Raw genomic sequence first — 60,948 nt, forward strand, 5'->3', positions numbered from 1 at the left:
GTTTAATCCATGTTAGCAGCACCTGTAGAGCTGTTTAAAGCTGGGAGGGGAGCAATGAGTATAGTCTGATGGGTAATTGACCAATTCTGCACTTGAATCATTCCCACGGTGAATGACTAGGCCCGCTATGAATCCACACACTATTGCAGAGACTTTGATATTACAGGCCACAATTGATATGGTGAAAACAATGTGTGGGGAGGCAGAGGCAAAGAAACTCACATCAATACCTCTCCAAATAGACGTTAGCTGTGATGGCCAAGATGCCCATGCATTGACTTTTATTCTCTATACATGTCGGGGGATGCTATTCACGAGGACATATTGTTCTGTCTCACAGTTCCCGAGCATGAAAGGGCACAGGGGATGTTCAGTGTGCTGCGTGGCTATATTGACGAAAAATAGATTCCATGGGGTCGAATGGTGGGCTTTTGCACAGATGGGGCTCAATCTATGGCGGGACGGTGGGCAGGCCTCTGCACTCTAGTTATGAATGTGTCTCCCTCTGCCATATGGATGCATTATATGATACACCGAGAGCAACTGGCAGCAAAAGAGCTTAGCACAGAACTCTGAGATATACTGGAGCAGGTAACTTAGATTGTAAACTACATCAAACCACATCTACTGCACACACACACGTTCGCAATATGGAGATATGGGATCAGAGCATGACAATGTTTTATTTCATACCGAGGCTTGGTGGATATCAAGGAGGAGTGTTAGAAAGATTTTTTCGCATTGAGAGAGGAACTGTTGTCATTCACAATGGATAAAAAAAAATATTTTGTTGTCTTTCTGTGTAATGAAAAGAAAACATGTAAGAGACACATTTCGGAAACTGAACGAACTGAACACAAGCACATGCAGAGGAAATATAAAAACATTCTACAGATGAGTGACCGAATCAGGGGATTCAGAGAAAATAAATCTTATTGGAGAGAGTCTTTCAAAAGTGAACCACGCCCTCTTCCCTCGGCTGTGCATGTTTCTAACAGAAATCAGCATCAGCAAGTGTACCACACGAGTGATGACTGCTCACCTCCAATGCTTGGAAGAGCACTTTGGGACCTCATTCCCAATCTGTTTGCCTGTGATCCTGGCTCAGTTGACATGCCGGTAAGTGAAATCGAACAGCTGATTGAGCTGTCATGTGACAATGCATTCACGGGTCACTACGGAGGAGTTTTAGTTCCTGACTCATAGGGAATACCCTGCCGTCTGCCTCTGAGCATTAATGCCGCGTTCAAAACAACTGGAAACTTGGGAAAGATCGTTTTGAATGGTCATGCAACTCGGAATTCCAACTTGGGAATTCAGACCTCTTTGTAGAGCTCCGACTTGAAGATCACTGACGTCATTTGACCTAATATTTTTCAGATTTCCCAGTCTCGAAAGCACCATAAAACTCAAGGTACCCTTTGCCAGCTCATATCTGCATGAAGCAGGATTCAGTGCTCTCGTCTGCATTAAAACCAAATAGCCATCCATGTTGTACGTGACAACAGAGATGAGGTGCGCACTGTAGACCAAGCCCCCTGACTTTGAGAAGCTCTGACACAACATGCATCAAGCACATTTCATTTGTTGTGGTGAGATACTGTATGTGATGGTATGTGATGGTGAGTTGAGAAGACAATCAGAAATACTGTTAGGATGTTTTTCTATTTGACTGCCATAGCCCCAAATAAACAAGTAAACATTGGCTGTTAATTACCTTCTTTTTTTTTTACATGGTTGGGGACGTGAGAATTTTCAGATATGAAAATGGGGTTGTGGGCCAAAAAGGTTTGGGAACCCCTGGTATAGATGCAGGGCAGGACACAGGTAAAAAAAGATGTGTAAGACAATTGAGACATGGATTGTGTATGTGTGCCATTCAGAGGGGGAATGGGCAAGACAAACTATTTAAGTGTCTTTGAAAAGGGTACGGTAGTAGGTGCCAGGCACACAAGTTTGTGTCAACAACTGCAATGCTGCTGGATTTTTCACGCTCAACAGTTCCCTATGGGTATCAACAATGGTCCACCACCCAAAGGACATCCAGCCAACTTGACACACAACATGTGCTTTCGAGTCATGTAGAGGTATCTATTATAAGATGTTCTTAATGTTTGGTATACTCAGTGTATGTTCCCGAGTGGCGCAGCCGTCTAAGGCTCTGCATCTCAGTGCAAGAGGCGTCACTACAGTCCCTGGTTTGAATCCAGGCTGTATCAAAGCCGGCCGTGATTGGGAGTCCCATTGGGCAGCGCACAAAAAAATAAAAACAAGCGTTGTCCGGGTTTGGCTGGGGTAGGCCCCGTCATTGTAAATAAGAATTTGTTCTTAAACTGACTTGCCTAGTTAGGTAAAAAATAAAAGGTTCCTTAGGCAGTAACCTATACTGTAGTGTTATTTTAGCACAGAACAAATGCATATTCCCCTATCTTTCACTTTAAGCACATTTTACTGTCATTTATCATCACTTGCAGTGCAAAACATTTAATCAGTGCTACTGAATACATTGACATTGACATGATTCAATCATAGTTGATGATAGTATTTCTCATTAATTAGAAGTGTTTCAAGGATATTTGCAATGAATCCCTTTATCTCCTTCCCCAGAGTCAGATGAACTTGTGGATAAAAATGTTACGTCTCTGTGTCCAGTATGAAGGACGTTAGAGGTAGTTTCACGGGCCAATGCTAACTAACATTAGCGCAATGACTGGAAGTCTTGGTATACAGTGCCTTGCGAAAGTATTCGGCCCCCTTGAACTTTGCGACCTTTTGCCACATTTCAGGCTTCAAACATAAAGATATAAAACTGTATTTTTTTGTGAAGAATCAACAACAAGTGGGACACAATCATGAAGTGGAACGACATTGATTGGATATTTCAAACTTTTTTAACAAATCAAAAACTGAAAAATTGGGAGTGCAAAATTATTCAGCCCCTTTACTTTCAGTGCAGCAAACTCTCTCCAGAAGTTCAGTGAGGATCTCTGAATGATCCAATGTTGACCTAAATGACTAATGATGATAAATACAATCCACCTGTGTGTAATCAAGTCTCCGTATAAATGCACCTGCACTGTGATAGTCTCAGAGGTCCGTTAAAAGTGCAGAGAGCATCATGAAGAACAAGGAACACTCCAGGCAGGTCCGAGATACTGTTGTGAAGAAGTTTAAAGCCGGATTTGGATACAAAATATTTCCCAAACTTTAAACATCCCAAGGAGCACTGTGCAAGCGATAATATTGAAATGGAAGGAGTATCAGACCACTGCAAATCTACCAAGACCTGGCCGTCCCTCTAAACTTTCAGCTCATACAAGGAGAAGACTGATCAGAGATGCAGCCAAGAGGCCCATGATCACTCTGGATGAACTGCAGAGATCTACAGCTGAGGTGGGAGACTCTGTCCATAGGACAACAATCAGTCGTATATTGCACAAATCTGGCCTTTATGGAAGAGTGGCAAGAAGAAAGCCATTTCTTAAAGATATCCATAAAAAGTGTTGTTTAAAGTTTGCCACAAGCCACCTGGGAGACACACCATACATGTGGAAGAAGGTGCTCTGATCAGATGAAACCAAAATTGAACTTTTTGGCAACAATGCAAAACGTTATGTTTGGCGTAAAGCGTAAAGCAACACAGCTCATCACCCTGAACACACCATCCCCACTGTCAAACATGGTGGTGGCAGCATCATGGTTTGGTTCTGCTTTTCTTCAGCAGGGACAGGGAAGATGGTTAAAATTGATGGGAAGATGGATGGAGCCAAATACAGGACCATTCTGGAAGAAAACCTGATGGAGTCTGCAAAAGACCTGAGACTGGGATGGAGATTTGTCTTCCAACAAGACAATGATCCAAAACATAAAGCAAAATCTACAATGGAATGGTTCAAAAATAAACATATCCAGGTGTTAGAATGGCCAAGTCAAAGTCCAGACCTGAATCCAATCGAGAATCTGTGGAAAGAACTGAAAACTGCTGTTCACAAATGCTCTCCATCCAACCTCACTGAGCTCGAGCTGTTTGCAAGGAGGAATGGGAAAAAATGTCAGTCTCTCGATATGCAAAACTGATAGAGACATACCCCAAGCGACTGACAGCTGTATCGCAGCAAAAGGTGGCGCTACAAAGTATTAACTTAAGGGGGCTGAATAATTTTGCACGCCCAATTTTTCAGTTTTTGATTTGTTAAAAAAGTTTGAAATATCCAATAAATGTCGTTCCACTTCAAGATTGTGTCCCACTTCCCAATACAGTTTTATATCTTTATGTTTGAAGCCTGAAATGTGGCAAAAGGTCGCAAAGTTCAAGGGGGCCGAATACTTTCGCAAGGCGCTGTATACTAGCATGCTAGCAGTTACCATAGACATCCAGTCATTTCGCTAACACTACTTAGCAATTGCATTAACTCTCGTTAGCAACTTCCTTCAAACTGCACGCAGAGACATAAAAATGGTATCCACAAGTTAATCTGACTCTGGGGAAGTAGATAAAGGGCTTCATTGGCAAAATCTTGAAGTATCCATTTAAGATATTATATGGGGATGTCAAACCTGCATCACAATAAATAGATAACAGTTCCTCAACAATGCCCCATGCTTTAATTCATCGATGATGGCAATGACGATCACTAACTGCTTGCCTCGATTTTCATTTAATGCTTGAAAATTATTCAGATATTATTGCTAATTTGTTAATGATGAGCTGTTATCGATGAGAATCCACTAACTCTGTTCTTTCCCAGAGTTAGACTTCCTAATTATATTGTCCTGTCAGTAATATACTGGACATGATGCTACAGTAAAACACCCACAGAAGACCACTACAAAGTTTTGGGAATAGTCACACCTGTAATTTAACTGCAATATATTATTTTAGTACACAGACAACGTGCTCCAAATGTGTTGGCCAGATTGAATATGTGAATATGGTAATGTGACATATCCCTAATGTGGCTGTTTATGGAGAAAAATGATGCCATTCCCACTGTTTTCATGTTTCCATTGGCAGCATCTGGAGAGAAAATCCTTTCCTTCATAGATTGGATTAGCCTGAGCAACATAGCGTTTCTAAGTCTAATGAAAAATAAGAGTCAGATTTTTCCCCCACGTCCCGCTTCTCCAAATCTGTCTTGCATTGTAAGAATTCCACTTCTTTCTGTATAAAATGTGAACTAAAGCATGATGTTTAGAATGAAATATGCCAGTTACAGACTCAGGAAGTGTTTATCCGTCTGTACATTGCTGCACACGGAGGCACGCAAGCTACCATGAGTCATGTTTTACAGACTGTGGGTTCCCTCTGCGCATCGTTGGGTCTATTCTCACAATCAAGCCATTGTTGAAATACAGCTATTTAATCCAATGGTTAGGGGACCATTGCTGGCAGCCATAATGGAATCTGTTTCTCTCTCCCTGTTATTACCAACAAGCTGTGGAGCCATGCAAAGTATTTGCATAACACAAACAGCCTTTGGATTTAGTCTTTTTCATGTCCTCTCTTTGATGAGACAATGTCCTCTCTTTCGTGTCCTCTCTGCCTACAAATAGTCAACAGGTTGTGAAGGGGATTTCTATAGATTTGATTGTTTTCTGACTAAGTCAAGCAGTTGACATACTCTACTAAAGCACTATTAGTAATGTAGTACGTAAATAGTATGTACATTTTTAACCCTCTATAAATGCATTTCCAAAGCAAATACATTAATCATTGTCGAACCATCAATTCTGTAAACATTTCCCCCCCTCTGATATTGTTGTCGAGTTGAATAAAATTGGCATTTAGAAAACACTAGTATGTCCAGAGCTCAGCTGGGTGCACTGCAGTTTGTAGAACAAGATCAAAACTGAAAGCGCAAACCACTGCATTTAACCATGGCAAGGTGACTGGGAACATGGACGTGTACAAACAGACCAGCTAAGACCTCTGTAAGGCAGAACGATAGTACAGGGACAAAGTGGAGTAGCAATTCAACGGCTCAGACTTGAGACATATGTGGCAGGGTCTACAGACAATCACAGATTATAAAGGGAAAGCCAGTTATGTCGTGGACACTGACGCCTCGCTCCTGGACGAGCTAGACACATTCTTTGCCCGCTTAGAGGAAAACAACATTGAGCCGCCGACGTGGGACCCCAACGCTCACGTGTGTGCTCTCGTTCTCCGTGGCCGATATACTGTAACTGTTAACCTTCTCAATGCTGCTGGCCCAGACGGCATCCCAAGCCGCGTCCATCAGAGCATGGGTAAACCAGCTGACTGGAATGTTTACTTCCATACTCAATCTCTCCATATACCAGTCTGTTGTCCCCACTTGTTTCAAAATGTCCACCATTATTCCTGTACTCAAGAAAGCGAAGGTAACTGAACTAAATGACTATCGCTCCGTAGTACTCACTTCTGTCATCATGAAGTGCTTTGAGAGGCTAGTTAAGGACCATATCACCCTACCTTACCAAACACCCTAGACCCACAACAATTTGCATAAAGCCCTAACAGATCCACGGACGATGCAATCGCCATCGCACTGCACACTGCCCTATCCCACCTGGACAAGAGATATACTTATGTACGAATGCTGTTCATCAACTTCAACTACAGCTCAGCCTTTCCACACCACAGTGGCCTCCAAGCTCATCACTAAACACAGGGCCCCGGATCTAAACCCCTACCTGTGGAACTGGGGCAACAACACCTCCGCCACGCTGATCCCTGGCGTAGTGGTGCCAGGAAAATAAGATCTCCCTCAATGTCCAAAAAATGAAAGAACTGGCCGTGGACTACAGGAGACAGCAGATAGAGCATGTCCCCATCTACATCGAAGGGGCCGCAATGGAGAGGGTCAAAAGCTTCAAGTTCATCGCGTGCACATCACTGACAACCTGAATTAGTCCCTTCACACAGACAGTGTGGTGAAGGAGGAGCAACCAAGTGTCACAGGAAGGCCCAGAAAATCATCAAGGACCTCAGCCACCCGAGCCAGGTCCTGTTCACCCCGCTAACATCTAAAATGCGGTGATCGTACAGGTGCATCAAAGCTGGGACCAAGAAACTGAGAAGCAACTTCTGACTCCAGGATATCAGACTGTTAAACATTCCCCGCCCCGACACTGCCCTGAACCTTAGTCAATGTTCTACCCGGCTACCTTAGAGATTGCTGCCCTATGTGCATAGTAGGGGAGTTTTTGAGTATAAAAAAGAAACGGAATGGAGCAAAGCAAAAGCCAAAATCCTAGAGGAAAAGCTGGTTCAGTCTGCTTTCCACCAGACACTGGGTGAATTCACCTTTCAGCAGGACAATAACCTGAGAAAAAATAAGAAACCGCACTGTGCAAGTTTCTTCTTTTTTCTCATCTTATTCAACTGTTAACATGCTCCGGAAAAATGACAGCTCAGATGTGCGTGTGCCTTTTGAATAGCAGCACAATAATCTAAAAGGCCAAATCTACACTGGAGTTGTTTACCAAGAAGACAGTAATGTTCCTGAGTAGCCGAGTTACAGTTTTGACATAAATCTACTTGAAATCTATGGCATGACCTGAAAATGTTTGTCCAGCAATGAACAACAACCAATTTGATAACGCTTAAAGAATTTTGAAAAGAATAATGGACAAATGTTGCACTATCCTGGTGTGGAAAGCTCTTAGAGAAAGACTCACAGCTGTAATTGTTGCTAAAGGTGCTTCTATAAAGTATTGACTCAGGGGTTTTAATACTTATATAAATTAGATATTTCTGTATTTATTGTTCAAAACATTTGCTAAAATATCTAAAAACATGTTTTCACTTTGTGGTTATGGGTTATTGTGTGTAGATGGGTGAGAGAATTATAATGTTTTAAATTAATTTTGAATTCAGGCTGTAACACAAAAAATTGGACTCAGTCCAATATAAATATATAATATAAATATATTAAATACTTTCTGAAGGCACTGTATATACTGTATTATAGTCATTGCTTATCCTATATAACTACTGCTGTACATACCTTTCTATCATTCTATGTATATGCAGTGCATTCGGAAAGTATTCAGACCCCTTCCCCTTTTCCACATTTTGTTACGTTACAGCCTTATTCTAAAATTGATTAAAAATAAATAAATCCTTATCAATCTATACACAATAACCCATAATGTCAAAGCAAAAACAGGTTTTTAGACATTTTAGTAAAGGTTTTCAAAATAAACCTTATTTACATAAGTATTCAGATCCTTTGCTGTGAGACTTGAAATTGAGCTCAGGTGCATCCTGTTTCCATTGATTATCCTTGAGATGTTTCTACAACTTGATTGGAGTCCACCTGTGGTAAATTCAATTTATTGGACATGATTTGGAAAGCACACACCTGTCTATATAAGGTCCCACAGTTAACAGTGCATGTCAGAACAAAAACCAAGCCATGAGGTTGAAGGAATTGTCCATAAAGCTCAGAGAGAGGATCGTGCGTACCCAAAAAAATTCTGCAGCACTGAAGTTCCCCAAGAACACAGTGGCCTCTATCATTCTTGACCCACCAAGACTCTTCCTAGAGCTGGCCGCCTGGCCAAACTGAGAAATCGGGAGAGAAGGGCCTAAGTCAGGGAGGGGACCAAGAACCCGATGATAGAATATGGTAGAACCTTCCAGAAGGACAACCATCTCTGCAGCACTCCACCAATCAGGCCTTTATGGTAGAGTGGCCAGATGGAAGCCACTCCTCAGTAAAAGACACGACAGCAAGCTTGGAGTTTGTCAAAAGGTGCCATTTTCAACCTGTCCCTGACTGAGTCTGTAATACCAACATGTTTCAAGCAGACCACCATATTAACTGTGCCCAAGAACACTAGGGTAACCTGCCTAAATCACTACTGACCCGTGGCACTCACGTCTGTAGCCATGAAGTGCTTTGAAAGGCTGGTCATGGCTAACATCAACACCATTATCCACGAAACCCTAGAGCCACTCCAATTTGCATACTGCTCCAATAGACCCATGCCAAATCTGCGTGGAAATAGGTATTGTCGTGCCCTCATTACACGCATCTGCGCAATATAGGACTCACCTGGACTGACTCTGTTACTTTATTGATTGTCCCTCTATATCTGTCTGCTCCTCAGTTTGTTCCCCGTGTCAGCATTGATGTTGTTATGTTTACCCCTGTCCAGACGCTGTCCTTGTTTGTTTCTTGTCTATTATCCATTAAATGTTCACTCCCTGTACTTGCTTCTCGTCTCCCAGTGTCAGTCCTTACAGAATGCCGACACCACAATTTGAAGCATCAGGGAGTTTTGTGTTTTTTGTTTTGTTGGTGACGTCGGGTCCGGGGATGCCTCAGCTGACTTCTATGCCTCATTTGGCTCGAGAGATTTCCTTGCCTCGGTTGGCTCGGCAGGCTCCCATCCCACGTCATGCCTCAGCCGGCTTGTCGGGCTCCCACGCCTCAGCCGGCTCATCGGGCTCCCATCCCACGTCATGCCTCGGCCAGCTCGTCGGGCTCCCATGCCTCGGCCGGCTCATCAGGCTCCCATCCCCACGTCATGCCTCGGCCAGCCCGTCAGGCTTGCCCATGTGGGACGCCATCATTACGTGCATCTGCACAATATTGGACTCACCTGGACTCCATTACTTTGTTGATTGCCCCTCTATATCTGTCTGCTCCTCAGTTTGTTCCCCGTGTCAGCATTGATATTGTTACGTTTTCCCCAGTCCAGACGCTGTCCTTGTTTGTTTCTTGTCTATTACTCATTAAATATTCACTCCCTGTACTTTCTTCTCGTCTCCCAGCATCGGTCCTTACAGTTGGAGCTAGAAACACAAACATTTCGCCGCACCTGCGTTAACATCGGCAAATCTGTGTACGTGAACAATAACCTTTGATTACATTTTTATTTTTTTTATTTTGATCAACACCATTGATTGTGTATGTTTGAGTGAACTACTTTGCCCTGAAAACCTTGAATAATCAAACCTGATATCTTCCCGACTTTTCAACCACAAGTGAGAGGGGCATTTGTCTGTTGCGATCTTATACCATATTGTGCTGCACATTTTGGGGGGGTCAAGGTAAATGCAGTATGGGAGCAGATGGTTATTTTTGAAGGGAAAACACGTAAAAAAATGTACTGATAATTTTGTAAATATACCCTAATCATAGCTGAAATAGCAATATGTTTTATAGATTTCTTTAAACTTTACTCTTAACAGTTCAGATACTCACCACCACACCCCTTATTTAACTACATTTAAATGCCATAACCTATTATTCTATTTGTGTACCCTTCACCATGCTTGGCTCGTACATGGTCTTGAATAGAAAATGCATACCCAATTAACTTAAAAGGAGTCGAGGCAATCAGTGTAACCAGAAATGTCTTACTTGGTTACACAATTTAATTGTAGTATTTAATTCATAAAATAATTCAGTGCCATTCAAAATATAATTATTCAATATGGAATAAAATGCTATAGGAAAATAGACTTCAAAATAAACTAATCAATATGGCATCAAGCTCAAGAAATAGATGTAAAAAAGACATAGCAACAGCTCATTGTCATTCACCATCAAGTGAAAAAACATTCACATTCAATAACAGTCAATAACCGGTTGCAACCTTATACATGGTACATAGAGGGGTCAGATCTTCAGTCTCAATTAACTTAAATGCAACAATACCATTTTACGCCTGTCACTGGCAGCAATAACATTCTGGCATATTGTTTTCATATCTATGCTATCCAGCTTCTCCTGGTGAATATGACAGAAAGCAACATGGTCTGCTTTGTCATTGTTGAGCGCAGCCACGTCTTCAACCTCCTGAGGGCACTAAAGCTCCTTTCTGCTTCAGAGGAAAATACACGTACGACAAGGAGCAACCTGACCAGAGCTTCAACATCTGTAAATAAACCATGAACTTCTACTGGCAGTCCTTTTAGAATTTCTGCAGCCTCTGCACTAGAACTGGGTAGTTGGGTAAAAACATGGGCAGTTGCACTGCAAGAGAGCGGGTATTAACATCTGGATATTGAGCAACCATAGATTCAATCTGTCCAGTGAGTAGTGTTCTCCAGTTTCAAGGGTCAGTAGACCATCTTGTTGAAACCTCTCATTAAACTGTTAATCGACCGCATCTCCTACCTTATATAACTCTATCCTCTAGTGTTCCATGGGAGATTTTGATTTATACACATTTGCCTTATAACTCAAATTCTCACCTGATGTCCTGTTCGTCCTCTCCTTGCTTCAACATGGGTTGTGTTCTCCCTCTACCTCTCTCTGCTGCGTGTCTCTGGCCCCTGCCATGACAATCAAATTCAATCAGAATGGAGGCAATACCATTTGTTATATCACTTGGGCTACAGTCAGAAAAGATGAGGAGTTGAAAAGATAGTGCCATATAAATCAAATTATCACCTGATGACCTGTTCGTCCTCTCCCTGCTCACTCTCTCCCTCTCTCTACTTCCTGTCTTTGACCCCTGCAATAATCATATGAACAACTACCATTATCATCTGACAAAAATGGCTAGCCTTAATTATGGTGTTAGCTTATTAACATTAATTCAATTCTGCTTTTATTAGCAGAATTATTTATTTACTGGCTGGCGATATGTATAGCTAGCTAGCTGATGACACCATTATTGTAATGAGTGCACTGAGAATCGGGAAGCATGTACAGGGAGTGAGTGTTTTAATAAATAAACACAAAACACAAACAACGCACCGATATGAAACAGTCAATAACAGCTGAGGAAAGAAACAGGGGGAGTGACAGATATGGGGAAGATAATCAGGGAGGTGATGGAGTCCAGGTGAGTGTCATGAGGCGCAGGTGCGCTTGACGATGGTGACAGGTGTGCGGGATAATCAGCAACCTGATGACCTAGAGGCCGGAGAGGGAGTATATGTGACAAGAATGAATTGTACAGTGTACGGTGTAGTTAGCTAGCCAGCTACTTAGCCATTCCTTCATAACTTACAGTTCTCTGCAGCCTAATCTTATGTCCTGCACTTTTCTCTTATTTGGTGATGTCATCTCCATTAAGGGCACTACCCACTGGGCACAGTCGTCAGTTCAATGTCTAGTTTGATTTACATTTGATTGAGTTGTCAACTAACATGAACTCAACAAGAAATCAATATTTAAAAAATCTCTGGGAACTAAAAAAAATATATATTTTGAGGGGTATTTTGAGGAACTTAGTCGGGGTCTCAACTTACTGTTGAGAGTTATTATAATAGTTCACACAATGTGCAATTAAAAAACGTGGTTGTGCATCAGCAGTCACTCAATTAGCCCATGTCAGCAAATTGTATTTATTTATTCGTAAGTTCGTCTAGCGGCCAGCAATCAAAACTTGTCATAAGCATGGTCGAATTACCGACCGGGCTGTGGCCCATTGATCATCAGTTATCATATTAAAAACAGCAAACTCAGCTGTAAAACTACGGATTTTTCTCTCCACCCCATTGGAAAAATTTGTAGAATTGCAGCAAACTTGCTTTAAAATGTAAACATTTTCTCTATGGCAAAACGTGCAGAATTCCAGGAAATTAACTTGAAAAAAAAAATATCTTCGATGTGGCCCCCACCCCCATCGCTGATCTAGAGGGTGACTCTTCGCTGTAACGAGGGGGGCCGCTAAAATGTTTTACTCGCAGAGTGGGGTAAGCAGCATTTATTTTTTTACATTGAACCTTTATTTAACTCATGATGAGATCCAATGTTTTGTAGCCCCCCCCCCCTCAACTCATTCAGTTAGTAGTCAAAACATAAATATCACAACCCAGCAGAGTTTATGAATGGGACAGACTCCACCTAACCGTACACAAGGGGAAATTAATCTTGTTTGAAATGGTTTTGTCATTGCCTGCAATCATTACTCTGGATAGAAGATATTTCATGCCTCAGAACTATACATTCATTACCTTTATCCAAAAATGTATTTCCCAAGCTGAAGAACAAACTAAGGATTTTACCTCAATTATAAAACCATAATTTGCTCAACCGGACTCATTTTGGTTGTTCTGTTTGACAGCGGGCAATCGGTCAACTTGCCATGCATCTCACACCACATCTGTCCCTGTATGAGACAAGGTGAACAACAGTGAGAGTTAGAAAGAGACCGACAGAAAGAGAGAGACAGGTTCTATGTCTCATCACCCCCAGGACGTCCGCTATCTCTGAACAGCTGTTGTCTGAGAGCTAGAGGCAACACTGCGGTGTCCTGTCAACTCCTTCTCCTGTGAAAGCCTTGTGCATGCCAAACAGTTACACGCTGCCCTCTCGCTCTCTACCTCCGTCACTCTCTCCCCCTTACATCTCTCTCTCCGTCTTTCACTACCTCCCTCCCTCTCTCTCTCCGTCTCACTCACTCACTCGCTCTCTCTCACCCTCCTCTTTAATGCTCCGCACCTTCAAATCTAATACAATCAAGCTTTATTTCTGTAGCACATTTCAGACCTGAATGCAACGTAATGTGCTTCACAGGAAAAAACTCATAAAAACAATGAAAATAAAAACAGAAATGTACCACACAACAAACATAAGAGGATTAAAAACAAAAGAATAACAATAAAAACTGACAGATTAAAAAGTACCCTAAGGAAAAGCAAAGCTAAAAAGATCGCTTAAGATCTCTTTTTAAATATGTCCACAGTTTCGGCCCCCTTCAGGTTCTCTGGTAGGCTGTTCCAGAGGCTGAGGGCATAGTAACTGAAGGCTGCCTCTCCATGCCTCTTGGTCCTAGGCTTTGGATCTTAGCACACATGCACTCACTCACGCACACACAATACATTAATGCTACACACACACATCACAATTGCTGCTATCAAACTTTTTTACTATTGCAAATATTGCAGAATTTAAACACTTGCCCCCCATTCAAACATTCCTCTGATACATGTGTAAATATTGTAAATACTATAAATTGTGCCTTCCTGTATTATACTTACGCTAAAATGTGTATTCTATTCTACTGAGCCATTTACTTTATGTTCATATTCAAATATTTTTGGGATGGTGTACTGTATACCATGTGTATCCTGTACTAAGAAAACTTGAAACTTGTCTCTTAATATGTGCACCTCCACTTTATATTGCATAAGCATGGTCTCTGTGCCAACTTTTAAACAATCTTCTCATATCTCTCTCTGGTCACATTCCATGAGTTCCCATTCTCTCATTATAGACACAGACAGCGCCATCTTGCCAAAGAACATGGCTGACATTTTACATTCTCCCAACCAATTGTACTATTTTGTAAGTACCAATTGTACTACTTCGCCGCAACCTACACGTACAGATTACCTCAACTAGCCTGTAGCCCTGCACACTGACTCGGTACCGGTGCCCCCTGTATATAGCCTCGTTATTGTTATTCTTATTGTGTTACTTTTTATTATTACTTTTTATTTTAGCCTACTTGGTACATTTTTTCTTCTTCTTGAACTGCACTGTTGGTTAAGGGCTTGTAAGTAAGCATTTTACTATAAAGTCTACACTTGTTGTATTCGGCGCATGTGGCAAATAAAGTTTGATTTTGATTTGAACAAAACATTTGACAAGGATCATCAACTAGATTCAGCCGCGGGACGATTTTTTTCTTGAACGGATGGTCAGGGGGCCGGAACACAATTACAAATAATTTATAGACCGCAAATCAAATCAAATCTAATGGTATTGGGCACATACACATATTTAACATATGTTATTGCGTTTGTAGCAAATGCTTGTGTTCCTAGCTCCAACAGTGCAGTAGTATCTAACAATTTACAACAATACACGACAAATCTAAAAGTAAAATAATGGAATTAAGAAATATATAAATATTAGGACGAGCAATGTCTGAGTGGTATTGACTAAAATACAGTAGAGTACAGTACATACATATGAAATGAGTAAAACACTATATAAAAATTATTAAAGTGACTAACGTTCCATTTAAAGTGACCAGTGATTCCATGTCTATGTACATAGGCAGCAGCTTCTAAGGTGCAGGGTTGAGTAACCGGGTGGTAGCCGGCTTGTGATTGCTATTTAACAGTCTGATGGCCTTGAGATAGAAGCTGTTTTTCAGTCTCTCAGACCCAGCTTTGATGCACTTATACTGACCTCGCTTTCTGGATGATAGCGGGGTGAACAGGCCTTGGCTCGGGTGGTTGATGTCCTTGATGATATTTTTGGCCTTCCTGTGACATTGGGTACTGTAGATGTCCTGGGGTTGCGGTGGTGCAGTTGCTGTACCCGGCGGTGATACAGCCCATCAGTTGTATATCTGTAAATGTTTGCGAGGGTCTTAGGGGTCAAGACAAATTACTTGAGCCTCCTGAGGTTGAAGAGGCGCTGTTGCGCCTTCTTCACCACACTGTCTGTGTGGGTGGACCATTTAAGATTGTCAGTGATGTGTACGCCAAGGAACTTGAAGCTTTTCCCCTTCCCTGCGGTCCCGTTGATGTGAATAGGGGCATGCTCTCTGTTGTCTTCTGAAATCCACGATCAGCTCTTTTGTTTTGTTGACTTTGAGGGAGAGGTTATTTTCCTGGTACCACTCCACCAGGGCCCTCACCTTCTACAGGCCTACTACTGTTATGTCGTCTGCAAACTTGATGAGTTGGAGGCGTGCCTGGCCTTGTAGTCATGGGTGAACAGGTAGTACAGGAGGGGGCTGAGCACGTACCTTTGTGGGGCCCCTGTGTTGAGGGGCAGCGTAGTGGAGGTGTTGTTTCATACGTTCACCACCTGAGGGCAGCCCTTCAGGAAGTCCAGGACCCAGGGCGGGGTTCAGACGTCCAGGACACAGGGCATGGTTCAGACCCAGGGCCCCGAGCTTAATGATGAACTTGGAGAGTACTATGGTGTTGAAGGCTGAGCTATACTCAATTAACAGCATTCTTACATAGGTATTCCTCTTGTCCAGATGGGATAGGGCAGTGTGCAGTGCAATGGCGATGTCATCATCTCCAGATCTATTGGGGTGGTATGCAAATTGAAGTGGATCTAGTGTGGGTGAGGTAGGTAGGGTGAGGTAGGGGTGATATGATCCTTAACTAGCCTGTCAAAGCACTTCATGACGACAGAAGTGAGTGCTACGAGGCGATAGTGATTTAGTCCAGTTACCTTTGCTTTCTTGGGTACAGGAACAATTGTGGACATCTTGAAGCAAGTGGGTACAGCAGACTGGGATAGGGAGAGACTGAATATGTCCGTGAACACTCCAGCCAGCTGGTCTGCACATGTTCTGAGGACACGGCTAGGGATACTGCCTGGACCAGCAGCCTTGCGAGTGATAACTTGTTTAAATGTCTTACTCATGTCGGCCACGGAGAACGAGAACCCACAGTCCTTGGGAGCAGACCGCGTCGGTGGCACTGTGTTATCCTCAAAGCGGGCGAAGAAGGTGTTTAGCTTGTCCAGGGGCAAGATGTCGGAGTCTGCGACGTGGCTGGTTATCCCTTTGTAATCCGTGATTGTCTGTAGACCCCGCCACATACGTTGTGTGTCTGAGCCGTTGAATTGCGACTCCACTTTGTCTCTGTACTGACATTTTCCCTTTTTTATTGCCATAATTACACTGTAATTATGCGGTAGTTTGTGCTTTCAGTTTTGTGGAAATGCTGCCATCTATCCACGGTTTTTGGTTTGGGTAGGTTTTAATAGTCATAGTGGGAATAACATCCCCTATACACTTCCTGATGAACTCAGTCACCATGTCAGTGTTATTCTCAGAGGCAACCTGAAACATATCCCAGTCCACGTGATCAAAACAATCTTGAAGCATAGATTCTGATTGGTCAGACCAATGTTGAATAGACCTTAGCACGGGTACTTCCTGTTTGAGTTTCTGCCTATAGGAAGAGAGAAGCAGAAAGGAGTCATGATCTGATCTGATCTGATTTGCCAAAGGGAGGGCGGGGGAAGGCCTTGTAGCCATCCCGGAAGGGAGAGTAACAATGGTCTAGAGTTCTTGTAGCGCGAGTACTACAGGCAATGTTGATAGAACTTCGGTAGCGTTTTCCTCAAATTTGCTTTGTTAAAATCCCCAGCTACAATACATGCGGCCTCAGAATATGTGGTTTCCAGTTTGCATAAAGTCTAGTGTAGTTCCTTGAGGGCCGTCGTGGTATCGGCTTGAGGGGGAATATACACGGCTGTGACTAAAACCGAAGAGAATTCTCTTGGGAGGTAATATGGTCAACATTTTATTGTGAGATATTCTTTGTTGGGTGAACAAAAGGACTTGAGTTCATGTACGTTATCGCAATCACACCATGAGTAGTTAATAATGAAACATACACTCCCCCTTCTTTCCGGGAGGGGGGGGTTCTTTAACACTGTTTGTGCAATGTACTGAGAACCCAGAAGGCTGTATTGATCGGACCGTATATCCAGAGAGAGCCATGAATCCGTGAAACAGAGTATGTTACAGTCCCTGATGTCTCTCTGGAAGCAAATCCTCGCCCTGAGATTAACTACTTTATTGTCCAAGGACTGAAAATTAGCGAGTAAAATACTCGGAAGTGGTGGATGGTGTGCACGCCTCCTGAGTTAGACTAGAAGTCAACTCCGAAAACTTCTTCTCCGTCGGCGGCGACTTGGAGCAGCCTCTGGGATAAATTCAATTTTCATGGGAGGTACGAACAAAGGATACAATTTGGTGTTGCAGACTCTGGGGACTTTCAGAACAGGTGTGTGTATATATACTGAGCTCATGTGACAGATCATGTGACACTTAGATTACACACAGGTGGACTTTATTTAACTAATTATGTGACTTTGGAAGGTAATTCGTTGCAACAGATCTTACTTCGGGGCTTCATAGCAAAGGGGGTGAATACATATATAGTACATATATTAATAATACATATATATACATATATTACATAGGTCCTTAACGATATCATAACCGCCATCGATAAGAGACATTACTGTGTAGCTGTATTCATCGACCTCGCCAAGGCTTTCGACTCTGTCAATCACCACATTCTTATTGGCAGACTCAACAGCCTTGGTTTCTCAAATGATTGCCTCGCCTGGTTCACCAACTACTTCTCTGATAGGAGGGCCTGTTGTCCGGACCTCTGGCAGTCTCTATGGGGGTGCCACAGGGTGCAATTCTCGGGCCGACTCTTTTCTCTGTATACATCAATGATGTCGCTCTTGCTGCTGGTGATTCTCTAATCCACCTCTACGCAGACGACACCATTCTGTATACTTCTGGCCCTTCTTTGGACACTGTGTTAACTAACCTCCAGACGAGCTTCAATGCCACACAACTCTCCTTCCGTGGCCTCCAACTGCTCTTAAACGCAAATAAAACTAAATGCATGCTATTCAACCGATCATTGCCCGCACCTGCCCGCCCATCCAGCATCACTACTCTGGATGGCTCTGACTTAGAATACGTGGATAACTACAAATACCTAGGTGTCTGGCTAGACTGTAAACTCTCCTTCCAGACTCACATTAAGCATCTCCAATCAAAAATGAAATCTAGAATTGGCTTCCTATTTCGCAACAAAGCTTCCTTCACTCATGCTGCCAAACATACCCTCGTAAAACTGACCATCCTACCGATCCTTGACTTCGGCGATGTCATCTATAAAATAGCCTCCAACACTCTACTCAGCAAACTGGATGTAGTCTATCACAGTGCCATCCGTTTTGTCACCAAAGCCCCATATACTACCCACCACTGCAACCTGTACGCTCTCGTTGGCTGGCCCTCGCTTCATACTCGTCGCCAAACCCACTGGCTACAGGTTATCTACAAGTCTCTGCTAGGTAAAGCCCCGCCCTATCTCAGCTCGCTGGTCACCATAGCGGTACCCACTCATAGTACACGCTCCAGCAGATATATCTCACTGTTCACCCCCAAAGCCAATTCCTCCTTTGGTCGCCTTTCCTTCCAGTTCTCTGCGGCCACTGACTGGAACGAACTGCAAAAATCACTTAAGCTGGAGATTACCATCTCCCTCACTAGCTTTAAGAACCATCTGTCAGAGCAGCTCACAGATCAATGGACCTGTTCATAGCCCATCTGTATACAGCCCATCTATCTACCTCATCCCCATACTGTATTTATTTATTTAGTTCCTTTTGCACCACAGTATCTCTACTTACACATCCATCTTTTGCACATCTACCATTCCAGTGTTTAATTGTCATATTGTAATTACACCATGGCCTATTTCTTGCCTTAACTCCCTTATTTAACCTTATTTGCACTCACTGTATATAGACTTTTCTTTTTTTTCTACTGTATTATTGACTGTATGTTTTGTTCTTTCCATGTGTAACTCTGTGTTGTTGTATGTGTCGAACTGCTATGCTTTATCTTGGCCAGGTCGCAGTTGCAAATGAGAACTTGTTCTCAACTAGCCTACCTGGTTAAATAAAGGTGAAATAAATAAATCAATAAATAAATATGCACGCACCACTTTTCTGTTTTACATTTTAGAGAATTTTTATTTTAAGTTATTTTTTTAATTCGACTTCTCCAATTTGGACTATTTTGTATATGTCCATTACATGAAATCCAAATAACAATACATTTAAATTACAGGTTGTAATGCACAGCTATTCTCAGCTCTCTACAAGGCACTGTACCACTCATTTAGCAGACCAGATTGATTGTGTATTAGGCAGCACCTTTAATACATTTCCCTATATAAGAAAATGAATGAACATGTCCTAAACTGATTAACCTGTGAAGCCTGTAATGCTCTCGGCTACCCTCAGCTGTCAGAAGCCATTTGCAAAGAGGAGAATTAGGCAGTGTCAAACTATTCTCCAGTCTCCATGGTACCAATTTAAATGGCACGGACTACACCAGTCATGCATATGTATGAAGTTAAAATACAAGACACCAGATATTACTTGTGTTCATTTCACCATTTGTTTTACACATTTGGGGACTTTTCTGTTCTTGTTTTTTATACTGTGCTTCTCCATACAAGTGATAAGGTACTGCATGAAATTGGTTAGGAATGCTATATAAAGTCACTGTCAGCAAAAAGTGGGGTAGTTGTAGTAGAATATGAACTCATCTGATTTCACGAGGTTGGATGTGTTCAGAGCTCTCCTCAGGACACAGGAGTTCAATATCTCAATGGAAGCCCTGTGCTGTCCCAGAATGAGATGGAAGAGGGTAAACACAGGTACTTGTGAACTTTCTGATAACCTACCAGATGTGTCTGGGTTGGGTGCCTGTCTGCTGAGAAGATCACAGTCTTGAGTCAGGCTGTAATCTCAGGACCGTGACATTGTGTAATAGCTCCCACTATAGAGTTTTCAGATTGGCTTTTTTAAATCCAAGTGTATGAGATTTTAGATAGCGTTATCTTTGCCAGAACCACTACATTTACAATGCACTCCCACTGTTGCTTGCTGTTTGTTATTTGTACAACATATCCTGTCAAAAAAAAATTAAGTGTTCAAAATCTAATTCATAAAGAATTAAAATCATATCTTTCCCTGTGGAGAAACTGTTGCCAATTAAGCTAGACACAACACGGCACTAAGTGTGCACCTGTTTCTTAGTCAGTTAAGTGGCAGCTTGACTAATTCATTTGAGACCATTTAATGTGTATGAGAAACAAGTGTCAGGTTAAGCTGGATGCGTCAGTGACTAAAACCACCAGCATATGTAGCCATTATGTAAAACCCATGTGCATTCCTAAAAAGATGGTAGACACACACAGCGACAGATTTTCACCTTGTCAGCTCGGGGATTCGATCCAACAACCTTTTGGTTACTGACCCAACGCTCCAACCACTAGGGTACCTGCCACCCCACAACTACAGCCCATAACATGCTTACAACACAACATGTGTACAGTGCTCCTGTACAACAAACATTGTCTTTGATAGAGCATGGCGCTTGCATCGCCAGAGTTGTTGGTTCGATTCACATGGGGGACCAATACAAAAATATATGCACCACTGTAAGTCGCTCTGGATAGAGAGTGTCTGCTAAATGACTCAAATGTTAAGCAAAAATGTCAAATGTTATAAAGAACATACACAGGGCCTGGTGTGCCTCTGTGAAAATGGTCTTATTGAACGGTCATACTAAATCTCTCCTTATCTCAGTCTGTTGTCCCCACTTGTTTCAAGATGTCAACCAATGTTCCTGTACCCAAGAAAGCGAATGGAACTGAACTAAATGACTATGTTTATTATATATGCATAGTCACTTTAACTATACATTCATGTAGATAATACCTCAATTGGGCTGACCAACCAGTGCCCCCGCACATTGGCTAACCGGGCTATCTGAATTGTGACCCGCCACCCACCACCCGCCAACCCCTCTTTTACGCTACTGCTACTCTCTGTTTATCATATATGCATAGTCACTTTAAGCATATCTACATGTACATACTACCTCAATCAGCCCGACTAACCGGTGCCTGTAAATAGCCTCGCTACTGTTATTTTCCATTGTCTTTTACTCTTGTTTTTATTTCTTCACTTACCTATTGTTCACCTAATACCTGTTTTGCACTATTGGTTAGAGCCTGTAAGTAAGCATTTCACTGTAAGGTTGTATTCGGCGCACGTGACAAATAAACTTTTATTTGATTTGATCGCCATGTAACACTCACTTCTGTCATCATGAAGCGTTTGAGAGGCTAGTTAAGGACCAGAGCATTCTGGCAGGCTGTTTCACCGTCTGATACGGCAATGGCACCACCTAGATCCGCAGGGATCTCCAGAGGGTGGTGCGGTCAGTCCAACGCATCACCGGGGGCACACTGCCTGCCCTCCTGGACATCTACAGCATCTGGTGTCACAGGAAGGCCAAGAAGATCATCAAGGACGTCAGCCACCTGAGCCACGGCTTGTTCACCCCGCTACCATCTAGAAGGCAGAGACAGGACAGGTGCATCAAAGCTGGGACCGAGAGACTTTGAAACAGCTTCTATCTCCAGCCCATCAGACTGTTAAACAGTCATCACTAGCTGTCCTCCACACCGGTACCCTGCCCTGGACCTTAGACACTGTCACTAGCCGGCTACCACCCGGTACGCTACCCTGCACCTTAAAGACTGCTGGCCTATGTACAGTGCATTCGGGAAGTATTCAGACCCCTTGACATTTTCAACATTATGTTACATTACAGCCTTATTCTAAAATTGATTAAATAATGACAAAGCAAAAACAGGTTTTAAAAAAAACTGAAATATCACAATTAGATAAGTATTCAGACCCTACTCAATACTTTGTTGAAGCACCTTTGGCAGCTATTACAGCCTCGAGTCTTCTTGGGTATGACGCTACATGCTTGGCACACCTGTATTTGGGGAGTTTCTCACATTCTTCTCTACAGATCCTTTCAAGCTCTGTCAGGTTGATGGGGAGCGTCGCTGCACAGCTATTCTCAGCTCTCTCCAAGGCACTGTACCACTCATTTAGCAGACCAGATTGATTGTGTATTAGGCAGCACCTTTAATACATTTCCCTATATAAGAAAATGAATGAACATGTCCTAAACTGATTAACCTGTGAAGCTTGTAATGCTCTCGGCTACCCTCAGCTGTCAGAAGCCATTTGCAAAGAGGAGAATTAGGCAGTGTCAAACTATTCTCCAGTCTCCATGGTACCAATTTAAATGGCACGGACTATCGGGTTCAAATCCAGGCTCTGGCTGGGCCACTCAAGGACATTCAGAGACTTGTCCCGATGCCACTCCTGAGTTGTCTTGGCTGTGTGCTTAGGGTCGATGTCTTGATAGATGGTAAACCTTCACCGCAGTCTGAGGTGCTGAGCACTCTGGAGCAGGTTTTCATCAAGGATCTCTCTGTACTTTGCTCCGTTCATCTTTCCCTCTATCCTGATTAGTCTCCCAGTCCCTCCCACTGAAAAACATACCCACAGCATGATGCTGCCACCACCATACTTCACCGTAGGGATGGTGCCAGGTTTCCTCCAGATGTGATGCTTGGCATTCAGGCCAAAGAGTTCAATCCTGGTTTCATCAAACCAGTTTCTCATGGTCTGAGAGTCCTTTAGATGCCTTTTACTGAGGAATGGTTTACGTCTGGCCTCTTTACCATAAAGGCCTGATTGGTGGAGTGCTGCAGAGATGGTTCTTTCTGGAAGGTTCTTCCATCTCCAGAGAGGAACTCTGGAGTTCTGTCAGTGACCATCGGGTTCTTGGTCACCTCTCTGACCAAGGCCCACCTCCCCCGACTGCTCAGTTTGGCCGAGCAACCAGTTCTAGGAAGAGTCTTGGTGGTTCCAAACTTCTTCCATTCAGAATGATGAAGGCCACCATGTTCTTGGGGACCTTCAATGCTGCAGACATTTTTTGGTAGCCTTCCCCAGATCTGTGCCTTGACACAATCCTGTCTTGGAGCTCAATGGACAATTCTTTCAACCTCATGGCTTGGTTTTTGCTCTGACATGCACTGTCAACTGTGGGACCTTATATAGACAGGTGTGTGCCTTTCCAAAGCATGTCCAATCAATTGAATTTACCACAGGTGGACTCCAATAAAGTTATAGAAACATCTCAAGGATGATCAATGGAAACAGGATGCACCTGAGCTGAATTTTGAGTCTCAAAGCAAAGGGTCTGAATACTTATGTAAATAAGGTAGTTCTGTTTTTTATTTTTAATACTTTTGTAAACACTTCTAAAAACCTGTTTTCGCTATGTCATCATGGGATATAGTGTGTAGATTGCTGAGGTTTTTTATTTATTTAATAAAAAACGTAATATATTTAATCAATTTTAGAATAAGGCTGCAACATAAAACAATGTGGAAAAAGTCAAGGGGTCTGAATGCACTGTACATAGAGTCATTAAACACTGGTCACTTTAATATTTACATACTGTTTTACCCACTGTTTATGAATATATTGTTTCATAGTCATGGCTCATCCTATATAACTACAGTTGTACACACCTTTTTTATTCACATACACACTATGTACAGTATATACACCGAGTATCCCAATCATTTGGAACACCTTCCTAATATTGACGCGGTGTCAAAACCTTTCTACAGGGATGCTGGCCCATGTTGACTCTAATGCTTCCCACAGTTGTGTCAAGTTGGCTGGATGTCCTTAGGGTGGTGGAACATTCTTGATATAAACGGGAAACTGTTGAGCTGTACCTCGTTCAAAGGCACTTAAATATTTTGTCTTGTCAATTTACCCTCTGAATGGCATACATACACAATCCATCATATATATAGCTCTGACATTGCTCATGCTGATATTGCTCGTTCTGATAAAAAAAAATATTTTTTTCATATAACATTTTTTATTTGAGATATTACTGCATTGTGGGAGCTAGAAACATAAGCATTTCACTGCACCTGCGATAACATCTGCCGATCTGTGTACCCGACTAATAAACTTAATTTGATTTGAAAAAGGTCTGACAGTCCAACAATGCCATCTACAGATATTCGGTAAGCAATGGGTCTCAGGAAATGTTTTTTATAGTTAAATACCTGCTGCCACCATGTGGTATCCTTCAATAAATACAACTTGAAACAGAGAATTTTTATTTGATTAAATTTAATCTTTATTCAACTAGGCAAGTCAGTTAAGAATAAATTATTATTTGCAATGACGGCCTTCCAAAAGGCAAAAGGCCTCCTGCTGATATAAAAAATAAAATATATATAAATATAGGACAAAACACACATCACGACAAGAGAGACAACACTACATAAAGAGAGACCTAAGACAACAACATTGCAAGGCAGCAACACATGACAACACATCATGGTAGCAACACAAAATAACATCACCATGGTAGCAACACAACATGGTAGCAGCACAAAACATGTTACAAACATTATTGGGCACAGCAGCACAAAGGGAGGTAGAGACAATAACACAAAACACAATGCAGCCACACGTGTCAGTAAGAGTGTCCGTGATGTAGTCTTTGAATAAAGAGACTGAGATAAAACTGTGCTTTGGGGACCTTCAACAGAATGTGACTGGCAGAACGGGTGTTGTATGTGGAGGATGAGGGCTGCAGTAGATATCTCAGATAGGGGAAGTACAGAGAAATACAGAGAAAAGGTGTGGTTATTTTGTTTCTCCCTATTATTAAAGAGTAAAAAACATATATTTTTGAAAAACACTAAACATCTATTTTGTATCCTTCTAAAATAAAGGATTATGTTATAAAGGGGTTACTAGATTATTTAATAAACTAATCTCACAAGTGTATCTGTTCCAAATATGATACATTGTCAATGATGACTGCAGTATATCAGGGTCACCGCAGTTCCCAGATCCTCATTCACTGTGACAGTGCATTTTGAGTGGTGTGAAGCCTGAGCAATAGAATAATTTGTAGTTTCACATGGATAAACCAACTCATCAGATTTTGTTCAAAAGTGGTAACATGAAATTAATAATCATCAATCGTTCAAGCTCTGAATGCTGAAATATACCTTGATAACCAGTTTATAATAGCAATAAGGCACCTGGGGGGGTTGTGGTAACCAGTTTATAATAGCAATAAGGCACCTGGGGGGGTTGTGGTAAATGGCCAACACACCCCTGCTAAGGACTGTATCCAGGCACTGCCTAAAAACAGCCCTTAGCCATGGTATATTGGCCATTTATCAAACGTCCTAGGGCCTAAATGCTAAAGTATAGGCCATATGATGGTTATTGCCTATTGCACCCCAAATACTCAAGCAACTAGGCTATCAGTCAATTCAAGTGTCAACCTACCAAATACTGTGTAGATGACAATGTGAAGTTTTTTACTCATGAATCCTTCAATTAGGCCTAGGCCTACTTATTTTTCTATTTACTCGTGAAAATGTTTTTGTTCATGTAGTGTATGTCTGCAGAAGCTAACACTATTTTTCTCAACAGCTTTGGAGTGATTAAAACTGAACAGGACTGTTTTTCAAAGTAGCTTTTCTTGAGATATTAGCACGAGCACATTGGCCATCACTAGTGAGTAGCCTGTTTCATTTTCATCAGTGGGTGAGTCAGTGTCACTAGAAAGTTTATTTTGTAGCCTTTATATCTATATATAAATATACAGTGCATTCAGAAAGTATTCAGACCCCTTCCCCTTTTCCACATTTTGTTACGTTGCAGACTTATTCTAAAATGTATTAAATAAAAAACTTTCATCAATCTACACACAATACCCCATAATGACAAAGCGAAAACAAGTTTTTATAAATGTTAGCAAATTTATTTAAAATAAAATAACCTTTACTTTGAGACTCAAAATTCAGCTAAGGTGCATCCTGTTTCCGTTGATCATCCTTGAGATGTTTCTACAACTTGATTGGAGTCCACCTGTGGTAAATTAAATTAATTGGACATTTGAAAAGGCACACACCTGTCTATATAATGTCCCACAGTTGACAGTGCATGTCAGAGCAAAAAACAAACCTTGAGGTTGAAGGAATTGTCCGTAGACCTCAGAGATAGTATTGTGTCAAGGCACAGATCTGGGGAATGGTAACAAAGCATTTCTGCAGCATTGAAGATCCCCAAGAACCCAGTGGCCTCCATCATTCATAAATGGAAAAGTTTGGAACCACCAAGACTCTTCCAACAGCTAGCTGCCTGGCCAAACTGAGCAATTGGAGGAGAAGGGCCATGGTCAGGGAGGTGACCAAGAACCCAATGGTCACTCTGACAGAGCTCCAGAGTTCCTCTGTGGAGATGGGAGAACCTTCCAGAAGGACAACCATCTCTCAGCACTCCACCAATCAGGCCCTAATGGTTGAGTGGGTAGATGGAAGCCACTCCTCAGTAAAAGGCACATGACAGCCCGCTTGGAGTTTGCCAAAAGGCACCTAAAGACTCTCAGACCATGAGAAACAAGATTCTCTGGTTTGATAAAACGAAAATGGAACTCTGTGGCCTGAATGCCAAGCATCACGAATGGTTGTGGCAGCTTCATGCTGTGGGGATGTTTTTAAGTGGCAGGGACTGGAAGACTAGTCAGGATCGAGGGAAAGATGAACAGGGAACAGGGAAAGATGAACAAGTACAGAGAGATCCTTGATGAAAAAATGCTCCAGAGCGCTTAGGACCTAAGACTGTGGCGAAGGTTCACCTTCCAACAAGACAACGACCCCAAGCACACAGCCTAAACAACGCAGGAGTGGCATCAGGACAAGTCTCTGAATGTCCTTGAGTGGCCCAGCCAGAGCCAGAGCCTGGACCTGAACCCAATCTAACATCTTTGGAGAGACCTGAAAATAGCTGTGCAGCGACGCTCCCCATCCAACCTGACAGAGCCTGAGAATATCTGCAGAGAAGAATGGGAGAAACGTATTCTAAAGTCATACCCAAAAAGACTCGAGGCTGTAATCGCTGCCAAAGGTGCTTCAACAAAGTACTGAGTAAATGGTCTGAATACTTATGCAAAAGTGATTTCATCAGTGTGGAATGCTCTAATTTACTATTGCAGCAAACATCACTCCTATGTTCCAATGGCACGTTGTCCAACTGTATCATTTTAAAAGGCGAATTGATCATTATAAAACCCTTTTGCAATTATGCTAGCACAGCTGAAAACTGTTGTGCTGATTAAAGGAACAATATAACGGGCCTTCTTTAGACTAGTTGAGTATCTGGAGCAGCAGAATTTGTGAGTTCGATTACAGCCCTAAAATGGCCAGAAACAAATAACTTTCTTCTGAAACTCGTCAGTCTATTCTTGTTCTAAGAAATTAAGGATATTCCATGTGAGAAAATGCCAAGAAATTGAGGATCTCGTACAACGCTGTGTACTACTCCCTTCACAGAACAGCACAAACTGGCTCTAACCAGAATAGAAAGAGGAGTGGGAGGCCACGGTGCACAACTGAGCAAGAGGACAAGTACATTAGAGTGTCTAGATTGAGAGACAGACGCCTCACAAGTTCTCAACTGGTAGCTTCCTTAAATAGTACCAGCAAAACACCAGTCACAACGTCAACAATGAAGAGGCGACTCCGGGATGCTGGCCTTCTAGGCAGCCCAAACTTTTGAACGGTTGTGTACAGCAGCCAAGGTGATAATGGCTGGGGTCATTTTTGCTTTTTTTTCTGTTCTCCAAATATAACTTTTTTATTTGTATACAAATGTACAAGTTGAAGCTAATTTACTACACTTCTATACAAAAGTGACAAAAGAGCATGTAGTTTCAGGGAAGCGGTTGGGTGTTTCAATTGTGGTGGTGGCCATGTTGCTGGGGTTCAGAAATGTCCTGTGCGAGTGAGACAGATTGAAGTTTCCAGGGTGAAAGGAGCACAGAAAGTGTGACATGCCGAGGCAGTGAGGAAAGTAGAGGATGATATGTGCTAAAGGAATGGGAAAGTAGGTCAGTACAGAGTGACCAGAACAGTTTGTGCTTTATTAAGTTTGGCTTCTTGGAATTTATTGCTATGGTCATTAATTTTATCGCACAGATGGAAAGGAAATCCCAGAAGATTGAATTGGTAGTAGCAGAAGCATAGATGTGTTTGGGTATCAGAGACTTTATTGCAGAAAAACTTACAGGGGTTTTTCAGAGAAGGGGTTCCAGCTTCCCAGGCTGATGACCTGCTGTAGGATCTGTTGAGGCCAAAGTATTGGGCAGGGGTGGATGGGTGTGTTGGAGATAGTGGTATATATATATATATATATATAGATGGGGATGCAATTTCCTATTTTTTTATTTCCCTTTTCTGTGGACAGTGCACTTTCCAAACTGAAAAGCAGCAATACACAACAAAGCGCCTGTGTAGTCTGCCAGAAAAGCAGACGAAGAAGAAGTAGTGAGACAACTAGATCAAAGGAGACTGCCAAGTTGCGGAAGTGCGCGCTCTGTCTGCAGAGAATGACACCTTGAAATGCATTAGGACCTTGAAGAAACTGGCTTATTACTTAATTATGAGCGCAGCCGGTATCGACCAATAACATGAGTTGGAGTAGGGGATGTGCTAATGAAAAAATATCTGTTCCACTGAACTGACGCTGTTTCGATTTCAGTAGTTACCAGCGTTGTCCTGAGCGAGACCAATCGGTATTTCCATGCGTCTGGATTGGTCAACTGGCAAGTTTCTCGAGTTATGGGCGCATTACAGTCATTATCTGATGAACCAGAATATAGAGAATTGGCAGAGAAGACGGGCTGTGAGTATTACGTTTGTTTCTTGTAGTATACGAGTACAATTGTTGAGAATACGCATTGTTATGGGTCTATGTAATCCTGCGCTAAAATGTATCATTATTGTGAAATGAAACGACACCACAATACGTAACCCCATTCTCAATAATGAGTATCTTCATAATACACGTCATCAAGTGTAGCGGTAAGTGTTCTGGGGGCTATTTCTATAGCAGAACAGCATGAGTTATATATTGCTGTAGGCTACAGCACTAGTATGAGTATCTTTCCTGCTAGTTGGCGCCGATGCTATCCCTCTTGGACATCAGCGCGCAAAAGGCTTTGACATAACCGGAAAGCTAGTTTCATGTCCACTGTGTCACGAATGTTGAATAAAATTCAATTTGAACTTACTCTGCTGATTGTCTGTCGGGTTGGTTCTTGTATAGTGCGGAATTTGAGACAATATTCACATGAAAGTATAATTCAACTAACTTTTAAAAGCCTGGTAGTGCGTTCAGATCACCTGCAGCATGCGCAGGCAATGCATGCATACTTGCCTAGAGGCCTCCTGTAGACGTTTGTTTACATTGTTTTGCGCATGTGCCAGGGGATATAAATATCAATGGAGGTACCAGTGTTTGGAAAGTCAGTTTAATAATACTTTATTACTTTCCTGTGGATATTTCTGCTCAAATTCCTACCCACAAAAGGAAAACCCGCACAGACTACTGGTAGAACACATTAAAATTCAATTGTATTCAGCATTCTGGCTTGTGAGAGGACATTTTCAAATCAAACGTATGGCATTAATCTCAGACTGTGAACCTGAGGTATTAGTCTGATGATTGTCAGGCATCTAGTAGGCCTACTGCAGTGTCTTTCCTGATACCCTGCAATGAGATGAGCTACCATGTCCAAATTAAAAGCAGAACAATGAGAAGACTGTTTGATCAAATATGGAATGTCCTTGTGACTAAAGTCAGATGAAAGAAATGAGACTTGATAATCGTATTAGACTAGATTAATCGCCTATATTTTTTTAAAGCTGCAATATGTAACTTTTTGGGCTACCTGACCAAATTCACATTAACGGATAACTCACATTTCTTTCTCATTGAAAGCAAGTCTAAGAAGCGGTAGATCGGTTCTATGTGCGCTATTTCTATGCTTCCCATTCTTAAGTTTAGTTTTTGCATATTTTACTTTCAGTTTTGTACACTATTGGAACGAGCCAAGTCACTGCCGCACGAGCATGCTTTTGTGGCACAGTCGATAGCGCACTGGACTTCGGGCTAGAAGGTCAAGGGTTCGAGACCTGCTCCCTGCCTGTTTCATTACACAATCTTCAAACAGCTTAAAATACAATATTTTTGGTTATGGAAAATATATTTCACAGCAAATGAATACTTGCTTGTTTTGTCACACAACCTGAAATTAGGTGAACTATCAGAATTTTAGCAACCTGGAAATGGTTGCTAAAACGATTAAATCTTAAAAGGGCGATTCCACGCCAGTGTAGCTGAAAATATTTTTGGTGTCTTTGATTGTTCTGGCAATTTTCACATAGAAACTTCATTGGATGTTTGACATGCTTTTTACATTTGTATCGCAAACCATTTGTGGATTAAGACCTATACATGTCTCCTGTAATAACATCTTGGTGTCATTATCTTGGTGTCATTATACTTTTTATAGCTCTGCAAAATCACTGGATGTTTTTGGAACTACTGAACATAGTTCCAAAAATATACTCCATATTTTAGAGCACAATGTTGTTGAAAATACAAGTGTTATACATGGAACTTTAGATACACTTCCCCTTAATGCAACCGCTGTGTCAGATTTCAAAAAATCTTTACGGAAAAAGCAAACCATGCAATAATCTGAGTACGGCGCTCAGAGACCAAAACAGCCAAACAGATATCCGCCATATTGTGCAGTCAACAGAAGTCAGAAATAACATTATAAAGATTCACTTACCTTTGATGATCTTCATCAGAAGGCACTCCCAGGAATCCCAGTTCCACTATAAATGTTTGTTTTGTTCGATAATGTCCATAATTTATGTCCAAATACCTCCTTTTGTTAGCGCGTTCAGTTCACAAATCCAAATTCATGACGCGCATGCACTAGGAGCAGACGAAAAGTCAAAAAGTTCCGTTACAGTCCGTAGAAACATGTCAAACGAATTATAGAATCAATCTTTAGGATGTTTTTAACATAAATGTACAATCATTTTCCAACCGGAGAATTCCTTTGTCTGTAGAAATGCAGAGCTTGCTCTCATGTGAACGAGCGCCACGAGCTCATGGCATTCTGGCAGACCCCTGACTCATTCCCCTCTTATTTGCTCCCACTTCACAGTAGAAGCCTCAAACATGGATCTAAAGACGGTTGCCATCTAGTGGAAGCCTTATGAAGTGCAACATGACCAATGTCCCACTGTATCTTCAATAGGGAATGAGTTGAAAAACGACCAACCTCAGATTTCCCACTTCCTGGTTGGATTTTTTCTCAGGTTTTTGCCTGCCATATGAGTTATGTTACACTCACAGACATCATTTAAACAGTTTTAGAAACTTCTGAGTGTTTTCTATTCAAATATACAAATAATATGCATATATTAGCAACTGGGACTGAGTAGCAGGCAGTTTACTCTGGGCACCTCTGGGCACCTTATTCATCCAAGCTACTCAATACTGCCCCCAGCCATAAGAAGTTTCAATATATCAAAGTACCCTTTTTGATTTTGTTTATTTCAAGACATTGTTTAGAACAATATACTCTACAACTATATAACATTTCCAGAGTGGGCTCTCTGCTAATTCTTAAGGTTTTATCAGAGGACATTTTTGGAAGTTGAAGCTCATTTAGTGGATTTCTATACAATTGGAGAACAGCAAAAACAAGCAAAAATGGCTCAAGCTATTATCACCTTGGCTGCATTAGGTTAATTCACCTCAGTCGATCTACAAACAAATAGCCTATTAGCTTTACAATTTGTAATGTTATAGGCCTACCCCTGGAAGGGGGTAAATATGATAAATGATTCACACCGACACATAGCATCAGGGATTGTTCAGTCAGTTGTAATGATGAATTGCATAAAATCATATATTCTATACATTGATAGGCTCTCTTTTCTCAAATTACATAGTTTTCACATTTGTATTCCTAGGCATTACTAATCAAGCTCCTAACAAACAGACAACCATGGAGCACACATGATTGTATTATCACATTCACATAAGTTATTAGAATATTACTTATGATTCTGTATTAATATCCGTGATGTAGTGGTAAAGAAAAAGGTGGGTAATGGGAACTATAAACTCCAGTGGGCGATGGAGATAAGACGAACAACCACCAATATAACAAAAAAACAAATGTCACTTTTAGAACTGTAGAACTGTATTGTTTGCACTTTCAGGGAAGATGGGCCATGTGGATATGTTCATATTGAAACATATCTTTAAACATGAACAACCCCAAGTTTGGGAACCACTGCTATAACCTCGCTCTCTGCTTGCTTCCTCTCTTTCTCTTCTGCTTCCTCCTGCAAGCATTGCAGCCTGACTCAGCGATGTGGCGCTCAGTGGTGAGGCTATCTGTCTCAGTAGGCTACTCTCTGTAAAGAAAAGCTATTATGAGAACTCAGTAGCCTATTTTCTGCTCCTGCTGAGGTGGGCTACGTTTAACATTAGCTTCTTACTTCATCCTTCTATCTGGCAAAGTAATACTAGCCAAAGCCCTTCAACGTCTCTCCCGGCAGCTAGCCACCTGACTGACTGACATACACTATACAGTACCAGTCAAAAGTTTGGACACATCTACTCATTCCAGGGTTTTTCTTTCTTTTTTTACTATTATCTACCTTGTAGAATAATAGTGAAGACATCAACACTATGAAATAACACATATCAAATCATGTAGTAACTTAAAAAAGTGTTAAATAAATAAATAAACAAAAATATATATATATTTTATATTTCAGATTCTTCAAAGTAGCTACCCTTTGCCTTGATGACAGCTTTGCACACTCTTGGCATTTTCTCAACCAGCTTCACGAGCTTTTCCAACAGTCTAGAAGGAGTTCCCACATATGCTGAGCACTTGTTGGCTGCTTTTGTTGTTGTAAAAATGTATGTAACCTTTATTTAACTAGGCAAGTCAGTTAAGAACACATTTTTATTTACAATAACGGCCTACACCGGCCAAACCAGGATGACGCGGGGCCAATTGTGCGACGCCCTATGGGACTCCCAATCATGACCAGTTAAGATACAGCCTGGATTCAAACCTTTTCCTTCACTCTTCAGTCCAACTTATCCCAAACCATCTCAATTGGGTTGAGGTCTCGTGATTGTGGAGGCCAGGTCATCTGATGCAGCACTCCATCACTCTCCTTGGTCAAATAGCTGTAGTGACCATAACATTGTGGCAATAATAAGGAAAGCCGAAGTGCCAAAGGTTGGGACTAAAGTCATTTATAATGTTTCTCAGGAGTCTTTTGTTGAAAATGTATGTTGGTCTGATGTGTATGAAGAGGTGAATCCAGATGCAGCGTTGGAAGTATTTGTTAAATTATTAATGCCAATTGTTGAAAAGCATGCACCTGTTAAGAAATGAACTGTGAGAGCTGTTAGAGCCCCCTGGATGGATGATGAATTGAAAAATGTTATGGTTCAAAGAAATTATGCAAAAGATGTGGCAAACAAGTCAGGCTGCTCATCTGATTGGTTGATATATTGTAAACTGAGACATTTTGTGACTTAACTAAAAGAATAATCAATTATATTTCCAAACAAAGATAAATGACAAAACACAATGGAAAAAGACTTTGGAGTACATTAAATGATATAATGGGCAGAAAGCACAATTCATCTCCATCTTTCATTTAAGTTGATAGTTAATTTATAACAAACGCTTTCGATTATGCCAATCGTTCAATTACTATTTTGCTAGTAAGGTGGAAAAACTCAGAAGTGAAATGAAAATATTGAACAGTGATCCATCATGTTTTTGTATGAAATATCTAATAATGAAAGCTAAGGATTGCTGTTTTGATTTAGTCAAGTTAGTGTGGGACAGGTGGAAAAACTATTGTTATCCATCAATAATGACAAGCCACCAGGTATAGACAGCATTGATGGGAAACTATTGAGTATGGTAGCAGAATGTATTGCCAGCCCTATTTGCTATATACAGTGCCTTGCGAAAGTATTCGGCCCCCTTGAACTTTGCAAACTTTTGCCACATTTCAGGCTTCAAACATAAAGATATAAAACTGTATTTTTTTGTGAAGAATCAACAACAAGTGGGACACAATCATGAAGTGGAACAACATTTATTGGATATTTCAAACTTTTTTAACAAATCAAAAACTGAAAAATTGGGCGTGCAAAATTATTCAGCCCCTTTACTTTCAGTGCAGCAAACTCTCTCCAGAAGTTCAGTGAGGATCTCTGAATGATCCAATGTTGACCTAAATGACTAATGATGATAAATACAATCCACCTGTGTGTAATCAAGTCTCCGTATAAATGCACCTGCACTGTGATAGTCTCAGAGGTCCGTTAAAAGCGCAGAGAGCATCATGAAGAACAAGGAACACACCAGGCAGGTCCGAGATACTGTTGTGAAGAAGTTTAAAGCCGAATTTGGATACAAAAAGATTTCCCAAGCTTTAAACATCCCAAGGAGCACTGTGCAAGCGATAATATTGAAATGGAAGGAGTATCAGACCACTGCAAATCTACCAAGACCTGGCCGTCCCTCTAAACTTTCAGCTCATACAAGGAGAAGACTGATCAGAGATGCAGCCAAGAGGCCCATGATCACTCTGGATGAACTGCAGAGATCTACAGCTGAGGTGGGAGACTCTGTCCATAGGACAACAATCAGTCGTATATTGCACAAATCTGGCCTTTATGGAAGAGTGGCAAGAAAGCCATTTCTTAAAGATATCCATAAAAAGTGTTGTTTAAAGTTTGCCACAAGCCACCCTGGGAGACACACCAAACATGTGGAAGAAGGTGCTCTGGTCAGATGAAACCAAAATTGAACTTTTTGGCAACAATGCAAAACGCTATGTTTGGCGTAAAAGCAACACAGCTGAACACACCATCCCCACTGTCAAACATGGTGGTGGCAGCATCATGGTTTGGGCCTGCTTTTCTTCAGCAGGGACAGGGAAGATGGTTAAAATTGATGGGAAGATGGATGGAGCCAAATACAGGACCATTCTGGAAGAAAACCTGATGGAGTCTGCAAAAGACCTGAGACTGGGACGGAGATTTGTCTTCCAACAAGACAATGATCCAAAACATAAAGCAAAATCTACAATGGAATGGTTCAAAAATAAACATATCCAGGTGTTAGAATGGCCAAGTCAAAGTCCAGACCTGAATCCAATCGAGAATCTGTGGAAAGAACTGAAAACTGCTGTTCACAAATGCTCTCCATCCAACCTCAATGAGCTCGAGCTGTTTTGCAAGGAGGAATGGGAAAAAATTTCAGTCTCTCGATGTGCAAAACTGATAGAGACATACCCCAAGCGACTTACAGCTGTAATCGCAGCAGAAGGTGGCGCTACAAAGTATTAACTTAAGGGGGCTGAATAATTTTGCACGCCCAATTTTTCAGTTTTTGATTTGTTAAAAAAGTTTGAAATATCCAATAAATGTCGTTCCACTTCATGATTGTGTCCCACTTGTTGTTGATTCTTCACAAAAAAATACAGTTTTATATCTTTATGTTTGAAGCCTGAAATGTGGCAAAAGGTCGCAAAGTTCAAGGGGGCCGAATACTTTCGCAAGGCACTGTATCTAACCAAAGCCTAAAGGTGTGTGTGTGTGTGTCCACAGATGTGGAAGGATGCTAAAGTAATTCTCCTGCCTAAAAATAGTAAAGCACCCTACTGGAGTGATTTAATTAAGGTAGATACTGTATGTATAGGGGTATATGGAAAAAAAATAACAGTGTGTGGGTGTATGTGAGTGTGTGCGTGTGTAGAGTCAGTATAAATGTGTGTGTGTTGGAGTTTCAGTGTGCGTGAGTGTGTAGAATCCTGTCAGTCTGCTAGAGACAGTGAAAAAACACAAGGGACAGGTAGTCTGTGTAGCTATTTAGCGGTCTTAAGGCTTGGGGATATAAACTGTTCAGGAGCCTGTTTGTGTCAGACTTGATGTACCTCTTGCCGTGCGGAAGCAGAGAGAACAGTCTATGGCTTGGGTGGAGTCTTTAACGATTTTTCAGGCCTTCCTTTCACACCGCCTGATAAGAGGTCCTGGATGGCAGGGCGCTCGGCCCCTGCCATGCACTGGGCTGTCTGTACCACCCTCACATTGCCATGTGATCCAGGACAGTGCTGTTGCCATAACAAGCAGTGATGCAGCTGTATAACTGTTTGAGGATTTGAGGGCCCACAGCAAAATGTTTCAACCTGTTGAGGGGGAAGCGGCACTGTCACACCTTCTTCACGACTGTGCGCACGTGTTTGTGAAATATTTTAAGTCCTTAGTGATTTGGACACCATAGAGCTTGAAGCTCTCGACATGCTCCACTTCAGCCCTGTCGATGTGGATGGGGGCATGCTCCCCCCATTTCCTGTAGTCCATGATCAGCTCTTTGGTCTTCCTGACGTTGAGGGAGCGGTTGTTGTCCCGGCACCACACTTCCAGGTCACTGACCTCCTCCCAGTCTCATCGTCGCCAGTGATCAGGCCTTTTGCTTCCAACACTCTACTCAGCAAACTGGATGCAGTTTATCACAGTGCCATCCGTTTTGTCACCAAAGCACCTTATACCACCCACCACTGCGACTTGTATGCTCTAGTCGGCTGGTCCTCGCTACATATTCGTCGCCAGACCCACTGGCTCCAGGTCATCTACAAGTCCATGCTAGGTAAAGCTCCGCCTTATCTCAGTTCACTGGTCACGATGGCAACACCCATCCGTAGCAGGTGTATCTCACTGATCATCCCTAAAGCCAACACCTCATTTGGCCGCCTTTCGTTCCAGTTCTCTGCTGCCTGTGACTGGAACGAATTGCAAAAATCGCTGAAGTTGGAGACTTTTATCTCCCTCACCAACTTCAAACATCTGCTATCTGAGCAGTTAACCGATGGCTGCAGCTGTACATAGTCTATCGGTAAATAGCCCACCCATTTTTACCTACCTCATCCCCATACTGTTTTTATTTATTTACTTTTCTGCTCTTTTGCACACCAATATCTCTACCTGTACATGACCATCTGATCATTTATCACTCCATTGTTAATCTGCAAAATTGTAATTATTCGCCTACCTCCTCATGCCTTTTGCACACAATGTATATAGACTCCCCTTTTTTTCTACTGTGTTATTGACTTGTTCATTGTTTACTCCATGTGTAACTCTGTGTTGTCTGTTCACACTGCTATGCTTTATCTTGGCCAGGTCGCAGTTGCACATGAGAACTTGTTCTCAACTAGCCTACCTGGTTAAAAAAAGGTGAAATAAAAATAAAAAATACCACTGTCGTGTCTTCAGCAAACTTGATGATGGTGTTGGAGAAATCGTAGGTGAACAGACGGGGACTAAGCTTCCACCCCTGTGGGGTAAGCGTGGCAGAGGGGATGTTGCCTACCCTCTTCACCTGGGGTCGGCCATCAGGAAGTCCCAGGGTCCTAAGCTTGGTGACGAGCTTGGAGGGGAAACTGGTGTTGAAAGCTGAGCTGTAGTCAATTAACATTATTCTCACATAGGTATTCCTATTTTCTAGGTGGGTGAGGGCAGTGTGTAGTGTAATTGACATTGTGTCACCTATGTGGAGAATCCATTGAGTTGGATAGCCATTGGGGGGTGTCTTGTCTGAAAGCAATCAGAGCATATCCGCAATCAGAGTTAATCCATTTTATAGAATGGAGGAAGAGGTGGCTGGTTCTCCCTTGGCCTTAATCTTGCCAGGACTCCCCTCTCTTGCCTCTGTAATGCCGGCATTTCCTTTTGGATACCCCAAAAATTGGTGTAAAGCACTCACCTTGTACTGCGCTGACTCCGATGACAGATTGGTTAAAAGAAATGGACAATAAGATGATAGTTGAAGCTGTATTGTTAGATTTCTTCTAGATGTCTTCTAGTTATGAGAAATATTACTGCGATGAAGATTCCAGATTGTCTGCACAATCCAATTATATTCAGCTCAGACACACATGCATACCCCACAAGACATGCCATCAGGGGTTTCTTCAGTCCCCAAGTCCAAAACGAGTTCATGACAATGCACTGTATTATACAGAGCCATGATCGCATCGAACTCCCTTCCAACTCAAGAAAACAGCAGAATTACTGTAAAAAATAATAATAATTGACAGTGAGGGGACAAACACACACACTCTAACACACAATTTTTGTTGTATTGTTTGTATATCGTTGTATTTTAAATTTGTGTGACTGTCCTTGTCTATCAGTGTTTTGTTGCATGTCATGTTTTGTGTTTTTTGTGAACCCCAGGAAGAGTAGCTGCTGCTTCTGCCAAAGTTAATGGGGATCCAAATAAACAAATAACAGTGTAGGCCTGAATGAGCCACCATGAATAATAGATTAGATACTTTGTGTATAGCTTCAGAAAAACATGCAAGCAATGAGGCCGTGAACAGACCGGTTTTCTTCACCATCTCTATTGTCTGAAATCCCCACCCTCAGTGAGTCTCCTCATACCACTGGTTATCCAACATTAGATCTTCACATACTGGTATGCCCGTACAATATACCTAGGAATGTATCACATGCGGCTGGTCGCCCCATAATTGGGGAGGACGGACTCATAGTAATGGCTAGAATGGATTCAATGGAATGGTAAATAACTCATCCAAGATATGGTTGATACCAATCCATTCAATCTGTTCCAGCCATTATTATGAGCTGTCCTTCCCTGGGCAGCCTCTTTTTCAGACACTGAAACACTCGCACTCACTCACTCACACACAAACTCTTAATTGAAGTATTGTGGCAATTAGATAGATAGATATTAGATATCAGTCCTTGTTTGAATGCATGTGAATACTTTGAGCTCGTCATTACATATAATACACAGTTTAAAACACATTTATTACTGTCTTTCTCTAAACTACAATGAGAATGCAATGTGAAATCGTTTTTACATTTGAATAAACAAATCCACTGGCATCAACTAAAAATAGATGCAGAATAAACATTCAGCCCTACTCTCTGCTTATACTATGTGTGTATACGGTGTTAGTCCTGAGGATGTCAAATCAGGCAAACTGAATGATAAATTAGACATAACTTCAAGACACAAACATAAATTGTAGTTGGCAAAAGTTAAAAAACAATTGTGTTCCGTTAACATCATTACTCTGCAGTCCGTCATGGTTTCCTGCTCATTCTATGTTAACTGATGTGCTGCCTGGCATTTTGCTAATAAGAGGCCTCTTGAAGATACATTTGAGTTCTCCTTCATACATCTATGTATTTAACCTGCTGTGGTAGGCTGCCAGGATGTCCCTCTCTGTCTTGGACTCATGACAGTCCTTTTTTTTGTTCCTCAGTTTCCTTCGAGCAGATTGGAATCCTGCACAAAAGATTCAAGCAGTTGAGCCACAATGAAGACATGCTGAGGTAGGACTCCCTAATAATGTTTGACATTCATACACTCTGTAAAGGCCCATTCTAACACACTTTATTTTTTAACTTGTGCTGTCACTATGGGAACACACATGGGTGTATCCTGGCATGATACATTTCTGGTGAAGTGGTTCTTCCCATTTCTTTATAATAAACTAGCCTAACAGGTTTTGGTTTGGCTTTTGTTTAGCAAGATGTTATAAGTGACCAGCTTCCTGGTGCACACCTTTTTTAATTATCTCCTTGTCTTTTCACTTGTAGGAGAGCTGACCTCGACACAATTCCAGACCTGGCATGCAATCCAATCCGCACCCAAATTATAGAGGCCTTCTTTGACAAAAGGTAGATTATCGTGTTCCCGTTAAGTACCTCAATAAGTACACAACTAAGGGCTCAATTTTAACAAACGCAAAGTAAATCTTAGCAGTTGAGTGGTGGTGTGTCTGAAATATTTGGGCTATTTTGACAGCAGGAACAATGGCCGTAACACCTGGCGTTAAGCGTAAAGAGGCAGAATTTTCTTTGAATTAATATAAGTTGTTGGTGTGACGAGGGCTTGATCACTCACTGGCCAATGAAAACCTGCTCTAACGCTTTTTATGTGGTTGCTTCAACTTGTAACAAGATTTGTAAATGTTCTAATTAGTCTACCTTCGACGTTGATATGGCGAAGTAGAATGGTAAAGGCAAAGAAACAGGCAATCAATAGTTGATTCAACACCACGGTCAGCGATTGGATTTCCTGCAATTTGACATTCAGATCCAACAGATGACAGTGGAAAATGCTTTTTATTTTTATATAAATGAAAAACAATAATTAGACTTTAACAATATGATGTTGCTAAATAGGCATATTTCATTCAGTGGGCATCAAGTTTCACAGGAGCTGGATATAAATAATATCCATAGCCTATAATGAGACTTTGGGGTTTCAAGACACATTTAGGTTTTTTTAGACGCATTCAGGGCTTGACATTAACACAACTCAGGTAAATAAAAATGTTGGACAAGAAGAATATAGATTTAAGTTGTCCGAATGGACAAGTAAAAGAAGAAAAGGGTGTTGACTGTTTTTGCTGCTCCCAAAAATGCAATTTGAATATAACATTGGGCATAGGCTATTCTATTGATTAGTCTACTGTGTTCCTCTGCTGGCAAGATCCATGCCATAACCAACTAAATAAATATCCCCACTAGCGTTGCCTGAAATGTGCCCTTTGGCACATGTTTTTTAAGGGCACACCTCAGATATTTATTACCCTCCCACCTCAACGCAAGCGAGCTGATATTAGACACGTCAATTACCAATCCTGGGGCAAGGTTTGGAAAATAGCAGTGCGCTGGCTTTAACAAATTGAAATTGCTAACGAGCGTGCGTTTGACAATTGGGCTGGCTTAACACCAGTCGAAAATAGAACCCAAAAAGTGAACTTCTCTCAAGATGCTCCTATCTACCTAGTGTGATTTTCATTAAACAGTAGGTTTGGTGGTGCCTCACAGAGATGTCAAATGTCAGCCTCATCTAGAAACAACCCCTAGCCGTTAACCACTACCACCTAGGACTTGTGTAGACCGGAAAGGTTTGAATATTACGTTTCTTTCTAAAATGATATATATCCATTTTCAGAAATCTTGATAAATTAGCTTTTATTGTTTTAAAGAACTTATGAAAGAGTGAAAAAAACACCAATCTCATCACGGCATAGTGTTGCTCAATGACAGATAGGGATGTATTTATTTTCAATCACTTGATGGTTTCATTTCAGAGAGACAAATAATGTTTTTTCAGCTAAACGAAAAGTATACAAAATATTAAGAAAACTTCCTCTTTCCATGACAGACTGACCAGGTGAATCCAGGTGAAAGCTATGATCCCTTATTGATTGTCACTTGTTAAATCCACTTCAGTCAGTGTAGATTTAAGTGAAGGAGACAGGTTAAAGAAAGATTTGTAAGCATTGAAACAATTGAGAAGTGGATTGTGTATGTGTGCCATTCAGAGGGTGAATGGGAAAGACCAAAAATGTAAGTGCCTTTGAACGGGGTATGGTAGGAGGGGTCAGGCACACTGGTATGTGTCAGGAATTGCAATGCTGCTGGGTTTTTCATGCTCAACATTTTCCTGTGTGTATCAAGAATGGTCCACCACCCAAAGGACATCAAGCCAACCGGTCAGGATGCTCTCTGGTGCTGCTGTGGATCTTTTTGAGGATCTGAGGATCCATGCCAAATCTTTTCAGTCTCCTGAGGGGCAATATGTGTTGTCATGCCCTCTTCACGATTGTCTTGGTGTGTTTGGACCATGATAGTTTGTTGGTGAACTTGAAACTCCACCTCTACAATACAGCGCAACAATGTTAATGAGGGTCTGTTCGGCCCTTCTTGTCCGGTAGTCCACGATCAGCTCCTTTGTCTTGCTCACATTGAGGGAGAGGTTCTTGTCTTGACACCACACTGCCAGGTCTCTGACCTCCTCCCTATAGGCTGTCTCATCACTGTTGGTGATCAGGACTACCACTGTTGTGTCGTCAGCAAACTTAATGATGGTGTTGGAGTCGTGTTTGGCCACGCAGTCGTGGGTGAACGGAGAGTACAGGAGGGAACTAGGCATGCACCTCTGAGGGGCCCCGGTGTTGAAGATCAGGGTGGCAGATGTGTTGTTGCCTACCCTTACTACGTAGGGGTGGCACGTCAGGAAGTTCAGGATCCAGTTGCAGAGGGAGGTGTTTAGTCCCAGGGTCCTTAGCTTAGTGATGAGCTTTGATGGCACTATGGTGTTGAACGCTGAACTGTAGTCAATGCATAGCATTCTCAAATACTGTAGGTGTTTCTTTTGTCCAGGTGTGAAAGGACAGTGTGGAGTGCGATTTAGATTGCATCATATGTGGATCTGTTTTAGGTGGTATACGAATTGGAGTGGGTCTAGTGTTTCCGGGATGATGGTGTTGACGTGAGCCATAACCAGCCTTTCAAAGCACTTCATGGCTACCGCCGTGAGTGCTACGGGCTGTAGCAATTTAGGCAGGTTACCTTCGCTTCCTTGGGCACAGGGACTATGGTGGTCTGCCTGAAACATGTAGGTATTACAGACTCGGTCAGAGAGAGGTTGAACATGTCAGTAAAGACACTTGCCAGTTGGTCTGCTTATGCTCTGAGTACACGCCCTGGTAATCCATCTGGCCCCACAGCCTTTTGAATGTTGACCTTTTTAAAGGTCTTGCACACGTAAGCTATGAAAAGTGGGATCACACAGTCATCCGGAACAATTGGTGCTCTCGTGCACGCTTCAGTGTTGCTTGCCTCGAAGCGAGCATAAAAGGCATTTAGCTCGTCTGGTAGGCTTGTGTTACTGGGCATCTCGCGGCTGGGTTTCCCTTTGAAGTCCGTAATAGTTTGCAAGCCCTGCCACATCCGACGAGCTTCAGAGCCAGTGTGTAGTATGATTCAAACTTAGTCCTGTATTGATGCTTTGCATGTTTGATGGTTCGTCTGAGGGCATAGTGGGATTTATAATAAGCGTCCGGATTAGTCTCCCGCTCCTTGAAAGTGGCAGCTCTAGCCTTTAGCTCGGTGCAGATGATGCCTGTAATCCATAACTTCTGGTTGGGATATGTACAGTGAGGGAAAAAAGTATTTTGCTGCTGATTTTGTACGTTTGCCCACTGACAAAGAAATTATCCGTCTATAATTTTAATGGTAGGTTTATTTGAACAATGAGAGACAGGATAACAACAAAAAAATCCAGGAAAACACATGTCAAAATTGTTATAAATTGATTTGAATTTTAAAGAGGGAAATAAGTATTTGACCCCTCTGCAAAACATGACTTAGTACTTGGTGGCAAAACCCTTGCTGGCATTCAGAGGTCAGATGTTTCTTGTAGTTGGCCACCAGGTTTGCACACATCACAGGAGGGATTTTGTCCCACTCCTCTTTGCAGATCTTCTCCAAGTCATTAAGGTTTCGAGGCTGACGTTTGGCAACTCGAACCTTCAGCTCCCTACACAGATTTTCTATGGGATTACGGTCTGAAGACTGGCTAGGCCACTCCAGGACCTTAATGTGCTTCTTCTTGAGCCACTCCTTTGTTGCCTTGGCCATGTGTTTTGGGTCATTGTCATGCTGGAATACCCATCCACGACCCATTTTCAATGCCCTGGCTGAGGGAAGGAGGTTCTCACCCAAGAATTGACGGTACATGGCCCCGTCCATCGTCCCTTTGATGCGGTGAAGTTGTCCTGTCCCCTTAGCAGAAAAACACCCCCCATGCATAATGTTTCCACCTCCATGTTTGACGGTGGGGATGGTGTTCTTGGGGTCATAGGCAGCATTCCTCCTCCTCCAAACACGGCGAGTTGAGTTGATGCCAAAGAGATCCATTTTGGTCTCATCTGACCACAACACTTTCACCCAGTTGTCAACTGAATCATTCAGATGTTCATTGGCAAACTTCAGACGGCCATGTATATGTGCTTTCTTGAGCAGGGGGACCTTGCGGGCGCTGCAGGATTTCAGTCCTTCATGGCGTAGTGTGTTACCAATTGTTTTCTTGGTGACTATGGTCCCAGCTGCCTTGAGATCATTGACAAGATCCTCCCGTGTAGTTCTGGGCTGATTCCTCACCGTTCTCATGATCATTGCAACTCCACAAGATGAGATCTTGCATGGAGCCCCAGGCCGAGGGAGATTGACAATTATTTTGTGTTTCTTCCATTTGCGAATAATCGCACCAACTGTTGTCACCTTCTCACCAAGCTGCTTGGCGATGGTCTTGTAGCCCATTCCAGCCTTGTGTCTGTCTACAATCTTGTCCCTGACGTCCTTGGAGCGCTCTTTGGTCTTGGCCATGGTGGAGAGTTTGGAATCTGATTGATTGATTGCTTCTGTGGACAGTTGTCTTTTATACAGGTAACAAGCTGAGATTAGGAGCACTCCCTTTGAGTGTGCTCCTAATCACAGCTTGTTACCTGTATAAAAGACACCTGGGAGCCAGAGATATTTCTGATTGAGAGGGGGTCAAATACTTATTTCCCTCATTAAAATGTAAATTAATTTATAACATTTTTGACATGCGTTTTTCTGGATTTCGTTGTTGTTTTTCTGTCTCTCACTGTTCAAGTAAACCTACCATTAAAATTATAGACTGATCATTTCTTTGTCAGTGGGTAAACGTACAAAATCAGCAGGGGATCAAATACTTTTTTCCCTCACTGATGTACAGTCACTGTGGGGACGATGTCGTCGAAGCACTTACTGATGATGCCAGTGACTGTGGTGGTATACTCCTCAATGCCATTGGATGAATCACGGAACGTATTCCAGTCTGTGCTAGCAAAACAGTCCTGTAGCATAGCATCCATGTCATCTGACCACTTCCGTATTGAGCGAGTCACTGGTACTTCTTTAGTTTTTGCTTGTAAATACGAATTAGGAGGATATAATTGTGGTTAGGTAAAAATTAGGTAAAATGGATTTAAGTTTGCCTGCATTAAATTCCCTGGCCACTAGGAGTGCCGCTTCTGAATGAGCATTTTCTTGTTCGTTTATGGCCTTATACAGCCCGTTGAGTGTGGTGTTAGTGCCAGCATCGGTTTGGGGTGGTTAATAGACAGCTACTAATAATATAGATGATAACTCTCTTGGTAGATAGTGTGGTCTACAGTTTATCATGATGTACTCTACCTCAGGCAAGCAATACCTCGAGACTTCTTTAGTATTAGACATCGCGCTCCAGCAGTTATTGACAAATGGACAATCACCCTCGCCCCTTGTCTTACCATCCTGCTGATGCACGGAAAACCCAGCCAGCTCAATATTATTTGTGTTGGTGGTATTTGGTATTTTATTAGGTTCCCCATTAGCTATTGCCTAAGCAGCAGCTACTCTTCCTGGGGTCCACACAAAACATATGACATAATACAGAACAACATAATACAGAACATCATTAGACAAGAACAGCTCAAGGACAGAACTACATACATTTTTAAAAAGGCACACGTAGCCTACATATCAATGCATCCACACAAACTATCTAGGTCAAATAGAGGAGAGTCGTTGTGCCGCGAGGTGTTGCTTTATCTGTTTTATTAAACCAGGTTTACTGTTTGTTTCAGCAATATGAGATGGACGGAAGTTCCATGCAATAAGGGCTCTATATAATACTGTATGCTTTCTTGAATTTGTTCTGGATTTGGGGACTATGAAAAGACCCCTGGTGGCATGTCGGGTGGGATAAGTGTGTGTGTCAAAGCTGTGTAAGATGACTATGCAAACAATTTGGGATTTTCCACACACTTACAAAAATAAGAAGTGATGCAGTCAGTCTCTCCTCAACTCTTAGCTAAGAGAGACTGGCAGCATAGTATTTATATCAGCCCTCTGATTACAATGAAGAGCAAAACATGCCACTCTGTTCTGGGCCAGCTGCAGCTTAACTAGGTCTTTCCTTGCAGCACTGGACCACACGACTGGACAATAATCAAGATTAGACTAAACTAGAGCCTGCAGAACTTGCTTTTTGGAGTGTGGTGTCAAAAAAGCAGAGCATCTCTTTCTTACGGTCAGACCTCTCCCCATCTTTACAACCATTAAATCTATGTTTTGACCATGACAGTTTACAATCTAAGGTAATGCCAAGTAATTTAGTGTCCTCAACTTGTTCAACAGCCACACCATTCATTACCAGATTCAACTGGAACATAAGATATTAGCGTTTTTAATGCCCCGTTGGTAGGATAGTCTCGACCATAGTTCATCAAGTCTGTTTTCCAGTGATTGCTTGTGATTGATCGTTGGTCAATTAGACTCCTGAACAGGTAATCAAATGGCTACCCGGACTATTTGCATTGTGTGCCTCCCACAAACCCCTCTTTTACGCTGCTGCTACTCTGTTTATCATATATACATAGTCACTTTAACTATACATTCATGTACATACTACCTCAATTGGCCCGACCAACCAGTGCTCCCGCACATTGGTTAACCGGGTTATCTGCATTGTGTCCCACCACCCGCCAACCCCCCTTTACGCTACTGCTACTCTTTGTTCCTCATATATGCATAGTCACTTTAACCATATCTACATGGTCCTACTACCTCAATCAGCGCGACTAACCGGTCTCTATATGTAGCCTTGCTACTGTTATTTTTCACTGTATTTTTACTGTTTTTATTTCTTACCTTACCTTACTTACCTATTGTTCACCTAATACCTTTTTTGCACTGTTAGTTAGAGCCTGTAAGTAAGCATTTCAGTGTAAGGTACACCTGTTGTATTCGGCGCACTTGACAGATAAACTTTGATTTGATTTGAATCGATGGTAGTGGTGATTTACTCACTCTCCTCTGAATCCTCACAAGGCACCCCCACCTCCTCCCTCTGTATCTCTGCCTTCACGCGAATGACAGGGATTTGGGCCTGGTCTCCAGAAAGTTGCATATCCTTCGCGTCAGACTCATTTAAAGAAAACTTTTTCGTCCAATTCGAGGTGAGTAATCACTGTTTTGATGTCTGGAAGCTCTTTTCAGTCGTAAGAGACCGTAGCAGCAACTTTATGTACAAATAAGTTACAAACAATGCGAATAAACACAACAGCACAGTTGGTTAGGAGCCCTTAAAACGGCAGCCATCCCCTCCGGAACCTATATATCATTATATCCTTACTAGTCTCCCAGTTCCTGCCTCTGAAAAACATCCCCACAACAAAGGGCTACCCAGACCCCTCTTTTACGCTGCTGCTACTCTCTGTTCATTATCTATACATAGTCACTTTAACTCTACCTACATGTACATATTACCTGAATTACATTGACTAACCAGTGCCGGTACCCCCTGTATACAGCCTCGCTATTGTTGTTTTACTGCTGCTGTTTAATTATTTGTTACTTTTATTTTCTATTTATCAATTTTTTTACTTAACCAACAATGCAGTTCTAAGAAAAATAAGTGTTAAGGGCTTGTAAGTAAGAATTTCACTGTAAGTATTACGCCTGTTGTATTCGGCGCATGTGACATACAATTTTATTTGATTCGATGCTGCCACCACCATGCATTACCGTAGGGATGGTGCCAGGTTTCCTCAAGACGTGACACTTGGCATTCAGGCCAAAGAGTTCAATCTTGGTTTCATCAGACCAGAGAATCTTGTATCTTATGTTCTGAGAGTCCTTTATGTGCCTTTGGCAAACTCTCTAAGCGGGCTGTCAGGTGCCTTTTACTGAGGAGTGGCTTCTGTTTTGCCACTCTACCATAAAGGCCTGATTGGTGGAGTGCTGCATGGCTGGTTATCCTTCTGGAAGGTTCTCCCATCTCCACAGAGGAACTCTGGAGCTCTGTCAGAGTAACCATTGGGTTCTTGGTCACCTCCCTGACCATGGCCCTTCTCCTCCAATTGCTCAGTTTGGCCAGGCGGCTAGCTGTTGGAAGAGTCTTGGTGGTTCCAAACTTCTTATGGCTGTAGCGGCAAGGGCAGTATTGAGTAGCTTGGATGAAAGGTGCCCTGCTTAAGTACTGCAGTGCATCTCCTCCTCATGGACTGCACCAGATGTGCCAATTGCTGTGAGATGTTACCCCACTCTTCCACCCAAGGCACCTGCAAGTTCCCGGACATTTCTGGGGGGAATGGGCCTAGCCCTCACCCTCCGATCCAACAGGTTCCAGATGTGCTCAATGGGATTGAGATCCGGGCTCTTCGCTGGCCATGGCAGAACACTGACATTCCTGTCTTGCAGGAAATCACACACAGAACGAGCAGTATGGCTGGTGGCATTGTCATGCTGGAGGGTCATGTCAGGATGAGCCTGCAGGAAGGGTATCACATGAGGGAGGAGGTTGTCTTACCTGTAACGCACAGCGTTAAGATTGCCTGCAATGACAACAAGCTCAGTCCGATGATGCTGTGACACACCGCCCCAGACCATGGCGACCCTCCACATCCAAATCGATCCCGCTTCAGAGTACAGGCCACGGTTTAACTCTCATTCCTTTGATGATAAACGAGTATCTGACCGACACCCCTGGTGAGACAAAACCACGACTCGTTAGTGAAGAGCACTTTTTGCCAGTCCTGCCAGCGACGGTGGGTTTGTGCCCATAGGTGACGTTGTTGCCAGTGATGTCTGGTGAGAACCTGCCTTACAACAGGCCTACAAGCCCTCAGTCCAGCCTCTCTCAGCCTATTGCGGACAGTCTGAGCACTGATGGAGAGATTGTTCCTGGTGTAACTCGGGCAGTTGTTGTTGCAATTCTGTACCTGTCCCGCAGGTGTGCTGTTCAGATGTACCGATCCTGTGCAGATGTTGTTACACGTGGCCTGCCACTGCAAGGACGATCAGCTGTCCGTTCTGTCTCCCTGTAGCACTGTCTTAGGCATCTCACAGTACGGACATTGACATTTATTGCTCTGGCCACATCTGCAGCATGCCTAAGGCACTTTCACGCAGATGAGCAGGGACCCTGGGCACCTTTCTTTTGGTGTTTTTCGGAGTCAGTAGAAAGGCCTCTTTAGTGTCCTAAGTTTTCATAACTGTGACCTTAAGACACTAACAGCTTACAGACGCTAGGCAAAAAACGACCGTTCCACAGGTGCATGTTCATTAATTGTTTATTGTTCATTGAATAAGCATGGGAAACAGTGTTTAAACCCTTATCAGTGAAGATCTGTGAAGTTATTTGGATTTTTACGAATTGTCTTTGAAAGACAGGGTCCTGAAAAAGGGACGTTTTTTTGTTGTTGCTGAGTTTATAATCTATATGACAATAATACAACCTTAGCTAGCAATAGGCGGAGTCGAGCTACTACCATATTGCGTACAGTATCCATGATGTGCCTAGGATGTCAGGCAGTGAACTCATCTGTCTACAAGATGGAGATATTTATGTTCCTTGCTTTTTTATACCTCTATAGAAACTTCCATCAGAATGGTGACGGGACGGTCGAGGAGATCAGCTTTGAGGAGTTCCTTGTGGTGATGTCCCACTTCAGACCTCCAGCACTGAACATGACAGAGGAACAGAGAGAGAAGGTCAGGAGGGAGAAACTCCGCTGTGAGTACCGTTATTAAAATGTTACAGTGTGGACTGGTGTTAAGATGGATGTTTTGCATTATATTATAGTTTCACTACCAAATGTAACACTGTGCTGAAATTGATATAATAATATCTAAAAATGAAATGGATATAATAATTCTTTGTGTGTCTCTTTCGGATTTTCCTTGTTTTCTTTCCCAGTCCTGTTTAACATGCACGACACAGACAACGATGGAACAATCACTCTGGAGGAGTATCGACATGTAAGCCATTGCCCAGCCCTGTCTTTCAAATACTTTATCTGCCTATCACTATGAATTGTAACCATGACTGCCTTTCCTCTGAGTGTACTGTAGGTAGTGGAGGAGCTGCTGTCTCGGAGTGGAGCCCTGGGAAAGGAAACGGCAAAAGGAATAGCAGATGCTGCCATGCTGGAGGTAGCCAGTATTTCCATGGGTCACATGGTACGGCTGGTTTTTTACAACATCTTGTGAATGTTGTTTTCCTCACTCTGAGTTTTAGATCTGGAATCAGCTGCTATATGACATCTGACTATTATTTAAAAAAAATTCAATACCATATCCAATAATCTCGTTCTCAGGAACCAGATGAGTTTTACGAGGGGATCACTTTTGAACATTTTCTAAAGGTTTGTTATAAAACATATTATTTTGTGTCTAATAATAATTTTATTTTTGGGGGTAAAAGTCATGGCTATAGTTTTATTTTTAAAAGTATAGATTATTTAAGTGTGCTTCGCTGGAGAGCCCATTAAATCATCACTGTTCTTTAAAGGCGTGATCTGCACTCCTTACATCCATTTTTTTACTTTTAAATTAACAATATATGCCCATTGATTAATGAAGATTATAAACTGGGTGGTTGGAGAACTGAATGCTGATTGGCTGACAACTGTTGTATATCAGACCATATAGCATGGGTATGACAAAACTGCTCTAATTACGTTGGTAACCAGTTTATAATAGCAATAATATACCACGGCTAAGGGCTGTATCCAGGCACTCTGCGTTATAACAGCTCTTAGCCGTGGTATATTGGCCTTATTGCTTAATTATAACTTTTAAATGCCTCATGACCTTAGTTCAACTCTCACATCCCATTAGAACCCAAAATATAAGCTTGTTTTACACCATTGTTTGTAAACAAATACTGTATAGCATCAAAACATGGTTAAAACTATAATTTTAATTTCTGGTGGCTGGTCAGTCCTTGCATCTATAGCTCTGTCTTTGAAAATCTAAAGTGGTTACATTTCTCCAGCCCTATCTCTCTGCTGTTTGACAAGACTGCAGATTGTCCCTTTAACACAAACAATAGCAGCAAAATTGTTGTTCTTGTTATTAAAGTACACAATAGTTTAAGGTATTGTCAGAGTTTAGTAACTAAGTACTATACTGGTAGTAAAACAACATTTTCTTTTCAGATACTGAAAGATATTGAGATCGAGACGAAAATGAACATTCGCTTTTTGAATATGGACACGACGACCCTGTGCAAGTGAGGATCTTCCACTTGATTTTATTACTATGATGCACAAGCACTCTTCTATGGTCTTTTTATTTAGTGGTCAGTTAGGGCATACTTTACCTTCTCAGACCAACTATTACAAAGCTCTGTTTAATAGTTTTGGGTGACGGTTTGAGCTTCTACTATCTATTAGCCTCTAACACACACTTTATGTTTTTACAAATTTATTGGCTAAAAAAATATTTATGTGCAACTATGCAAATATACACAGATTAGCAGTAGGTATGTTATGAATTTAGCATGCCTGTATCTATCACTCCATATTTTATGCAAGAGTATTCACAATGCTCTAAATGCCATGAATCAATAATAAATTCAATAATAATGCAACAATCCAGTAATAACAATGTAATAAGCCAGTAATAAAGCGATAGCAGCTCCATGATTGAAGTGAATGCAATTTACCTCCTAGTATATCTAGGGCACTGTGTGGAATAAGCTACAAAAATTTGCACGTCTCTTCTATACCGTCATGCACACCTAAACTGTTTTGCTGTTTGGAATCAAAACAGGTTAGAATTTCCATGTTCATTAAAAAGTCACTGACCAATAGAAACAAAGTACTTATTTTCAAAGTTTAACTGACCAGCCTAGCAGTATAGCATACTGCACATGTCCTGTGGCAAGACCCTCCTCATATTGAGATAGTAGTTTCAAGTAAAATGTGCGTTAGACTTGTGCAAATGTTTTAAGAATCAAGCCCACACAAACACGCATTTGTTGACTGTTAGAAATGGGAACAATGATATGCAACTTGTCTGTGCTGCCCTCTAGAGACCAAAGAATGAGAAGTCTATCCCATTCCCACATTTAATCATCTCTATACTGCCTATTTTATTTTTTGGTTTGCATGTGTTTGATGCCATTCCATTTGCTCCATTCCTGCCATTTATTATGAGCCGTCCTCCCCTCAGCAGCCTCCTGTGGACTAAATGGCATGCATTCATTGAATTAATTTGGCCTTAATCCGTTGCAGATCAAATGTATTTTAAGTAGGCACCAGCAAATACTGCAGCCTGCCGATATCTTGTTGCATCTACAGATTTTAGCATGTCTTGGTGTTTGAATTTCCATACACACTGTATATTTGTACTGTACAATACAATATTTTCATTCCGATTTGGGATGTTATTGTAGCAAGGAATAATGTAAATGATGTGGCCTTCTCTTTTTATTGAGAACATTAAAATAGGAAACCGCTCACCAAAAGTGTATCATTTTTGAATGATTATGTACTGTAGGAATTGGAGTGTTTAGTTTTGCTTTTAAGAAAATAATTGTATTATCAGACAGCCTTGGAGAAGGATCTATAATGAAACTTGAATTTGCTTTGTACTTAATCAAATCAAGTGGGGGCAGCACATAGCCTTGGGGCTAGAGGCGTGAGCCAGCAACCGGGGGGGGGGGGGGGGGGGGGTTCCGCTTTGGGCTGAATGTGTCAATGTTTTGGAGGGGGGGGGGGTTCCGCTTTGGGCTGAATGTGTCAATGTTTTGTTCATTTGAAATCGACTGTTTTTCTGGAAGCTTTATATATTATATTAGTTGGACCTTGTTTGGAATTGACCAATAAAGTGATATTAATCATAGTGAATTTATGTAATTACCTTCTAAAAAACCTTTAAAGACATTCTCTGTATCTTTGGTGACTTTTACTGTCTTAACTCACAAGCCACAGAAATCCCTAGTTTGAAATCAACTGTTTTTCTGGAAGCTATGCTGTGCCATTTTCCCTACATTTACCCCCATGTGGGCTAGCCCCCAAGCAATTTGAGTTCTGGCCGATGAGCTTCAGACCCTCGCCACACAGCGGCGCGAGAGAGTACTGATGTGGTGCTCAAATCAAATTTTATTTTCAGAATACAACACGCACACACTGGCAATCCTTACAGTGAAGTGCTTACTTACAAGCTCTTAACCAACAATGCAGTTTAAAAAAAATACCCCCCAAAAAGTAAGAGATAAGAATAACAAATAAATAAAGTGCAGCAGTAAATAACAATAGCGGGGTTACATTATATACAGGGGTACCAGTACAGAGTCAATGTGCGGGGACACCGGTATTGAGGTAATATGTACATGTAGGTAGAGTTATTAAAGTAATTATGCATAGATAATAACAGAGAGTAGCAGCAGCGTAGAAGGGGGGGGGGGGGGACAATGCAAATAGTCTGGGTAGCTGTTCAGGAGACTTATGGCTTGGGGGTAGAAGCTGGTTAGAAGCCTCTTGGACCTAGACTTGGAGCTCTGGTACAGTTTGCCATGTGGTAGCAGAGAGAACAGTATATGACTAGGGTGGCTTGAGTCTTTGGCAATTTTTAAGACCTTCCTCTGACACCGCCTGGTATAGAGGTCCTGGATGGCAGGAAGCTTGGCCCTGGTGATGTACTGGGCCGTACGCACTACCTTCTGTAGTGCCTTGTGGTCGGAGGCTGATGCAACCCGTCAGGATGCTCTCGATGGTGCAGCTGTAAAACCTTTTAGAGGACCCATGCCAAATCTTTTCAGTCCCCTGAGGGGGAATAGGTTCTGTTGTGCACTCTTCATGACTGTCTTGGTGTGCTTGGACCATGTTTGTTTGTTTGTTTGGTGATGTGGACGCCAAGAAACTTGAAGCTCTCAACCTGCTCCACTACAGCCCCGTCGATGAGAATGGGGGCGTGCTCGATCCTCTTTTTCCTGTAGTCCACAATCATCTCTTCATATATGTGACGTATTAAGCAATTTTCAGGGACCACTTTTGGCTCGTGGGCACTACTTTCAGAGCTACTGGCTGACAAGGTAAAAATGTACCCCGGTAGGCTGTCATTGTAAATAAGAATTTGTTTTTCACTGACTTGCCTAGTTAAATAAAGGTTACTTTTTAGCCAGTTGATCAAATGGTATTTTATTTTATTGTAAATGAGTGGTGGATTAGCACAGTTGCCTGTAATTTGATTTCACTTGTAGTTTTCAGTACAGTATGGTTAACATGCAATATTTACATAATTAACTGCCAAAGTAGCATGTTATTGTAGAGTTCCTGGTACTCCCATAAAATGTGCTCAATTTATCTGAAATTTTCATGGATATAGAAAACATGATAAAGAGAAAGCCAGTTAGTGCTTTGGTTCACCTGAAGACTTATGATTATCAAGTCTGTTTCAATCACAAATGGAATCTGTGTCAATGACCTTTCATTCCAGTAAATGTTTGATGGTTTCAGTTGTTGCCCAGACTTACCCCATTGTCTCTTGGTTTTAAATAAAGTTCTGGGTTGAAACAGGGAACTTGATTCATGACCTAGAGTGTATCCCTCCTCAATTTCCAGTTTTGCATGAACTTGTGATCTAAGGAAAGCTTAGAATATTTCTGATGGCATTTGTCTGTTGCTTATTTGGATAGTATATCTACAGATGTGCACACTATTACAAACTATCAGTTACATTCATTGTGTCAACTGCAAAAAGTTTACTTACTACCTTTTTCCTCCCAAGCAACGCTCATGCAACAGACTTGGTTGTAATTGACATTTGATAAAGTAAACTGACAGTCTATTGATAATTTGTTTTTTATGGAATGTAAAATCATGAAACGCTTGAATTTCGTCCCAGTACAGGTCTGCCTTATAGGGAGTGATGAAGAGAACCATTACATCTATGAACGCATCACCCCAGAACACACACACAATCTGACCCATACACACCCACACCTTGTGACTGGCCAGACAGAAGCCCGCCACTTTCACAAAATATTTCCTATCAGATGCTGTTTAGTCTTCAAGACGTGTCACTGTGAGATGAGATCACAGACTGTGTCTCAATTGCTCCCTGGCATATCTCATGTTGGGACCACTGTGTGGAAGTTCTGCAGTCTAAGGCTAACGTCATAGACTTCACTTGAGCACAGGCTGCGAGAATACTTATTTTTAATTTGCTCACAAAACTTAAAATGGACAAAACTATCAAAGTGACTCAGATTTGACAAAAGACGTTCATTTTAAAATCTCACAGTAGTCTACAAGAATACTGCAGGGCAATTTTAACACACAAGTTAAGTTAATTCATTCTCAACACAAACAAAATATATTTAAGTTATTCAAAGTCGAACATTTGTGCGGACAGTTTTTTTTTCAGTGGCAGCAATAAGCTTCCGTAACTTCTGAACACGTGTACAAATAAATAATAAATAAAATAGAATAGAAAGGTGGCCTCAGAACAGTGCATTTGTGTATGCAAATGTCCTACTTTTGCACATTTGGTTCTTTATGGTCCTTAGTTCATGTCTGATCTGTGACAGCAGCTCCTTGAAATTCTTCAGAACCACACAACCATAGACCTTCTGTTGGAACACGTTTTGGGAGGGGTGTATTGATGTCGGTCCGTCTACAGGTTCAAGTGGGATGGGCAGGTTTGGAAAGAGGGTTTGGTAAATGCAGTTTATTTGGTTGGCCAGACCACTAGTGCGGTACTGGGCAGTGGTGAGGTTGTTTAGCAGGGGGCTGGAGGGTGGCTGTAAGTCCCTCTGTTGCTCAGTGACTCTCTTCAGGTGTGGTAGGAAAGCCTTACAGTGGGAGTAGATGCTCAGCATCCGCTCTGAGGGGTCCAGGCCAGAGATGTTTGGGTCAGGAACAATGTTGTTTGGCATCTGGCAGAACAGCTCTGACAGGTCTCCTTGACTGGCCTTCTGGAGATCAGGAAGTTGTTGGAAGCACAAGTATAATGCGTTATGATTTGTCAATAATGTAGCTTTAAAGCAGTTTTACATTTCCCATTAGACTGTGGACAATGTATGCATGTTACACTAGGCTATAATTCTGGATAAATGTTTTGGCATTGATTTTCTACTTACATATATTTTTAAGAGGTCCACAGATTCCATATGTATGAGTCTGGTTAGCTTGAAACTTCTTTGTATGTGACTCTCACATTGTTGGTTTCTACATGCTATTCCAGCATTCATTGAATCAATGGCAGCCACCAGTAACAGGGAGAGCAATGCTGAGGAGCAAGATATGACACAATTTGAAATCTACGTCTGCATTGCTTGCTCTTTGGGGTTTTAGGCTGGGTTTCTGTTTAAGCATTTTGTGACAACTTAGATAAATAGATGTGATTTGACGCCAACACCTCTACCACAGACACTTAATCATGCTACCTTAGCAGTGTTACATGAAAATCTAAATTAGATGTATGAAGTTCTGAAATAGATATGTTGTGATAAGTAGCTGTGGTAACGGTTACAATATGTAAAATGTACACATGAGCAAAGGACCCAAAAGTTGAGTGTACATATACAGATGTAGGATCTTAATTTGATCGTTTTTTTGTTGCTGAGAATTTGTTTCAACCCCTGTTGTATCAAACTGGCTCAAATTTAAGATCCTACATCTGTACTAAGCTTGCACCTGTGCACTGAGTACAGTCATTCATGCACAAAAACAAAAATCAATATGCAATTATGTGCACAGCATCATACATTCAAAGTCTGCTCATTGATGTTCTATAAATACTGAAGACATTACAGTAAAGTATAGTATGCAGATGGTTTAATTTACAATTAGAGAATATGAAATATAGTTATCTTGGTTGTATAATGTAATTGTACTTACTACTTGCTGCTTGTGATATGGACAGCTGAGGATACATATTCTTTACATGACCACTCATCTCTCATACAGTGACATAGGCCAAGTGTCAGACACAAACTAGTCATGATCACTCCCCTGAAAAACCTTTTAAAAGACTGAAACCACGCATTTGTCATTGGAGGAAATGACGTGCTCGGCTCTTTCTTTGTGAAGCAACCCAATTTCCCCAGAATTTCTTTTTTCAGACATGAATTATTTTCTCTGTCTGATGTCAAATCTAAATGAATACCAGATCTATCTACAACAAATATGCATTGCAGGTGTATTCAGTTGTGTATATTGAGCACATACATTTACAAACAGCATAACTGTCAATGGATTATACTATTTGAGGTACTGTAAATGCTGAGTTAACAAATATTAATTTAATAACCTATGCATATGTGAGGTTGTTTGTCATTTGTTTTATATCAGTCACAAAAGGTCAACCCACTGACACAATTCATTGTAGATAGTACTGTCGCCACCTAGAGTAAGTGGTTGTGAGGTTTTACAGTAAATCGATGCATGCAGTGTTGCAATCTGAGTTTGAGTTTGGGTATCATACATTGTTGATTACCTTGTAGTTACACACAGGAGGTGCATGGAGTATCGAAAATACTGTAAAGCTGTGCTCTTGTCAATAGAGGAAACAAAACAGAGTGAGCGCACAGTGGTTGCTTACGTCAGTTAAGACCATTTTCAGGTTCATGTGAAACCCTTGCATGTGGCCTTACGGGAAGCTGTCAACGCACAGGAAGAGTTTCTCAACAGGAGACTTTCACCAGTGCGTAAAAGACAGAGTAAAGAATGGGTCAGAGTCACCAAATTAGGCCATGAGACAACATTACCACATCGTGATTGTTAGAGCAGCCCGGGGTTGGTTATCACAGTGCTTATTTCTCAAAATCTAGGAGGGGTATTTGGTATTAATTAGGATCCCAATTAGCTGCTGCAAAAGCATCAGATACTCTTCCTGGGGTCCACATGAAACAATACATAGTACAGAACATTATTAGTGGAGGACTGAAATACATACATTTAAAATGTCACACAACAACCTATATATCAGTGCAAACAGTGCATTCGGAGAGTATTCAGACCCCTTGACTTTACAGCCTTATTCTAAATGGATTAAATTGTTTTTTTTCCCCTCATCAATCTACACACAATACCCCAAAACGACAAGGCAAAAACAGGTGTTTAGAATTATTTGCAAATTTATAAAAAATAGAAATACCTTAAGTATTCAGACCCTTTGCTATGAGACTCAAAATTGAGCTCATATGCATCCTGTTTCCATTGATCATCCTTGAGATGTTTCTACAACTTGGTTGGAGTCCACCTGTGGTAAATTCAATTGATTGGACATGATTTGGAAAGGCACACACCTGTCTGTAATAAGATCCCACATTTGACAGTGCATGTCAGAGCAAAAACCAAGCCATGAGGTCGAAGGAATTGTCCATTGAGCTCCGAGACAGGATTGTGTCGAGGCACAGATCTGGGGAAAGGTATCAAAACATTTCTGCAGCATTGAAGGTCCCCAAGAGCACATGGGCCTCCATCCATTCTTAAATGGGAGAAGTTTGGAACCACCAAGATTCTTCCTAGATCTGTCTGCCCGGCCAAACTGAGAACAATCTGGGGAGAAGTGCCATGGTCAGGGAGGTAACCAAGAACCCAATGGTGACTCCTCCAGAGTTCCTCTATGGAGATGGGAGAAGCTTCCAGAAAGACAACCGTCTCTGTAGCACTCCACCAATCAGGCCTTTAAGGATGACTGGCCAGACGGAAGCCACTCCTCAGTAAAACGCACATGACAGCCAGCTTGGAGTTTGTCAAAAGGCACCTAAAAGAACTCTCAGACCATGAGAAACCAGATTATCTGGTCTGATCAACCAAGACTGAACTATTTTGGCCTGGATACCAAGCGTCAAGCCTGGATACCAAGCGTCAAGTCTGGAGGAAACCTGGCACCATCCCTACGATGAAGCTTGGTGATGGCAGCATCATGCAGTGGGGATGTTTTTCAGCAGCAGGGACTGAGAGACTAGTCAGGATCGAGGGAAAGATGAATGGAGCAAAGTACAAAGAGATCCTTGATGAAAACCTTCTCCAGGGCACTCAGGACCTCAGACCGGGGTGAAGGTTTACCTTCCCAACAGGACAATGACCCTAAGCACACAGCCAAAACAACGCAGGAGTGGCTTCGGGACAAATCTCTGAATGTCCTTGAGTGGCCCAGCCAGAGGCCGGACTTGAACCTGATCGGACATCTCTGGGGAGACCAGAAAATAGCTGTGCAGTGACACTCCCCATCCAACCTGACAGAGCTTGAGAGGATTTGCAGAGTCAAATGGGGGAAACACCCCAAATACCGGTGTGCCAAGCTTGAAGCGTCATACCCAAGAAGACTCGATGCAGTAATCGCTGCCAAAGGTGTTTAAACAAAGTACTGAGTAAAGGGTCTGAATACTGATTAGAAATACTATTTTCCTTTTTGCGTTATCATTATGGGGTAGATTTGAGGGAATAATTTTTTTAAAAATCCATTTTAGAATAAGGCTGTAACATAACAAAACGTGGAAAAAGTCAAGTGGTTTGAATACTTTCCAAATGCACTGTAGGTATATTATGGGACTATCCATAAACAATTACTATTATTGAAAGAGTAAAGGGAGTGCTTTATTGAAAACCTATTTGTGAGTTCCTAGGTCAATCCATGTGTTTAACTAGCATCATAATTAGCATTGGGGGTGTGGTTGAGGGATAGTTGTCACATTGATGTTGGGATTGCATGTCACAATCTGACAACCATCCCCATTGTAACAAAGTACCAAGTAAGCTAAATGACGTTGAAAAGACTCCTAGTATATTTATTTTAGTGTACATTGAAAAGACATCTATGTTTCAAATGCTTGGACAGCACAGTACAGTCCAGTAGTTGAATTCAACAGAGTACAGTTGAGTTTAATTCAGTAGAGTACAGAAGGATACAATACAGTACATTATACTGAACTCTACTCTACTGTACTGTATCCTACTTTGCTGTACTGTACAGAACTATACTTTAATTTGAGTGTCTTTACTGTGTTGTACTGAATACACTACTTTTATTTTCTTTACTGTATAGAACTGAATACACTACTTTTATTTTCTTTACTGTAATCAACAGTATTATATTATGATTGGTTCCGGTCTGGACCTGCTTGTCAAAACTGTGTTTCCACGTAATTTCAACAACAAAAAATACAGTGTGGTGGTGTTGAATCAACGTGGAAAAAGTCGTCAACTTCAGAAAATGTAGTATTTTTTTCACTCAACTTTTAACCTAAATGCAAAAACACAGTGATCTTTTTCGTAGATTTCATATTGAATTCACATTAGTTGACAACTCAACCAAATCTAAATCAAAACTAGATGTTGAACTGTTCTCTGTTCCCAATGGGCAGTGACTTAACAGGAACCAGGATTGAGATGGGGGCCCTTTTTATCCTCATAGAGTATCTTATTTCAACATGGAGTTATGAGCCATAAATATTAATAAATAAATAGTTTTGTAAGCTATACTGGTGCTGAAAAATACACAAAGTGGCAACTAACCCCTGTCTCTTCTACCTGTAGTGTCGGTCTCTGTCCCCAGCACCAAACCAAGCCACACCTCGAAGGCTGTTGAAACCTATAAAAGTTTATTTTGTCAGGAAACTCCTTATAGGTAATCACATTTCAGAGAGGCCCTTTTTTCATCAGATGAGGATTGTCCAATTACTTATCAGATTGTTCTTTATAGCCAATAAAAAAAGCATGCTTCTCCATTTTCAACCACAATCCCCAAATATTTGAATGAACCAACCATGACCCAAACAATTATGAATTTTCAGTGATGACATTTGTGAAATGAATCACCAAAGTGGGACATGTACTGAAAACAGTCATTTATTTTTGAGAGACATTTTGCTCACTCATAACATAATGTAAGAATGATGCATGTTGCTTCATTTCCGCTTGACTCAGACTTTGAAATCTGTGGGGTGACATAATCACCTAGCAATGCCGTCAGGGGTACG

The 60,948-nt window shown here is 41.7% G+C and overlaps 2 protein-coding genes across 4 annotated transcripts; one reads left to right on the plus strand and one right to left on the minus strand.

Moving 5' to 3' along the window:
- Window positions 1–28,656: 28,656 nt before the first annotated feature.
- LOC110537175 (calcineurin B homologous protein 3) lies at window positions 28,657–52,859 on the plus strand. 2 transcript variants are annotated; one of them, XM_090191987.1, is made up of 8 exons: window positions 28,657–29,093; window positions 39,623–39,692; window positions 39,960–40,040; window positions 49,604–49,743; window positions 49,927–49,988; window positions 50,072–50,189; window positions 50,327–50,374; window positions 51,170–52,859. In XM_090191987.1, the coding sequence occupies exons 1-7, from the start codon at window positions 29,030–29,032 to the stop codon at window positions 50,335–50,337; spliced, it is 546 nt and encodes a 181-aa protein (XP_090048113.1). In that variant the 5' UTR covers window positions 28,657–29,029; the 3' UTR covers window positions 50,338–50,374; window positions 51,170–52,859. The 2 variants fall into 2 exon arrangements, with proteins under 2 accessions (XP_090048113.1, XP_021478686.1); XM_021623011.3 differs by having other exon boundaries at window positions 50,082–50,189.
- Window positions 52,860–55,160: 2,301 nt separating this feature from the next.
- LOC110537176 (uncharacterized) lies at window positions 55,161–56,984 on the minus strand. Of its 2 annotated transcripts, none has more exons than XM_090191986.1 (3): window positions 56,861–56,984; window positions 56,101–56,249; window positions 55,161–55,932 (listed from the first exon to the last, which is right to left on the minus strand). In XM_090191986.1, exons 1-3 carry the CDS (start codon window positions 56,916–56,918, stop codon window positions 55,462–55,464), a joined length of 678 nt encoding a protein of 225 aa, XP_090048112.1. In that variant the 5' UTR covers window positions 56,919–56,984; the 3' UTR covers window positions 55,161–55,461. The 2 variants fall into 2 exon arrangements, with proteins under 2 accessions (XP_090048112.1, XP_021478688.2); XM_021623013.3 differs by having other exon boundaries at window positions 55,161–55,935.
- Between the last annotated feature and the right edge of the window lie 3,964 nt (window positions 56,985–60,948).

This window comes from Oncorhynchus mykiss, chromosome 12, assembly GCF_057628025.1.
Source record: "Oncorhynchus mykiss isolate SJ-2025 chromosome 12, ASM5762802v1, whole genome shotgun sequence".
Taxonomy (NCBI): domain Eukaryota; kingdom Metazoa; phylum Chordata; class Actinopteri; order Salmoniformes; family Salmonidae; genus Oncorhynchus; species Oncorhynchus mykiss.

Coding starts and splice junctions, on each gene's coding strand:
- LOC110537175 (XM_021623011.3), top strand. CDS start 29,030: ATGGGCGCATTACAGTCATTATCTGATGAACCAGAATATAGAGAATTG. Junction 40,041..49,603: donor GAGGCCTTCTTTGACAAAAG/GTAGATTATCGT, acceptor ATACCTCTATAG/AAACTTCCATCAGAATGGTG. Junction 49,744..49,926: donor CAGGAGGGAGAAACTCCGCT/GTGAGTACCGTT, acceptor TTTCTTTCCCAG/TCCTGTTTAACATGCACGAC.
- LOC110537176 (XM_021623013.3), bottom strand. CDS start 56,918: ATGAGTGGTCATGTAAAGAATATGTATCCTCAGCTGTCCATATCACAA. Junction 56,250..56,860: donor CATATCACAAGCAGCAAGTA/GTAAGTACAATT, acceptor CTTGCTCCTCAG/CATTGCTCTCCCTGTTACTG. Junction 55,936..56,100: donor TGGACCTCTTAAAAATATAT/GTAAGTAGAAAA, acceptor CCTGATCTCCAG/AAGGCCAGTCAAGGAGACCT.